Source organism: Thalia democratica, chromosome 1 (assembly GCF_965202585.1).
Source record: "Thalia democratica chromosome 1, ktThaDemo2.hap1.1, whole genome shotgun sequence".
In the NCBI taxonomy this organism is placed as follows: domain Eukaryota; kingdom Metazoa; phylum Chordata; class Thaliacea; order Salpida; family Salpidae; genus Thalia; species Thalia democratica.
The window spans coordinates 70,903,000-70,974,220 of NC_139165.1; the positions used below are offsets into that span (position 1 = coordinate 70,903,000).

Below are 71,221 nucleotides of genomic sequence, written 5' to 3' on the forward strand. Positions count from 1 at the left end.
CTTATTCAAAATAGAATTCTATTTAAACAAGATTTTATTCAACTGATGATCTCGTTTTATTAGGTTCAAGCGAGTGAAACATTGTTTTGGTAATAAAATTTAAAACTTTGAAAAAACTCATAAGTACTAAAAAATTTATAAGAGTTGTTCCAATATCTTTTTTGAAATATTTATTTTGTTTTTAAAGATTTAACTCTACAGTTCTAATAAGCTTATTATAGTAGAGTGTTATCAAAACTTAATTTATTTGTATAGTAAAAAAATGTCTGATGTTTAAAAATATTTGAAGACTTAAATAAGTAAGCTTAAGTAAAAGTAACTAATTAATCCTATTTTTTTGTATTTTAAGGAGAGTATAAAAATTAAACCTACGTAATAGTAGTAATTTTATCAGTATAAATTTTAAATTCATTTTTACGACAAATTAGCCCTATAGCAAGTAATTAGCTGTGGCAATGCGTTTTTATTTAGACACTTGAAAATATTGTTACCTTTTTGGTAACAAAAGTCATGGGAAAAGACAAAGAGAAGGATAAAGACAAGAAAAAAGACAAAGATAAGAAAAAGGACAAAAGCAAGAAGAAAAAAGACAAAGACAAGAAAAAAGACAAAAGTAAGAAAAAAGACAAAGATAAGGACAACGAAAATGAAAATGAGGATAAAAATGAAGACAAGGAAAAAGATAAAGACAAGAAAAAAAAGAAAAAAAGTAAACATAAAGACAAGAAAAAAGATAAAACTAGTAATGGAGATGATAAAACAGAAAATGGGTCAGACAAAGGCAGCACGAAAGAAAAAAAGAAGGACAAAAAAGAAAAAAAAGACAAAAAGAAGAAAAAAGAAAAAAATAGTACTGAAGATGGAGATCAAACCGAAAATGGTTCTGATGTAGCCAGCGCAGTATCAAAAGATAAGAAAAAACATAAAAAAGACAAAAAGAAAAAGAAGAACAAAGATAAAAAGTCTAAAAAAAGTAAAGAGAAAGACAACAGCGTCCCGGATGAAGACCAACCTGGGACTTCGTTCGATCCGCAAGGAAAAGGTGTGTCTTTTGCACCCAACGATCAAACTGGGTACAGTGAACAAAATTACTCAATGATGCCAAACTTTCAAAATCCTTATGGGCAAGGTTTCAACGGAGTGCCTTTTCCAAACAACTTCAACATGCAACCAAATCCTTTTTCTTTCAATGACCAATTTGGAATGCCTCCGTTAGATTATTTAAACTTTATGAACAACCAAAGCAATCTTTTTCAAAACTGTATGCAACAACCTTCCTACAACCCTTGTGGTTGCAACCAAATGTCACCGTTTAGCAGAGAAGCTGAAAACAACAGCCGTGCAATTAACATTGAAAAAGACATAGCTCTAAGCCTTTTGGAAAGTTTGAACCACAACTGTTTGAAAAACAAAACAAGCATTGCAAAACTGGACCGCAGATGCGTACTAGACGGCAAGCCCGCATCGAGACGCACACCCAGCTTTAAGTTTTCTTCGAGCAGCTGCGAATGTGAATGTGATGACGAAGACGATTATTACGAGATCCATGCAATCATCAAGCCGAAAAAGAAGCACTACTTTTGAAATATAATAACGAACAGAAAACAGTTTTATTGTATATATTGTTTTATAAAAAAAATTGTTTATTAAATGAAAAACGCTTTTATCTATTTAGTTTAGCACTAATATAAACATAACTTTCTTAAAACAACAACAAAACGCGAAAACTTTAAAACTCAAACTCATTTGACCTTTAAATAGTGAATGTTATTGATTTTATTTTAATTATTAAATAAAAAGTTTTAAATTACAAAAAACTTAATAAACATTAAAATAAAGAATTTCAATTCTTAAAGACGTCTAGCAATTAAATTCAAACTTTATTACTTGAAACAAATATCTCAATATTTATTAAAGTTTACTAAGTAAAACTATAAAAACAGATCAACTAAATTATCAGTTTTAAAAGCAATAAACAAATAAAATCAGTAAAAGCATCAATATAACAACCAAGTAGTCTTATTTGAGCAGTTATAACATTCAAAAAATATCAACAAAAAACCCACACTTATGCCTTGTGATAGTTGCTACCTTTAAGGCCAATCTTCTTGAACCTCTCCGTGTGCCGGTTGTGGTGGACTATCTGCCACCTTTTCATCCACGGCCCGCAGATCTCGGGCACGAGCTGGTCATCATTTTTATCAACGGCCTCCATCTGCAGCTTGGTCCGGTCCTCGCCCACCATTTTGGTCCAATCAATTTTCAGGTCGGGGTTTTTCTTGCTCCTCATCAGCACGCAGTCCTTGAGCCCGTAGAACCCGTTGTCGTGGTCCGGATGCTGCCAACGGAGGTCAAGGCTCCATCTTAAAATAAAAAATATTTTTTTTAGGTAGGCTCAAGTCGCGATGACGAACTAGTATTTTAAGGCGAGTTAAGTTAATACTTATTACATCAATTTTAAAGCAGTTTGGTAAGGATTTTCAGTAGAATATAAAGCAAAACTTGCAAAACATAAATTTCTTACCAATTTAGTCTGGTATAAGTTTTCATTAGTTGTTATTTGTGTTATTCAGATTTATGCAATTTTTTTTTTCTTACATGAATGGTTTTTAAAGTTACTATGTTCTAATTTAAAACAGTTATTTATTTTAAACAGCGAAAACAGGTAAACAAATAATATATATTTAAAGTATATTTCAATTAGAACTTTTTCTAAAACAAACTTTGTAAAAAAAATTCATCAAATCAAGTTTAAGCATTTTTGTTGATAAATACCTAATAATTTCTGAGAAGTTCTCGAGGCTTCTGTGCGGAATAGCGTTGTTCATGAACAGCACTCCTCCGTACGGCACCTCGCAAACGACCAGATCTTTCTCGAGATCCACTCCCAGCTCATTCCTCATGTCTTCTTCCTCCAGCTCCACGTACCACGTTCCTCCGCTGCAGCACGTGTGCTTCACCGTCTTACCAGCCCGGTGGCCTCCTGACGCCACCTCGATGCATCCGTTCTTCATGTTGGCGTCGATCAGCGGAATCCACGCTGTCACCTTGAACATGTTATTGACTATATAAATCAGTCTATAATTTGTAAATGAAATAGGTATATCTTTCATTATGTAGTTTTAACTTTTAACTTAAGTAGTAGCTCTTTAAAGCTTTTCTTTATGCATTTCAAAAAAAATAAAATTTATATAAAAACTAAATCAATAGAATTGCAAATAAGTTACTTTTCCTTTTGCCAAATACACTACAAAAGCTTCAACTGTCATATCAAAGTAATTCAAAAAGTACCATAGCCTTTAAATATAAATTTCTATTAAAAAAACCTGCAAAGTCTCCAGCGCTTCTTCGGCCAAGTACGCGTTGTCCTGGTGCCACGGCACCGTCGTCTGCTCGTTTTGGGGCGTTTTCGTCCTCAAATTCCACACGGGGTGGCCCGCGATCTCCGGACCGATCATCTGCTCGACCACGTTAAGCAGCTTGTCGTCCGACCATAGCTTCCGCACTTCGGCAGGCAGTTCCCCCCTCTTGTGCAGCAGAACCGCCGCACCCTTGAACTCCTTCTCGATGAAGGTGAGCCGGTTGTAGAAGTCCTTGTCCTCGTGCTTGTTCTTGATCAGGCCCGCGTCGAAGAGCCTTCCGGCGAGGCCGTCGACCAACTTGTCGACTGCTGCCCGCACTTGGTCCAGTTGCTCGGTCCTGAAAAATTTCTCGACCACTACGAAGCCCTTTTCAAAGTACTGCTTCAGCTGTTCGGCGTTGAGCTGGCCGGGATGTTTTTCTTTCGGCTGTTCTGGTGCAGTGAGGTAGACTTCGGGTTTTGCTGGGTTTGGCGGGCATTTTGGTTTTTTGCTTTCAGGCTCTGAGTTTGAACTGAGCGTTGCTCTTGAGGAACTTCCCTTGTCTTTGGTGCGTTTTTGTTTTCTAGTTCGCTTCATAGTTGACTAGATGTACTATTTTCACAATTTTGAGGTTTTTTCTTTGTATTTGAAAACTTTTTTTTTTTTACAAATTTATTGCAATTTCTACAAACGTTTAAAGTTTTTGATTAGCTTTTACTTAAATTGTAAACATTATAAGCAACACAAGTATTTTTGTATTTGTATAAACAAGTTAATGTTTAACCAAGCTTTAGTTATACGTTTCAATCGACTTTATGAAAATTTTCAGTTTGTTCAAATAATAATCTAAAAAATAAAAATGTTCATAAATAGTAATATTATCTTTTTTAACTGATCATATGTTCTAACTATTTTTCCATTTTACACCAAATAACTAAGCTTTGTATTATAAAAACTTAAAGCTTTTTGTAAAGGCTAAAGTAAAAGAAATTTGATTAGTTTGGAACTTAATATCTATAAGTTAAACCATTCTATAAAATCATTAAACATGTTGTAAGTTACTAATTGATGTTCATTAAACTTTCTTTCAAAAGACTACAAATTTTTATATTCTTGTTACTAATTTAAACTGTAATTGATACAAAAAAGTTTTACAAAACAGTTCACTCAAAATCAAACTTATTAAAATATAAACGTACTAAGTTTAATTTCACTAACATACAAAAATATATTGATAAAAATTAAAAATAAACTCATTTTCTAGTATAAAAATTTATTTTTAAGAACTTAAAACAAAACTTTGGCAACTTTTCATTTAACTATTGTGTTCGACTCTGACCGTTGTTTGCTGTTTGAGCTTCGCCTGTGTAAGAAACGAGTAAAAAACAAAATAACCCACGCAGCGCAAGAACACGCGGCGCTCATGTAGAAAGGTGTTCTGTACTTGTTGTAACCAAAACCACCGTAATTTTCAACAAAAACAGCAGCCAAGGGGGGACTCATCAAGCTGAAAATTCCTATAACAAAGAACCTTATTCCTATCGAGCTCCCGAGAAGCTCGCTTCCAAAAAAGTCTGCTAAAACAGTCACAGGCAAGGAACCGCAAAACCCTAACGCCAACGAATAAAAGATCGTGCACAAGCAGAGTGAAGTGAAATCAGTTGATATTGTCGCCATTAAAAATGTTGAAATTGTTTGAATCACGAGAAAGAGAGGAAACAGCAGTGTGCGATCTACTTTCCAACCAAAAATTTCTGTTTTGCTCATGAACCAACCCACAACAGGTCGCAGGCAAATGTCAAGCAGCGATAAAGTCGAGTTTAACGAAGCCGACGCGATAGAGTCAACTCCCAGGGATTGTGAAAATCTCACCAGGTAAATACTGACCAAAATCATGCTGGCCATGTGAAAGCCGCAGCCGGTTACGTACAACAAAAAAGTTTTGTTCTTTAAAAGTTTTACGTCCAGGACCTTTTTTCGCTTGGACGTTTTAAATTTGGTTCGCAGCTTTTCCGGCATTTTATTTATTGTGTGAGTGAGCAAAAGGCTGAAGGGCAGTGCTTGCAAAACCACTCCTCCCATCAACAGCAAGCATCCGTACCACCCGTAGTTGTCGATCCAAAGCTGGACGGCGACGCTTAGCGGAATGGAAATAATTGACCTTCCCATACTCACCACGTTGTTTACGAAAGGTCGGTTTTTGGTGAATATTTGTCCAACCAAAGAGAAAGTGGAAGTTTGCACAAGAGATGATCCTGCACCTGTTAAAAGCATGTTAATTTTGTGTTAAATTTTTTGGTACTTTTTTGTTCTAATGTTTTTAAAATCTAAACAAAAGTCAACAATCCAATCGTATTACCACTTTTCTTGAAATTTACAAGTATTATTGTGAAAATGTTTCTTTAAGCTTCTAAAAAGTAAAAAGTAAAACTTTTGCTTATGTCTCACCTAACATAACAGCAAATGTAAAATACATTATGTACGGATTGGTAACGAATGCTGAAATTATAGTTCCAGTGGAAGCTATGATCCCTCCGGCGATGAAGGTGGATCGAAATCCGAACTTGTTGCAAGATATTGTGGCAATGGGACCTTACAGTTGTTTAAGTTTTTACAAACCTTAAAGTTTACAATTGATTTTTAAAAATTGCATCTGATTTTTTGTATAAAAGAAAATTAAAAGCTTTTATTTTATTTTACAACAGTGCTTTTTCGAGTCGGCAAAAATAATAGAAACAAGTGTTATATGCTGATCTATCTTTTAAATATTTTCCATTAAACTAGTCATTTAAATATAATTTTTTAAACAACGTACCAAGCAAAAAAAATACTCCGTACATAACGGAACCAAGAGTTGAGGCTTGAATCGCGTTCGCGTTGAACTTGCTTTGAAACTCGAAGAAGAGTGGCCCAGTTGAACATATGCTGCCAACTGGAAATGAAAGAGTGAGAAATGCACAGCCGACAATGAAAGCCCTCGTTTTTCGAGTCAAACTATTCTCATTTTCGTCACTCATATTTTCAATTTTGTTGATTTTGAAATAAATTAGTGTTTAGTACTTCTTCTTTTATTGTAAAATTTAAAAGCTAAAAATAAATCGTTTTGCTACTTTATAAAGTTAGAACTTAATTATTTGTTTAAGCCTATTTCAATTTTAGTATTTATTCTTACTGTTTAATATTATATTCTAAAAATTATGATGTCATAACTTTTTTTTAAAGTGTTGGTCAAAAGCAGCAAAAAGCTTGAAGGCATTCAAACTTGATAATTATTTTTGGTTCATTCTTAATTCGTCCAAGTTAATTAAACTAGCCAAGTAAAAATATCTAAATTTTATTGCAAATTATTTATAAAGTTGTAACATGACAGTATACCTATATTTTTAACTATAGGCTTCTGAACAACTAAATTAAAAGTTTAATAACTTTCAATTAAATAAAAAACAAAACTTAGACCCAATAAAAAATAACATTTTAAATAAAAAAACAGTGTTAAAGTATAAAAGCTGTATTTTATAGTATTTTGAACTTTTTACTTCTTTTTCAGTGCGAGGGGAAAAACGTATGATAATATCTTTAAAAACTCAAGTAATAGACTTAGTTAATACAATCATATAAATATGAATTTACTAGCATCTTTTTGTAATCTAAAAATACTTCTTTTATTTAATTTTTTTTATAACAACTTCAACTAAAAACTTTCTAAACGTGATGAAGCTTAAAGTTATCTATATAATAAGTAAAAAAATTAAAACTAAGTACTGTTGACTTCCAGGAAACATAAGCCTTAAAAGAAATGTATATGTATTTAGTTCTTGACTAGGGAGAAAGTTTATAGAATAGGATATTACACTACTAATATCTCTAGACCACAAACTTGTACTTAGTTTTATTTTGAATGTTTAAAAAAAAACCTTTCACAAATAACTGCTTTACTAGATGAACTATATTTCATAACATTTTAATTAAAAAACTAGATCATGTTTAAATAAGCACGAAAATCAATTATTTACTTTAACAGCGCGTTTAAAAACATCTTTAAACAAATAAATACTTTTAAGCGTTTGCATTAAGTGTTAGAAAATAATTTTGGTAAAAGTTTAAATTATTAAACAAAAACTTTATAACAACAAACTTTATAACTTCATCTTAAATCTAAATAATGATGATAAAAAAGTAAAAGTTTTAAACTTTCATCGAAACAATAGAACAGAAAGGTTCAATTACCATAACTAAAAATTTGATTTAGTTGTGTATAATAAAATTGTCCTGGGCAAGACGTTAAAATGTATCCATGATGTACGACTTGATAGCCGAAAGGTTTTTTCGTGCACCAGGTCCTAGGACCAAACACTTCGAGCGAACTTTTTTTCGTTGAGTAAACAATTTAATAATTAACAATAAAAGCATTTAGAGTAATTGATCCTACACTAAAACAAAAAAAAAAAGAACAATGATAAAAACAATAATAGTATCAGTAACATTTTTTGGACATAAACATAAATTTTTTTTTTAGTTATTGAATAATAAAACATTACTACATAATTGCTGTTTAAAATTAGCGCATATATTTTTTTTAAACGTTTTAAATTTACATCTTTTAAACTATTTTATATAAGGTACGGGTTATTTAGTAAAATGTAAAGATTGTTTACTAGTAAGTATTTTGTGCATTTAGCTCTGATTTTATAAACACTACCATTTTATCATCCTAAACATAACCTTTTTTTTTTGATCAGCTATCGTTTAAAAATAATAACTGTTTTCTTTCTATTACACTATAATATTAAATAAAACTTGTATTCAAACTTCAAAAGTTTGTTATATATATTGTTACAAATGAGTGAGTAGAATCAATGAAATGAATCAAAACTAAAACCAAAAAACATTATTTTTTAAGTTGTGAGTATTAGATCTCGTAAAAACTTAATTACATAGTAGTACAACGCTAGTATATAAGCTAAACTGATTTTTTTATTTTAAAACTTTTAACATTTCTAAAAGTTCTAAAGTCAAAAAATTTGTGTTTGTTTTTTTGATGTAAGTGCTTAAAATGAAAAAAACAAATTACTTCACAGAAGAACTGGTCTTTAATTAAAAAATTAAACATAAAAGTATAAAACCAAATAAAACTTCTCACTAGATAGGTGTTTACAAATATATTGATAAAACATAGAATAGGTCAATTTATTATTTTTTTGCTTTTCATGATTTGACTGTAGGTATACCGATTAACTAAATTATTACTAAAGTGGTTTTAATACTTATTTTCCATATTTATACTTATATCAACACGTAATAAAAAAGGTTCTCAACATACTAATTAAATTTTTACTTCTGTTCATACTTTTATGTTTGTATTTACTTTATACAAAACTTGTATGAATTTTATACAATTTTTAATTTTTAATTAACAGGTTTTACAACTAAAGTTATGATAAAGCTTTATAACAAAATTGTTTACTTTAATGCAAGAACTTTGAACCTAATACACATAGATAACTAACATGAAATAGCAATTAAAATTATACAAGTTCGTTTGAAAAAACTAACATGATAATTTTTTATTTTAAGTTACGACTGACTCTATGTTATTTTACATAAGCTTTAAATAAAACGGTTTAAAATAAAACATTGCATTAAAGCTTCTTCTTCAAGGACTTTAAAATTTAACATTTAGTTAACTATTTCGAATTATATTTAACATAAACTTATTCAAAAAACATTTACTCTACAATATTAAAATTTATAATGAAGTATTGAAGTATATTTTTTAGAAATAAAGTCTAAAACATACAAGTGTACATCTCTTATAAGTTAATCTCTTTAATAAAAGGTTGATAATTTATTCTATGTTTAAACAATTTTAAATAAAAATAGATCAAGTGTTTGATACTACAGATAGATTTTACAAATATAAATATCATTGCAAAATATTATCTGCTCTTTTATATGTATAAAATGATTTTTTCATATTTGGTTTAAAAATATTTGCAATAATTTACTTTCGTTCCAATAGAAGTATTTTTAGAATTTTGAAATTTTAAGAGAATTGTGTTTGCTTGATTATTATACTACATTTATCCAAGCAGCTTTTTATTTAGTTTAGTGCTTCAAAAAATACACTCTCCTGGACAAAACCTTAAACTGTATCCAAGTCGTGTACGACTCGATAACCGAAAGGTTTTTTCGTACACTAGGTATTAGGACCTATTCTTTTCAGCGGATTAAATAATCTATGCATGTAACTATGTATGTTCACACGTGCACTCTCAATCTAAACAGGTACATTTTACTATGGCACTGAGGCAAAGCTGTGTACAGGCGCGCACTACTGTGTACAATTGTATACTCTAATAGAACAGGGTTTCCTAAAGCTGGCGAAATGGGTATCAGAAGGTAATAAATAGTAAGACGGCAAAAAAAGTAAATTGGCGATTAACTAGTAAAGGGCAGTATCTAATAAGGGGTTTGAATTTTTTTTAAGTTCCAGTAAGTTGGGCGACTATGATTTTTTTTTTAACTGCTATAGAGTAAATGCTAACATAATTTGCGTTTACATTTTAGCATTTATTGATTCTAGACTTTATTAAAACTGTTTTTCTAAACTTAAACTATTTTGATAGTTTAAATGAAACAAACTATACGTAAAAATATTTAAATCATTCTATTGACTTTTTTTTTAATACAAAAGTTAAACCGTTAATTATCAGATAAATTAAAAATATATGTGCAAAAATATAAGTTTTAAAGTGTTTATACATAATTTTATTTTAAAAAATGTATAAAAGTTAAGTCCTGTAGCTTTACTAAACAATTCATTTAAAAAACTTTTATAAACTTTAGCAAAGGATTTTCGATGTTGTTAACCAATTTAAAGACAAAAACTATTTTTTTAAAGTTAGTAATAGCTAAAACTCACTTTAGTGCTTTAAAGTCTTTTCTACATTGATATGTATATCTTTAATAAAATACACAATAAAAACTTTGAAAACATTTACCTAGTTTTAAAATTTTCAGTTTTTAAGATTTAAAAACAGAGTTTACTAAACATTTGATCTACTTAATAATCTCAACAAATATGATATGATACCTAAATTTTTATGATGTCTATATTTTTTGTTGTCGTTAACTTTTTTACATAAATCACTTCAAACTTTAAAGATATTTTACAGATAAATTTTAACTGTTTATTTAGTAAAGTATCTAGATATTGAATTATGAAATACAGTTTACAAAGTTTGTCCAAAAGAAATGTTCGAGTTTTAAAAGCTAAGTCCTAAACCATATCCTTTATCATAGTCTTTATTTTAAAGCAAAAACAACTACACTTATAAGAATCAGTTTAAAGTTTTCTAGTACATGAAAAAAAAATATTATTAAAAATAAAGTATAATTTATAAAGTTAACATTTAAATTAAGGATTACCTTATACGCACGGACTGCTTAAAAGATTTTATTAAGTTTTAAGTTAAAAAACGCCATGAAAATGTTTCACAATGTAAACTCAATTATCAGAAGTATCATTGAAATTTTTTTTGTTCGATAATATTAAGTTTGATGCATAGTAGTATCGTAGTTTAACATAAAAATATTTTATTCAAAGACATTTGTTGTAATTATTTTTATGTTATATACATTACCCCTATCATAGATTACAAAAAAAAAAAGGATTTTTTCAACATTTTTATAGTATCGTTTATAATATTTTTCAAAGATACTGTTTAAATAGTGACTTTTAATAATTTTAGAAAAAAATTAAAAAAAAAACTAAAGTTTTTTCTAATTTAGTATTATAAAGCATATAATGTTTCACGTTGTTACTCGAGCATTGAATCTTTGAGTATTTAAGTCAGTAAATTTAAAAAAAGTGAAAAACTTTTCTTGAATATATTTGTTTTTACTAATCAATAAATTTCAAAAGCACAGCAAACTCTCGTCAATCTACGCACACTGTGTCCATACCAAAAGTGCGTAAACAAACGAGACAACGTATTTAAACAAGATTTATCAAAGTTGTATTGGCTGTTTTCTGATAATGCATCTGCTTTGATGTCAAATGAGAACTAATGTTTGATAAGAAAAAAAAAAAAGATTTGTGTAATGTGTATGCATGTTATTTTTTTAATATCGTCGCCACATTTTGTTGGAAAATTTCTTTTAAACTGTTTCTGTAATGAAATCAACAATTATTTTTAGAATTTTAAAGTGTGTGAATAAATATGAAACTGTTTGTAACAATAAAAACAATGATAAGCTTTCTAAAAACAATTTTCCCAAAACAACATTGTTTATTCGAAGGAGTTAACTTCTTTCCAATGCATATATATCGGCGCTTGTCTTTCAAATACGCGTTAGTCACATATCGTTTCGCGTTTAAGATCATTATATGAAGTTCAAAAGAAGTAGCTAAGCAAGTTAACAAAAATTGACTCAAGAATATCAAGCATCTAGTTGCGAGCATCAAGAATATAAAATCGCGAGCGTAATTCGTCAAAGCTGTTAGTATAGAACTTTACGATTGCTAATACTTATTATATATTTTGTTTGTGTAGTGATTTAAACAGTTTCTTTCAGGCTTGTTTTTATTGATGTATTAATAATAAAAAAGTTTACATTGATTAAAGTGTGTTTAAATTATAACTTAGAAACATAACTTAGTAGTAAGTTACTTTAGTACTGTAAGCTACTCGTAAGTAAAGCAGTTAGTTTATAAGTACCTGGAGAACACGTATTTAATACCATTGAAATAAACAATATTAAAAACATATCATTGTGGTTATTGTGGCATTTCTTAGATTTTTCAAACATAGTGAAAGAGCACTGTATCATATGTTTTATGTGAACTATCATCATTAATCGCTTATTGTTATGTTTCTTTCAGAACCTTTATTAAAACTGTTGTTAACTATTAAAATTTATGGTACACTGATGTACAAATAAGTGTTTTTCCATCGGTCATCAAGGAACATTATTTTTAAAAGTCTAAAGATGCTGAGAACTGCATTATCATTAAAAGTTTTATATATAAAAATTAAATGTAATGTCAATTTAAAACATACAATAACTTTTATTTGTACCACAATACAGATTACTTTTTTTAAGAATCATAAAATGCGTAACTAAACGAGAGAGCGTAAATTCACGAGAGGTTACTGTAACTCCTCCTTATGAATAATTTCCGCGTTATATAAACAGATTTACTTAAGAGTTTTATATATTTTATTTTGTTTTTTCAGTATATAAAATCGTGTTTACTTTACATCAGGTTGTCTTAAAGTACGCAATGACGCCCGTTTAGGGGTGTTTTTGCGTTTTTGACTATCAAATGATTAGTAAGGCGCCAAAAAGTAAATAAGTAATTAACTAGTAAAAGGGCGATAGCTAACAAATGGAGGCTATAACCTCTTATTTATAACCTATTATTATTTTTTTTACCAAGGGGACGTTTATGAGTTTGGAAAACTCTGCTTTACATTACTAAAGTTATTTGAAGTTATATGATAAACAATTATTAATTACTTTAATTTTAATCATACACAACGTTAACAAATGTTATGTTTTTTTTACACAACTATGTAGAGCATCAACTACATAAATCTTAATAAGAGTTTTTGTAAATTTTTCAAACTTTGTAATAATATGCTTTAAATCATTTGTTATTAACGTTGGTGAAATTTATGTTTAAAAAAAATGTAAAATCACTCATGGCAATATATTGATGAAATAAAAAACATACTTTATGCTGAAAAAAAGTTATAATAATACAAAATTTCTTGATAAATTCAACTATAGAGTAAAAGTGCTCGTGAAAAAAAACCTTTTATCAAAGTCGGAGAATAAAAATAGCCAAGCTGAATACTTTAATAAACTTATATGGATAAAAAAATTGGATGAAAACTATAAGAAAATCAAAATTTCATTGTTTTTTTTATAAAAGATATACTGGTAAGTAATTATAAACAAAAATAAAACTCATATCAAAAACTAACTACTTTAGAAACACTAACATTTAAAATATGATTTTTTGTTGTAAAAAATCAACTAAATACACAATAAAAAGAATTTTTTAAACTGCATAGTTGAAAAAAGTGTTTATATCAGTTAAGTAAAAAAGAAAATTAAACTAAATATTGTTGTTAAACTGCTTAACCGTCGTTTCATCGTGTTTTACTATACTATTCTTTTCACTTGATTTTGAATAATCAAAAAAGCGACTTGCGTACAACAAAACACAAGCAACTGTTGAGCAAATAGAGCTTATGTAAAACGGAGTCCGGTACAAGTTGTAATCTGAGTTGCTTTCGTTGTCATTGTCAACAAACAAAGCTGCAAACGGAGGCGCAACCAAGCTAAAAACTCCGAGAGTGAACGATCGGAATCCTATGGAGGACATAAGGTTTTGGGATCCGAACAAGTCCGCCAACAACGTCACCGGAAGGTTTCCGCAGCACCCAAGAGCAATCGAATAAAGAACAGTGGTGAGTAAAATGGTGTTGAAGTTCACTGAAACTACCGCCATGAGAATCGTCGAAGCAGTCTGAAGCAATAAAACAAAAATCATGAAAATAGTTCGGTCCATCTCCCACCCGCAAACTTTCTCCTTACTAGAAATGAACCCAATGATCGGCCGCAGAATAATGCTTATTATGGCCATCACGGATCTGAGGGAAGCTGCAGCGATCGAATCAATGTCTAGTGACTGAGCAAACCTAATCAAATATATGCTCACGATCACCATACTGGCTATGTGAAAGCCGCAAGAAACAATGTATACAATGAACTTTTTCTCTTTTAGTAGTTTACAGTCTAAGAGCTTAGTTTCTTTCCTTTTCCCTAGTTTATTTCCGATTTTTTCGGGAAACTTTTTTTCCACGTGAGTGAGCAAAAGGCTGAAGGGCAATGCTTGTAAAACCACTCCTCCCATCAAAAGCAAGCATCCGTACCACCCGTAGTTGTCGATCCAAAGCTGAAGGGCGACGCTTAGCGGAATGGACACAACTGATTTTCCGAGACTCACTAAATTGTTTACTAAGGGTCGCTTGTTTGTGAATATTTTTCCGATGAAAGCAAAAGCTAATACTTGTAAAAGCGAGGATCCAAAACCTGTAATTTTATTTTAATGTACATGTATATAAAAGTGTTTATTTTTGTTTTGATTATTAAGTTTTAATAAATTTGATTAAGTTTAAATCACATTTAGTAACGTTCTTAACAACTTTTTCATAGTTTTGCACACTTTTTAATGTTTTAATTAAGCTAAAGCGAACTAGTTTTGATTTAAATGCATAAGCAAAGTTTAAAGAACTTTATTAAAAATTTCAAAAAGTTTATTACTAAGAAAAAGGTTGCAAAATTTTATAAATTTATATAAACATGTAAAAAATAAATTTTTTTTAAGTACAAATTTTGCAAACATTAAGAAACAAAGAATTTATTATTTTTTTAGATTATGCTTTCCGATGAAATTAGGTTTTAAATGGATAAACTACATATCACACATAATAATTCGCTTTTTTATTTCGATGAGCACAGTTAGTACTAGATTGCATATTAGCAAAAAACGTTACATTTTTAGCTAATAACAGTCAAAAATACTCTTGTCAATAAATCAAGTTGCTTAAGCTTACCTAAAAAGGTGGCAAAAGTGAGGTACATGAGGTATGGGTTGGTGACAAAAGCAGATATGATTGGCCCACCCGCTGCCACCATACATCCAAACACAAAAGTTTTCCTGTAACCGAATTTGTTACAGGATACTGTCGCCACTGGACCTATAACAAAGTAAGCTTAATCAAGTTTTAGTTTTTTATATTTGAAAGTTTGTTAAAGTAGAAAAGTTTTTTATTTCTTTTTTATACTTGCAATTAAAAAGCAAATTTTTATGACTCCAATGTTTACTTACTTGAAATTGTAATATATGAGTGTAATAATTTGACTATTCGAGTTTACTTGTTATTATTAATCTAAAAAATTTTTAAAGTTGGTTTATGATAAGTTATAAAATTTTAGTATAGAAACCAAGTTAATAAATAATTTTAGTTAATCTAATTGAAAATATTTACCAAATAAGAACAGAGATCCATACAGAATTGAACCAAGTGTGGAGGCTTGAAGTGCATTCGCATTGAACTTGTGCTGGTATTCGTAGAACAGAACCCCAGAACATTCAACCGATCCGTATGAAAAACCAAAAACTGCAAACCCAAAAGCTACGATTGCAAACTGCCATTTCTTATCAATACTATGCTGTGATTTGTTGGTCATCCAGATATCAGCTTTTTACTTTGTTTTTAATCTGTCATTTACTAAGTGTCATAAATTATTATTTTAGTCGGACTTCACAGTCACCACTGATAAAAAACTGAATAAACTATAGACATAAACAGGACAGGCTTTGCTAAAAAAACTTTATTCTAAATCCAAGTACAAAACCAAAAAACTATGGTTGCCTATCTATTGATCTGTTGATTATCAGGAAGGTAAAATAAACTAATCTTGTAAAACTATACTTACTCAAATTACGATAAACTCGAACTTTTTTAGCGTTTTTTTAGTGTAGTTTTATTAAAAATAATTTGAGCTTTGTATCAACAAAAGTAAAAATAAAATTATTTTTCAGCTATAATTATATTGTAAGTATATTGTTTATATTAACAGAATGTATTATAAGTTTTTGATTAATTGTACTCTACTTATTAGACTTTTGTACTTTTTTTTTAATAAGATCAATGTATCTTATCGATGATAAATACGTTTGACCTATCAATTTTAAATCTAAACATACCTGTACAAAAATAGTGTAAGTTTTTAGTTTAAAATTTATGCACTTAATTTTTATCTTTTAGTGAACTTATCTTGTTGTTACCCTGGCATAACTAAAAAGTAAAAAATAATGTTTAATAACTTAAGCATTCAAAGTCACGTTTGAAAAACTACTTTGTTTGCACTTGAAATGCTTAAATTACGATACACTATTGAAACAAATAACGTTCTTGTGTATTCAAAATACTATCACAGAGTTAAGAATCTAGTTTTTGAACTTTATTACACAAAAAGTACAAGACTTTTAGTACAGTTTATCTTTAAATGCTGCCACTGAATTTTTAAGTTTATTCATAAGCTATCTTCAAAGCACTCAAACGCATTTTCAAACTTTTGTGACTTGTTTTGTAAAAGAAAAACTTGAGTTTCATCACCAATTAAGTGCTTTGTATTGCTGCATGTTTGAATAGTGACTAGTAGGCATTTTGAATACACAATGAAAGAAAACTTTTGCAAAACATTTGATAGTAAAGAAGTCTAACATTTTGTTAACACTTTAATTTAAACAAAAATTCTTTCACTTTTTTTATTAGTAAGCTATAACTTTAAATGTAAAACTTTATATTTTTATTGTACGTGATGCAATGATAGAACAAGCTCAACAAACATAACAACTTCTCTCTTATAAAAGTTAATGATTTGTTATAAAATTTGACTGTTATAACAATCATCAATAATTTACATAAACATGCTTTATATCAATTACTAAATGTTTTTTATATCTATTATTATGCTAACCCTTTTATGTTTTTCGTTTTACAAGATACTACATGTTATGGCGTGCAAAATAACTTATTATAAAACAATATTTATTTGTAAAAAAAAGTCATTTTCTTATAAAGACTGATCTCGTTTAACACTTGTGGTTGCATGGTTGTAGTTAATATTGCAACAAAAGAATGCTCAGTTGTTTTCTAAATTTTAAAAACAACGCAACATGTTTTTAAGCAAGCTCTTTGAGAAGTTTGCTTTTTTGTTGTGGAAAAGTATAAATTTAACACATAAAGATAAATATTGCGTTATGGCAAAAATCGTTACGAGTTAAATAAATAGATACTTTAAACTTAATTTTTTTATTTCTTTTTGTTTACTATGTATATTACTTATTAGAACTTGATCATTCAATATATGTAGTTTTTAAATTGTAAAAACCTGAAGTAGTCAAAGAGTATTATTTAAAGATATTAAAATAGTATTTTAGTTTTGCAAATTAAGTAAGATTTTTTTAAATTTTGTACTCAAACTTTTTGTTATTTTTTTATTATTTTTAACTATCTTCAAAATTATTACACTTGGATTTACTATAAAATCTTTAAAAAATATTGCCTTAATTTTTTTTAACTTCTAGTTGACCATTAAGTAAGCCTTCAATACAAGTATAAGCTTTTAAATTCATAAAACTATTTAATTTATTCAGTTTGTTATATAATTTACAGACTTAGTATGTTAAACAAAAATAAAAAGTTACTTAAAAACTTTATATACCATTAGAAACAACGTTTTTTTTTAGAAATCAGCAATCTGCAGCCCGCGGGTAAATGTGGCCCGCAGAACAAAAACCTTTAGCCCTAAATAAAGTACATCTAATGCAGTAGAATCACTATCAAGCTTTTCAACAAAAAAAAAATTACAAATAAGCTCTTTTTTACTTGTGACTAACTACTGCTTATTTCCTGTTACTCATAAAAGGGTTCCAAATCATTAATTAAATATAACTATCTAGTTTACTAAACGAAAACTATTCTTTTTGTAGTAAAAGTTTATGTCTTTCTTTTATAATTTATTATCAATATTTACCTATATTTCTTTGCATACAGATTAATTTTATGTTTATTTTTTGGTTTTTAGTTTATGATTGACTAAAACACAAAGCAAGACTTTTCAATTGTATTTTTTATACATGAGACTTATCTAAGTAAAATATTAAAAGTAAACTTTTTCTCAACTATGAGTACAGTATAAATAGCATTGAAAATTAAAACATGTCTTTGCCAATGTAATGTTTGGTTATTGCTGAAAATCAAAGTGTACAGTAGATTAACGAAGTAAGAGATAATTTCAACTAAAGCGTTTTATTAAAATTTTCAGTAATAAGCTACAAAGAACAGCTATAATTTACATCTAGCAATATAAAACGAAGCAGTAAAAATTGTTTGCATAAAAAACTCATAGGTTTTGCAAGTACGAATAAAAACCAACAACTAGTTTGTAGCTTATTAGTTTTTGCAAACTTAGTTAGCAGATTGCCTTAAGAACAATTAGCTTAGATTAAAAGTTTTCGTAGAAATGGTTGAACCGGGCCTTGTTGAGCTTGTTCAGGTTTCTACAAGCACCTTCCACTCCTTTCGTCATCCCTAACGGACCACAACTGAATACACCGATGGTTCTCACCTTTGTGGTTTGTTTTATTTTAACATATATTTTTATTTGACATGTAATTGAGCTTTGTGATTAAAACATAGACAATAAAAAATGTTTTAGATGTTTTTAATAATTCTTAAGCTATTTAGGTTTATTCTTGATATCAAAACTTTTCATTATGATGTTTTATGAGTTTTTGCTATTGTATTCTTTTTACCTGTAATAATGTACGTACACAGACTAAAAAATATTGCTTATCTCTTTAAATAGTTAATAGTAAACTAGTAATCTTCAATAAACACAACTAACAGAAAAACGTTGTTTAATTTTACACAAATGTATTTTTTCAAGCAAAAAACCTAACTTGCTTTGAAATTCTTTTGAATCGATAACTAAATTCATATTGAGAACTTGATTTTTTTTTAATTATAACTAACATTACTGTGTAGCTGCTGAATAGAGTTGAAGAAAGGTTCAAACTGCGGTCGACCGAAGTGAGTTGTTGCTTTCAACCCGGTGAACATGCTTTTATTCGAGCATTTTTGAAAATATTGCTCACAAATGTACTAAAAAAAAATCAGAATATTTTATTAGTTTGCTATATTTGTAGATTGTACAAAACAGCCAACTTTTATACTTTTATTAATTATTTCAACACCTTGTTTCAATAAAATGTAGAAAAACTTCAACATTTTAAGACGGAAAATAATTATAACTTAAATTTTTAAGTTTACCATTTTGTTTCACCTATAACTTTAAAGTATAATAAATAAAGTAATACAAAGTTTTCATGTAAACTTACGAGCATACTTGTTCTTAAGTCGAACTTATTGAAGAACTGTGTGATATAAATATGAGTTGTGACTAGATCTCCTCCTTTTGAGTTTTCAACATCTTTGATAATGTTTGTCATCCATTCGAAGTTCTTCTGAGTCCTTGTCATCCAAACAAAGTAGACCTTTTATCATTTTTATAAATTAAGTATGATAAAGAACATTTTTTAATTTACTTTGCAATTATAAAGCAAAACTTTTAAAACATATCGATATGTTTTCTCCCTCATTTTGTTTTTAATCCAGGCAAAAGTGTGTACTTTACAAGTAATTCTTACCTTGAACTTTGAAACAAAATTTTCTTTTTTTGCACTTAATATTAGCCAACTTTTTAAGTTATAACTATTAAAAACAAAAGTATTGTACTTTTTGTTATTTGTAAGGTACATAACTTTTAAAAAATAGTTGTGTTATATTTGCATTAATTTCGTTAAAGTAGTTTTTTCCCATCGTTTAAATATATTTGTTTGAAAAATATCATTAAAAAACTAGTTTCAAACTTTTTTGATCCAAATCATTTTTTAAATTTAGTGCATACCTTACGCAAAAGTGTACCTCTTAAATTGCGTACCTAATCGATGTGCAAACTTCACAATGGTTTTTTCACCTTGTATTAGTTTTTTGTAAAATTGCTACTATTAGAACTAATTGTATATACTTACTTGTTCACATATTATTTGACCTTTTTGTCCGCTATTTTTCTTTTCAACGATATCCTTCAATATAGAAGCGAACGGAGTAACTCCAATACCAGCCCCAACCAGAATTGAAACCTTGTACTTGTACCAATCCTGGTGTCCCTCACCAAATGGTCCGTCCAAGTACAGCTGCGTACAATTAATTTTTAGTAGTTCCAATATTTTTTAATGAATTATAAGGCATTAAGATATAAGTTTATAAAACAAAAGGTCTTAAATGGTTTACACGAAAACTCACGTTGGGAAGAGGCTTGTTTTCTTCTTGCGACTTTTGGTATAATCTTCTCAAGTTGTTAGTCCAAGGTCCTACAGACCTTATATGTAACGATAGAGTTTTCTGATAAATTTTCAACTGTCACTTGAAATACTAGCTAACACTTTAGGGTATCAGAATAACAGTTAATTTAAAGGTAAGTTTATAACATTAAGTTAGTAAAAACTATAAAGATTGTTAAATTTTTATCACCAAACCTCATGAGGAGCTGAAGTTAGAGTAAATGGATGATACTCATTTGTAGCAAGAACTGGCGAGGCTATTCGTACCCATTGACCCGAATGGTAGTTGAAACCATTTGGACGAGTGAATACTAAGTTAGTCACACCTAAATAAAAATTAACTTTTTGATAAATTTGTAATATTTTTATATATTAAAAGTTTGGGTTTGTGCTAAAACTTTGAATGAGTTATGTAAACTTAAATTTAAACTACCTGAAGGTAAAAGGTCGGCTTTTTCAACCTCAATTTCTAGTTTAGATCGCTTGAAGGTAACAAAAGTATCAAGAATAAAAATCAGAACAGGAACTGATAAATACCAATGGAATACAGGTTCTTGAATAAGACCCATGCTTCCATGAAGAATAAGCAAAACAAATAGAACACCTGTTATTTGGTTTCAAAATCCGTCAAACAATTTTGTTTTAATTTGGTTGTTGTGTTTTGACTTATTGTATAACTTTTTTTATTGAAATTTTTTTTACAGCTTTTAATTAGTTTTTTAATAATACATTAAAAAAGTTGCAAAATTCTGCATTCATGTAGTTTTATTCTAATAATGACAGACACCTTCAATTTTGTTTTGTTTATTAAAACAAACTAAGTATATCTTACAAAAACATTAGTTGATGTACTAAAGTTCTTAAGCAAAACGTACTGAACAATCTATGTGTGATCCAAAATACTCTGAAGCAAAATCTTCTTGAGTACTGCATAGCAAAGACGTATATAATTGAAATAGTCAGGAGAAGCAAAATTCCAGTGAAACCGGGAACGGTACCAAACACCCACCAAGCTAGCGACATAGGTAAGTCCGATCTGAAAATAATTTTTACAATGATTAAAAGATCAGGATAGCATCAGAATCAAACTTCGGTAAAACCAAATCAAACCAACAAATATATTTACTACTAACCCATCATCAGATAGTATTTTTGGAAAGAGACACGACAGCACCGGAAGTGGATGAACAGAAAAGTGGTAGAAGTTAGCCAAGTGTCCAAAAGCATGTAAAACTAAAATAAATATTAAAGAATATAAGAAAATGATTGTTTTTAATCGAAAGAAAAAGGAAAAAACCCGCTTTGCTTGCACAATAAGTTTAAATTTAATTTGTAATTTTTTTCTTTAACTTACTATTTTAGGTAATACCAGACAAAACAGCTAATAAATTTATACTAACATAAGCTTCAAATAGTAATATTTCAAATGGATCCTTGTTGAAATTTAACTTGTACTGCACTCAAACTACAGCTTTGATTTTATTAACAACTCGCACTAACCAGCCTGCACACCAGCGACGTACGCGATCTGCTTGTGGAAGGCGATGGCGGAGTCGAACGGGATGATGTTGTTGAGGATCGTCTCCCTGAAGAACGTTATCAGGTTGCGGCTCATCGTGAGCAAGATGAAGGAAAAGTGAAACGATATTCCCGCCGCCGTCGCTCTGCTTATTATAATCCCCCATTCCGAAACTCTTCGAATCCCGCTGTGCTCAGTTCCAAATGCATAAACTGTATTTCAAAGTAAAAGTTAGTCTTTTTTTTTTTGTTATTTTAACAAAAAAAACTGATTTTTTAAATATTAACCTATTTAAAAAAACTAAGTAAAGCATGTGAACTCAAGACTATTCAAGCTTACACTTAAAATAGTATAAGAACATATTTATATTTCAAACACTCACACATAGCGCGTTCTAGCACAACAGCAATCGTGACACCGTAAAACACAACCATGCATATAATGTGACGCCTGTAGTTTTCAACATTCCTTTTAAGTCTTTTCCACTTTCTTTTTATTATGTTTGATTCTTCTTTTTCACGGGTAGCTTCGCTAAATAGTCTAAATTGAGAAGATTTATGTAAGTATCAAATTAAACTTACATTTAGAATTTAGAAGTATATAATCTAAAAATTAAAGTAGTTATACATCTTGTCAGGAAATAAAATGAAATAAAATAAAATAAAATATTTTATCAGCTAAAAATAATTTAATTTAAGTTTTGTTATAGGTCAAAATAGTGCTTATTTTTACAAATGTTTTCAGTTTTAAACAGCTTGCAGCAAAAATAAACTTTAGCTTAGAAGTGTCGACTTTTATGGAGCGTCCAGGAATTATTGACTTTCTTCTGTACTTATTTTCAGATGAGTTTATCCTATTTCGCAACTTGTTAGCAACACCTTAAAAATTATTATACATCAATGAAAATTAATAAAAGAGTTTTTATACTTCTTTTATAGACGCTTTTCTTTACTACACAAAACATTTTTGAAAGTTATCATTTTCCAAAAATTAAAAAGAACTTTTCCATCAATTTTAATTTTAAACAACCTGGCAGGGAGAGCTTAGCGCTTTCAAAAGTGCTCCTGTTGTCCTTCAGCATGGCCCTTGTGAACTGTTCCAGAGAGATCTCGTTGTCGTCACCTGCATCTTCGAAGATCGAGTCCACCGCCATGTCTATCTCCTGTTTCGTCACGCTGGCACCAGCTGTCTCCATGAAAGATCTGAAAAGTTTAAATAGTACTTTTATATAAAAAATAATCCATGTGATTATGTGTATAAGAATCAATGACATTTGTTCGTACCTGTTTTGAATAAAATCAACTATTTTATAGATGTGCATTAGTTAAAAACTTTTGAACTGATACATATTTGTATTTGAACAGAAATCATTTGTTTATCACGTCATGCATACTTGAATTGTATAGATAAACAGTTTGTTTTTACAATTTATTTCTTTTACTCAGTTGAGTGGTTTAAGTATTGATTCAAAACTCAAAACTCAAACAAACTTGATCATGCCAGTTCCTTCCTCCTTGCTAATTTTTCCACTCTTGTCAACATCATACATGCTGAACAAAAGCTTTATTTTATCTTCAGCAGAGCCTGTGTTTCACATAAAATCAGTGTTTTTACCTATTGATTTTTTTCAAAAACTAACAAAATTACTTTAACTGCACAGATACTTATTACAAAAAGGTAGTACAAACATTTTTTACCTTTCATAAGAATTATGACAAGATCAGTAAACTCTTTAAACGACAAGTACCCGCTGTTGTTTTTATCGGCAAATTCAAACATTAATTTAACAAAACTCGAGTTATCTTTCATTCCCAACGACTCAGCAAGTTCAGCCTATAAAATAAGTTTATCAAAAGTAAGTTTTTTTTTTAATATATATCTAAAGCGTACTTGAGTCAGTCTGACAGTGCTAATAATTTCCATTGTTCTCTCAGTATGCTTGCTTTCAAATACAGCCTGTTCTTCACTGTCTAGTTTCAAAACCTATAATAAAATACTAGGTTTGTTTTATCTTTTTTTGTTTATTTTCTTTTTATTAAAAGTTTACCTTTGCAAAAACTTGGAGAAAAAACGTTTCAAGAATCGTTTGTCTCTTTTCTTTAGTAACAACGTTGCTAAGAAGAGCCTTTTCAGGCATTTCGTAAACGTCCAGCTCGACAGAATGCAGCCGTAAAAACTTTAGCAGTGATTTAACAGCTAATTTTCTGCAATAGTATGTTAAATTATACTTTTTTTAATTTGATTAACTTTTTAGAATTTCTTATGAATCAGTAAACTTTAGTAAACTAATCCATATTACCTATGATTAACCGATGGAAACTGGAGAACAATGTCATACTCTTTTGGAACTCTTATCACAAAATAATTTTGTTGTTTACCTTGAGACAAAAACCCTATGACTTTCTAAAAATTTAAAACAGAAGTTATTTTTAAAACAAAACTAATTAAAAGTTAAACATCATTACTACTAGTGTTATACAAATGTTTTATTTGAAGTTTTTACTGTTTTAGTATAGTCATGTTATAAGTCTTTGATGCTTTCATTTTTACCTTAAAGTTAACAACGCTGATTTTTCGAAACTCGAAGAAGTTTTCACTTAGAACTTTGATGAATCCTGATTCAAATTTCAGGTTAACTCGTCTGGTTTTTTGACTTCCCTCTATTTCAACAGCTGAAAAATACATGAGATTGTATTTAAAGTAAGGATTTAAGTTTTGTAGTTAAAATAAACTCAGTGTCTTTTATTTTACTTATCAAAAATTTCAAGCAAGCCATGTATTAGTTAAATTTGTACTAGTTTAGTTTGAAAAAATGTATAAAAAGTTCTATCATTTGGCTGCCTATATCTATGTAACCAAAAAAAGAACATTTTACTTATAACTAAAAGCACATACATTTAATTTCATATCTAAAAATGTAACTTTTTATGTAATCATTACTTAAAAACTTATCTTTAGAACATAGACGTAACATCTTAAGCAGCAGTTCCTAACCGTTATTTTTATGTTTTATCATTTTATGGAAGGTAATTACCAAATTTACCCCCAATATACAAAATAGTGTTTATTTTTGAGAAAATAATATTTTGAACTTTAAGCTTAATAAATATAAAAAGTCGTAAAATTTAAAGAGTTTATTTAATTTTTAAAAAATCACAGTTAAACACTAACTTATAAATTAAAATGACAACAAATAAACATTAATTTATATAATTTATAATAAGTGAAATTTACCCCCTAAAACAAGGGAATTTACCCCTGGTTAAGAATCGCTGATCTAAAGTAGTATCCACGTAAATTTTAACTACTTTTTTTTATTTTTCAATTTAACTAAGATATATCTAGATAAAAAAATTTCACACAGACTATGATAAAGATATAGCATATGTAAGCTGTTTTAGATAAAATAGATATCATTATTCTGTCAAATTAATTGAGCATTTATATGCTACCTTCTACAGAATCTCTTCGTTCTTTCAGATCACCCGAATTCGTCTTCATTAGAATTTTCGAAACTCTTCTAACTATGTTCTTCTTCTTTTTACTATTTTTTTCAATATTGTTTGCTGCTATCTTCCGCATTACCATCATGCAAACTTAAACAAAAAAGTCATGAAATTGTAAAACTTTTTAATAAATAAAAATAATTCAATAATGAATAACTTTACGCTAGTATTATAAATTTTAAACTATTATAAGATAAACTAAAAGTAATTGTAAACTTAACTTTACTTATTGAAAACTTTATACTTTTAGAGATTTATTTTAAAAATTGTGCATATGCTAACTTGGAAAAAACGATAATATTAGAACTATCACTCCTACGTAAGCCGGCCACTGATGACTGAAAAAATCGATTCCTACGTTAGGAGTGCAAGGCTTGGAAAAATTTCCAGAATTTATAATGATAACTCTGCACTGAGTACCTACATTAAATTACATTTTTGTTATGACAGTTTTTCGTCTTACGATAAGTTTGTTATAAGTATTAAAAAACTAACTCCAATCAAATTTTAAATGATTTAAGTCTTTTACGTTTTTTTAATAAATGATTACTTTTGATTAAATATTTTAAAGCTTTAACACAAGCTTATACAAATTAGATTGTACTTAATTGGGATACAAAACTAGAATAATCATTTATTTTTTAATGTATTTTACCTGTTGTACTAAAAACGTTGTCTTGAATAAGATCACTGTTAATTGAAGTTGTTTCTCTTATTATATCAGCCATCGTTGTGTTTCTTATTCTGTCAACGTCTGAATCCTCAAACCATCTAAATATTGTTTCAGAATACATATAAACTTAGAATACTTGGTCGTTCTTTTTATTTATTGAAATTGATTTATAGTTTTACAAATTATTTTCCAAAAAAGGAAAAAAAAAGTTTCTATTGTAACATTATAAACTAAAACAAAAAGTTAGAGGTTTAAATATAAGATTAGAGTTTAAATTTTATAAACCAAACTTACTTTATACTCAACTAATGAAAGGGGGTTTTTATTTTATTTTTTAATATATTTTCTTTCTTTTGTGTAATTTTTACAGTAAACTATTTCAAATTTCACAGCTGTTACAATAAGACAGCACAAAAAATGTATACAACTTCGAGTAAACTAACTCTATTCTTCTGTTTTCGAACCAGAAGCGGTCGCTGTCGCGGGTTCGATGGAACTGCTGCGAGATTATACGTCTGAACAACTCTCCGATGGATCCGCTCTCGGATTCCAAAACCCCGCCAACATACAGATCTAGCTTGCTGATGTCGTTATCGTACATCCGCGACACTTTTGCCAGAAGCTGTTCGCGACAATTTGTGTGAATTACTTTCTTACTATAAAAAACAACTTATAACAATTAGGTTGATGAAACAGTGCTATATTTAATAAAGTTTATTTCAAACCTATAAACTTAAATTTAAAGTGATATCTTATAAGATTATTTTTTAATAGTTGTTTCTTTTTATTCTATGACATAACTAATCACTTTTGAGTCATACAATAAACTACACAGAATATTACTTTAAAGTGACTTGCAGATTGCAAAACTCCAATCTCATTTAATTTTATTATTATTTTTCACAAATGTAAGTATTTTATAAATGATTATCTACCAATAAAGAAAGTTATAATGCTTTCTTATTATTTTTTATGTTTTCTCATTATCAAAGTGGTTTACTTTTTATAAACTTAAGCAAATTAAGCAAACTAAAGTCAATTTTAAAGAATTTTTATTTTTAACAACTATGACTTTTTTTTATTTTTTAATAATTGTAACAGCTTATGAAAAAATTCTTAAAAAGTAAATTTGAAAAAACAGGTTTTTTAGTAAATCAAAAACTTTTGTTTACAGAGTTAAAAATTATTTTTCATACTTTCAGCAAACAAAATTATAAAAGTGAGTATAAAAAGTACCGACAGCTTCAAAAGCAAAAGTACTATTCAAGTTTTTTTAAGTTTTAGACAAACAGTTTAAATTTTGGTTTCGAATTACAGGCATAATTCACTATGCGCCAAACCAAGCGTTAAGTTGTTGTCACAGGGCAAGGAAGCAATGTAAGATATGTTTTTGTAGCCGACCGACATTATTCAAATATAGATCGAATTTTTGCATTTTCAAACCGAAATCTAAATATTATGTCTGTTTAAGGTAAACAATGATTAAGTATAATGTGTTATAGTGATGAAAAACAGCTATTAAAGGAAAAGGCAATTCTTAATTTGGCAAGTTTACTTAAGATAAAACTTGACTAGAGAAAAACTTTTTTAAACAAACATTTTTTTTATAAATAGACACGTACGTAAATTGCTTGTAAGTTTTACGTAAACAAAATTAGGTAAATGGATATACAAGTTGTTATTTCTTTTAGACACTTACATGCGCTTTTTCATTGTCGTAGTTGTATTTAGAAATTTTTGTATAAAAGTTTTACAACACCTATAAAGCATTATAATAAAATACTTTTTTTTAGTTGTAACCATTTTCAATCCTAGAACTTAAAACTTCCCTTTTAACAAATTTTGCTTTGAAAATGAAAGAACGACTTATAAAGTTTTTTTAAATTATCAAGTGTTGAATAAAAGTGTATATTATAACTTAATGAAATAATAATTCAAGTTTAGTTTACTAAACAAAAACTAGCTTGCATCATTAAAGTTTTTCACTGACAAAAAGTCACCAGCGTTAAAACAAAATAAATTAACAAGTTTTAAGACGAGCTACAGACCTGCTCGTCTATTGACGGGTTGATTTGAGAAAAGTTCTGATGAACTGGAAGACCGTAAGCTCTTCTTGCCTCGTTGTAAGTTGCCAGGCCTGCGTCCCGACCCCTCTGTATAGTGATCGCCTCTAAACTGGTTCGTGTCCTTTTCAGCGGCCCATAACTAAAATCTACAGTTAAAAAGACGTAAGTTGCTTATGTACTCTATCTAATGAGGCATAAAATGTTGCTTGGATTACAGGTTTTTTTAAATCATGTCTCACCTAACAAATCTTCTACTACCACATTGTCAATTTCGTCAGCTTTTTGTGAGAGCATGCCTAATGCTATATTGTCAACTCCGTTTTCCACCAGAGCTTCCTGTATATGATAAAAAATAAAAAATAACCTCATTTTAATTCAAAGTTTGATCTTTTGAATTTAAAAGGCATGATTAATGATAAAGTAAAATTTGTGTTTATTGTTTTAAGGTCAAATCTATACAGAAGCTACTGACCATATCCGAAAAGCTTTAGATTTAGTTTAAAATGCTATAAATAGACTTCTAATTCCGTTTAGTTGTGTTGTAACAGTAAAACTTAAAAAAATTAAAATCTGACTTATTTCTTTTTTAACTAAAAGAAAATAATTCGTGTTTTGCTGGCGATTTATATTACACTACAGTGTTACTTTTTTTATCAACTGTTGATTCATAAAAAGTCAAAAAGTTATATTTTACAAAATTTCAGCAATGAAATAAGAAAAATAAAGTTAACATTCTTAAATATTTTTAGAATAGTAAGTTTTTACACGTGAAACCACCTGCATGTTCCAATAAGTTTCGCACAGCCTCAGTGCCGGCTCCCCAGTTGACCTTCCCCATCCTTCCGGGATCGGGTTGATCGGCCTGCAGTCGGATGTCCTCCTCAGCATCACTCCGCTCGGAACCTGCGAGTGACCGATCCTCATTGCCGCAATGGAGAACTCCATCGAAATACTCGGCTCCAAAAATTCATTGTATCCTTAGTAAAGAAAAAAGTAATAACACTTTTAACATTTTTTAGCTGTTTTTTGATTATACTGTTTAAATGAACAATTTATTTGAGGCCTTAATACACTGCTTATATATTAATACTTGTGTTTAAGTTTTTAAAGACTTGTGTTTAAATAAAGGCACACAATAACTGATCAAGTTTTTAAAGTCTTATTAACTTTTTTAATTTCAATAGGTCTTTAAATGAAACAACAATGTTTTTGTTTTTCGTTTTCAAAGTTTTACAGTTTTTGATCTAAACATAACGTGTAATTAATTAACTTCAAACCTTCGTAAGGAAGTGGATTTTCTCCTATTAGTTGTGGTAACCAATCGTAAAAAACTATTTTTTGGTAAGTTGCCATCACATACTGGCGGGTCCTAATGAATATCTGTAAATTTCTAGTATAAAATTATTTAAATATAGATAAAAATAATTTACGGTTAGTGTAAAAAAAAATTCAACTATAGCCTTAGTATTATTACGTTGTTATGATTTGTTTTTCTTACCTTACACAGTACTATAATACTGAATGTGTAGGAGTTATTTTTAAATACATTACAAATTTTATATAAAACTTAATGTTTCTTTTAGAGTTAGTTAAAAGTAATGAAAGACATTTAGGTAAAAAATTAAAAGTTAAAAACATTTAAGTCCAATACTTTTGAAATATATACGTCCAAGTTATTTCTTTCACATTACTTTGACTATTCTTATTATATACTTAAAAATTTGAAAACGGCTAAATCAATCTTAATACGCAGTTTTTGCTACACTTATTTATTACTTTGTAGAGTTTTTTGAAAATTTTTACAAGTATTGAAAACAGTTAGAAAATTGTAACTTTACATTTAGCAAAGTATTATTCTTAGAGTTTAAAGGTAAGTTGACCTGATACAACACTCAGTTCAAAGCATTCAAAACTACTTTTTTTTAACTAGTATAACAAATTTAAAGATATCATCATACCTCCAATGTTTAGAAAACATAAAATATATTTTTAATACGCAGTTAATCTTAATGCGTTTTACTAAATTAATTTTGTTTTAAAAATTAAAGAAATTTTGTAAAATTCTAATGAATAATAAATTTATAAATTTGTTACCAAGCTGCGACTAAGATAGGCTTTTCTAAGGGCATAGTTTTTGACTATAATGTTTAATTCGCTAAGTTTCTGAAATTGTTTCAAATCAAAAACCTGCTACAAAAAGTTTAAGCATCATAGAACGACATATTAGTTCCAAAACTTAAATCCTTAAGGTGTTGTTCAAAATAGCTGTACTGACGAAACACCAGGTATGGTTAAGAAATAGGTTTCAAAATTACACTTTGTGATTTAATTTATTTCAAACAAAATAAAGCAACTATTTTATCGGCTTTTAAATGGTCAATTAAGCCTGCTTTTAAAGTTGTTTGTTCTAAACCATCGTTTTTAGTACAATCGCGTGCACGATTTACTTTTGAACGCGCAGAAATTTGCTTAACAATGAAAAATTCCGTGACACCTACTTTTTTTGTCTTCAATATTTTCAAATCAACGTACTTTGTTTAGAATTAGTTTAAAACGCTCATTTAAATATTTGAAAATATGTATATAAATTCGCTATTAATGTAAGTACACAGATATTTTTTGTACAAAAATAAGTTATTTTGCTGAAGTTTTACAGAACTTTTTTTTTTATAAAAACTGTTTTTTATCTGATACTTACCATTTTGTAAAAAAAAAATTTGTTTAAATTTAAAATTTTTTTATTATACATTTAGCTACCTTTGTAGTCAAAGTAAAAATTTACAAAAAGTATCAATATGAATTTCTAATTGTTTTTGGCAATGTTAACATGGCTATACACTTTATTTAGCATCATAATAAAAACTGTAACTTTAGATATAAAATTGCCATATTATAGACTCAGTAATTTCGTGATACTATTACGCTTGCGATTGAAAAAAGAAATAGCTTAACAACATTACAACACTGTGATACTCAACATTTAAAAACGTTGTAGACAGTAAGCTACCGGACAACAAATTTTGTGCACTAAAAACTATAATAAATAAAAACTATTTCTAATAAACAGAATTATTTTATGTTTTGATTTTTTCAATGTTGAAATAAAATGTTAAGAACTATTATTTTTGTTACGTTTGTCTCTTTGTTAATAGAAGTAGATAAAATAAATTTCATGTACAAAATATTTTTTCACTTTACTAAATTTTCTATGCACAGAAAAAAAATGTCTATGTATACTATGGATGCGCAATGTGAGAACTACAACAAATACACTTTTTAATTTATGCACACGATTTCAAGTTACTTTATATTTACAGAAAAAGTTTGAAAGTTTGAAAATGTTGTCAATAAAAACTGATTTTATAGATTTTTTGCTGTTGGAAATGTATTAACTTTACTGTAACTATAAGTAACTTATTTGAAGATTTACATGCAATATGTAACGAGCAATTATAGTTACCATAAACTCATTTTTACTGATAAGTTTTAAATGATAAAGTTTGTAATGTTTGTTTTATGTGCAATTTTTTGCACCAAACTTTTATACTTTGTGATTTAAATAAAAGCAAACTTTAAAGTTTGTTTGGTTTAATAAAACTTTTGACCTGAAAGTAATGTTATTATAATCAAACCTTTTTATCTCTACTTGGTTGGTTGAATTCCAAACCTTACTTTTAATTGAAGTAAGAACATTTTAATATAACTATTACCTTTTTTAGCTACTATCTATGTCTAAATAGCTACTACTTACTGTTACTATCTTCTATTTTTAACCAAGTATAATTGATTTTTAGTTACTTTGTTAATTTGTTAAATAGCAATCTTTTTTATCAACAAAACTTTAAGCTTAATCATAATTCTTTCGGTAGAGTCTTTTTATTGCAGACATTCGTCTCTAAACTATATAAACGATAAATAAAAGCTGAATCTTAAGTTGTTTAAATTTTACAATAATTTTATTGAGAACCTAATGTACAAAGTCTTGTTTTACATATCATTTAACTACAACAAACCTTTTCATCGGTCCAGTCTGGGTTTTCACTGGCGAACCGGTCAGCCAGGACATTGTGCCACCTGAACCAAATAGTGGACACGGTTATGAGAAAGGGGTTTTCGTTTCCCCTCGCGTTACCGAAACCGAACAGCTCGTTGCTGTTTCTGCGTTTCGGTGGTCGGTTTTCCCCCACTGTGGGATTGTACATGGGCATCTCTCGCTCGTTGAAGGCGGGAAAACTTTCCCGTGAGTTAAGGTTCGACTCCAACATTCCTCTCACATGACTTCGGAGTGCTGATGTCATCGCGTTGCTCACTCCGTATATGGAGGACGCATCCAACCATGACGTGGCTTCGTTCGACTGTTAGAAGTTGTACTCGAATTTGAGTAAAAATTATAGTACTTAGTTAATATGTGTTAAATTAGAAAGTTTAAAAAATACATACACAAATAATTTTAAAAAAAGTTTTAAAAATTCAGTAGTTCTTCAAACTTACGAGAAAGAACAAATTACTTGTATTCTTGTAATTTCAAAAAAAATAATGTAGACTTTGTTCAAGTGTTTTATAGATTTTGAAAGCAAATCGCTCTACTTCAAATACTTAAACAACATTTTTTTTTACAAACTAACTAAAGTTCTCGGAGCTCGTGAGGAGAAGCCACTGTTTTCAGTGGCACGTGATCTATACACAGGTAGAATTCTTTCGTGATCTCTGAGGTTCGAGTAATTGCCTGTTTTAGGAATCTCGATGTTAACATACTCGTTCGGGCATCCGTACCTTCTACTGTCTAACATGTCATCTCCGATGTGCTGACCTTAAAAATTTGTATTGAACAACTATATTTAATTATTTAAGGTAGTAAGTATTTAATTTAAATTATTAAAGTTACTAAGTGATACAAAGATTTATGAGGTTTAAGTTAGACTTTTGTTTTTTAAAACTACTAACTTAAAGTGTTTACATTGGTACTCATATTTTGTATTATATAAAAATGAAAATTTATATGAGAACAGTATTATTTTAAACTGTTAACGGTCAAAAGTCCTTAAAAACATGATGTTAATACTTTTGACCCCCTTTTTTTAACGTACAACTTAAAGTATAGAAATTTTTATTTTTGCTTTGCAGTCTAATTTTGGACATTTCAATAATTTTTAATAATTATAAATTGGAAAAACAGTATAATTTTTAAGCTTTACAAAACTTAAGCTGTTTATAGTCGACGGAATCAACTTAATACAGCTTAACAAACCTAGAAACACGAAAAATACAGAAGTGTTTCGTGAGGAGTCGGTAAATGAACTGCCCCTCATAAGATCGCTCACTGTGAAAGGATCCGGGATTCCCTCGCTCACGGGAATCTTTATGCCGTCCTCAAAACGAGAGTTTGTACTCCGCGTCTGCGGTGATCCTGCAATGTTAGTAAAATTCTACTTATCAGCTTCATATATTTTATGGTACGTTTTACAAAATTGCTTACTAATTTTCTAGAATCGAATTATCTATTTTTTAACATAAACTATGCGTTTGATAGCTGTTATAGTAAATATTTAAAGATGTTTAAAAAAAAAAAGCTGATTGATTTTCAATGTTTAAATTAACCTGGTGAGCCCCACTCAGGATGGTCCAAGTTGTTGTACCAGCCATCAGATCTCGAAGTCTCCGTCAATAAAAATGGGTCACCTATTGTTTATATACATAATATTTTAAAACTAAATTCAACAAATATTTAAACTTTCATTTAAAGATAAAAATTAGCTATAATTAATAAAACAATTTGTATAAAAATAAAAATAGTTTGTTTTAGGTAGTTACGAAATTCTACTTTACAGTTTACTAAATACTTAAAAATAAAAGTTCTTACCTTGTACTTTTACTAAACAGAGACTAAAAATTATGTTAACTAAAACATAAATCATTTTTCATCTAGATTAAGTCCTAGTAGTTCTACATCTGATCAATCGAAATTATATAAAGTGTTTTTACAGAAAATACAATAAAGTTTTTAGCCAGGCTGTACTTTTTTCCGTATTTAGAAAGAAAACTGTTTTTCTCGTTTGCTGTTTTACGCAAATAAGTTGACTATGATAACATTTGTTCAATTAGTGGTTCGATGTACTTTCTTTTTCTAAAAATGTTTTCTACAAAAAAAATACGTTCGTCTCTTAAATTCGTAGCACAAAGTTTGCTATTTAAATTAGTCATAAGGGGCCAACAGTTAAGTGTTTATCCGAAAATTTTAGCAATGAACAAACTTTTTATTGAAGCTTTCAGTGAAATTTTATAAAAGTATTTGTTGTAATTCATTTTAATGCTATTACGTTGTTTCAATACAAAATGATATTTGTAGTATAAGTTGTTTATTTTTTATAAATTTAAAAGTGGTTGTTTTGTTTACTAGCTTTCAAAGTTTTACCTTTTAAAACAATTTATATATTGCGTTATTTAAAATTATTTATATTTATTAACTTATTTTTTTTTGGTGTACTATGTCAACATTATAAAAAACAGAGTATACAAACACTGAGTCTACTTAAAACTTAATAATTATTTAAAACTTAAGCTGTTCAATTTAAATTGTCTAAAGAAATAATATGAGTTAGTATTCAATAGGGTTATAGAAAAACCTTTTTTACAGTATATGTTTGTATAATTTTTACTAAAAATAACTTTTTTTATGTCTAAAAACTGGTTGGAATATTTTTAAATCGTATTTGTTTTTATTGTTAAAGGAGCTTATTTAAACGTTTTCATATTGTTTAAGTGTTTATATTTTTGGAACAGATTAAAACTAAAAACTAAAATTATTGATTAAACACAGTTGAAGTAAGTTACAGATTTTTTAGAAAAAAGTATTACTTTTCATAGTTAGAATATTTAACCAAAATATAGAAAAAATAAAAATAAAAATTGCTTTAAATATTGTCTTTTAAGTTTTTAACTAATTTAAAAGTTAGAACTATATTTTAAGATGTATACAAAGGTTTTTTTTATATTAATGAGTTTAAGAAAACACTGTTTATCTATTTTTATTCCTGTATAGTATCTTTACCTTATTTTTTAGATTGAAATGTATCTGGAACATAATTATTTATTAATTATATTTAGATTATTTTGACTTGTAGTATAATAAAAAAACTACCAAAATTTTTAAATGCTACAATTATTCTTTTAAAAACTTAACAACTATAAATACTGTAATCAACATTTTTAATTGTTTCTTTTTTTTCGACTTAAATCTAAAAGTATACCGAATAAGCTTTTTGTTTTAAACTATTCTACTTAAACAATTACAATAAAATTCCTTAATAGTACGTAACACTTAGTACAAATAACTTAATGCTGAATTTTTTTACTACAAATTTGCTTATTTAGTAAAAGAAACTTACTAGTTCTTAAAATCAAAATCATATATTATCGATGAATGACTTAAGTTATAGATTTTATACCTTTTCTAGAATAGAATAAACGTGTGCTTAAAAAATACTAAACAAATATACAAACTAACATATTATACAAACTTTTGCTTAAATTATTTGCTTTAAACATATTATGTTTTTTTGACTTTGGTGTTTACTGGATTTTACAACATTTTTATTAATTTTTTACGGAACATATTATTGCTAGTAAGAATCTTAAACATCAAACTGTCTTCCTTATCAAGCTTTTTTTCACTTGAAATACTAAGACTATTAATAGTTTGTACATAATTCGAACTAAGTTATACATTTGCTGTTTCAAAATACTGAAAAAAACAATTCTACGAAATTAAATAATAAAAACTTATCTGATTAAACTAATTGTGCTTTTTTAAACTTTGATTAAGCTATTTTCTGCATGTAGTTTTATAAATAATTTAGTTTAAAAAAAGTATAAATATCCAATATCTATATAATAACAGGCTTTACTCAAAATTTAAAACGTATATACTCTAAAGCATAATACGTATTACAGGTATTAGCTTGTTATATAGAAAATATTTTTTATAACACTTAATACAGCTTAGTCAAATATATCATGACACTTCGAGACGGTTTCCCGCCATTTTACGCGGAGAGGAGCTCCGAAGCGTTGATGCCGGATGAAGCTCTCTTCCTCATCTTCTCAATATGTGTCCTCATCTTGGCCATGGTGATCATATTGCCTGGCTTCAGATCGTGGGAGGTGAGCTTTAAAAAGTTTAGTATTTTTAAAAAAGACAGAAAGATAACTTTTTTTTATAATTAGAAACATGAAAACTATTTTACGAAACCTACTTAGAATATTTTTTATTTATGTCAATATTACTAGTAAAAATACTTTATATGACTTTTCGACATTTTCGATAAGTAAATAAATTTTTTATTACAAATTATAAAGATATTTATTAACACATCTTGTGAATTTAACAGTTTAAGTGATGTATTTACTTAAAACAACTTTATACTTTAGTCTTTAATAAAGTTATATACATTGTTTATAAAGTGATAAAAAAAGCGCTCAAAAAGTTTGGTCTAAGGACCTGGTGTAAAAAGGAACCTTTCGGTTATCGAGTCGTACACCACAACGTTATGGTTTTATTTAATCTCTAGTAACTGTATAAAGCCTTTATTCATTAACACATTTTATTTTTAAGCGTATAAAATACAGTTCAATCATCTTTTATAAACTTTTATAGCGTCTACTGTTTTTACTACATTGGAGTTTTACATTACTAGTTGGTGGCAGCATTCTAGGTAGGAATTTGCATTATTTGTATTCTAAAAAAAAAGTTTTATTTAATTAAATTTGATACTAAGTCGTGCTTTTATTTAAACTTAAACTGCTAATAATTATTTACAAACTACATAGATTTAATTTATAATTCTATACTTTTGCTACTACTACAATAATAAATTTTAATATACTTTTGCCATGCACTATACAACGTTTTATGACTTAAAACCTTCAATTTTACACCGTAAAATACTTATACACTTCATTTTTAAACTAAAAACTTAAACCTGTGTTAGTACAAAAGCAAAGACAGTTATTATATTTTTAATTATAACTTACTTTAAAGTAAACTTGGTATATTGAGTAAACATTTAAAGCTTCCGTGTTTGGAGTGCACTGGCATGTAGCCGAAGTTACAACTGAAATTCCGTTTCTCAAAAGACAAAAAGAAGTGATGAATGCAACAGTCGGCTTGAAAGTTGGTCTTCACTCGTTCAACGTCACATTGGAAGGTAAAAGTATTATAAAGTTTATCTTTAGATTTTCTTAACTTAAAAAACGATGCACTCAACTGTAGTTTACATATTTTCTTGCAATAGTAAAAACAAGCTTATTTTTTGTGTTTAATAGATTAAGAGATAAAAAATTCAAAAGCAACACTTCTTAATATGTGCTGATATCATGCTTGTGTTAAAACTTTTTATTTTTTAACACAAAAAATAAAAAGTAATGAATATTTTCACTTTAGGCCAAAATTAGATGATATGATATATAGGTATTTATTCTAGTTTTGATTAATTTCAACTAATATCTATATTTCAAGTACATACTAGTAAAATAATCTAAGCATACCTTTCACATATCTTTGACTTAAAAAAACTTAACTGACTTTAATGTAAATACCTTTTAAGGTATTAACCGAGCGTATAATATTTTCAATCTTGTTAATCAAAAATTTTATCATGTTACTGTGCTATACATTTAATGCAAACAAAGAACAAATAAAGTAGTTTATCAACATTTTACATACAAATATTTTTACATACAAAGCAAAAACCCGATTCACACAGGTATGAAGGACGATGTGAAAGAGATGAGTCTGACGGAGAAGTATTTCTTCCTCACCACCGACGAGCAGATGGAGGAGGCTTTGAGGAGGGGAATGCCCTCCCCCATACTCAACGTGGTGGAGCATTTCAGCGGCAACAGGATCTCCTCCGTGTGGCCTTGGAGCAGGAGGTACTGGATCATCGGACATTTCTCCTCCTACTTGCTGTGGTAATTGTAATTTTTACTTTATTTATAGTTTATTCTTGGTGTTAAAAATAGTATAAAAAGAAATAAATAAAAAGTAACACCTGATATATTATTTTTGCAAAGTATAATTTAACCTTTCAGGGCTGCCTTCGCTTTCTGGTTGCTCTTCAACTTGATAATCCACGCAGTTGTGAAGTACGGGTGTTTGTGTCTTTCCATCGTCGGTGTTCTCATGGAGCTGACCTGCATAACATTTTCATCTATTAACAGATACGGTCAACCGATGGTGACTGTTGGGTATTACTCTGAAACCGCTTTCCTTCAACTCCAATTTGGTTGGAGTTTTTGGCTGTGTTTTGCAGTTGGTAAGTTTAAACTTTGAATTGTTCAGAGCAAATGACATTTATTTTAAAAAAAAAATTTTAAACTTGATTTTTTTAAATTAAGCAACAAAAATAATGTGAGCGAATTTTAGATATCAGTTATTAGAAAAAAAGCCATAATACTTTCTTACAATGACAACATACATTATAATTACATTTTACAGCCGTAAACTAAATAAATTTAACTTACGATTTAGTTTGTTCGTAATAGTTTGAAATAAATGTATTTAGGCTTAATTTGCATTTTTTGGTCGGTGTTTCTGCTTTACCAAGAGAAAACAAACAAAAAAGCTGTTCGCTTATTCTTTAATATCGAAAATGGAGATGAAAATGAGTTTAATGAAGGTTTGTGTTACACTATATCTTCTACAACTTTATCTTTTACCAATTTTTGAATCTAGATTTCTTAACTATTATTAAGTTTTTATTGTATGCATCACGTACATTGTTAATATCTCAGTTTTAAGATTAGAAAATAAATTATAATTGAACAACAACGGCTTAAAACTGTTTAATAGTTAATAAACAGTAAAGAGCAAAATTGTATTCAACTAAAAAGAAATATGATTTTTTAAGTTTTGAATTAAGTTTGAATAATGTATGTATATTACTTTTTGTGAAATCCTTTTTTTAACTAGTAATATAATTTTAGCTGTACAAGTTTACGTTCACTCGCGAAGGAACAGCACCGTAGGTGGGAGTGTCACGTCGGAAATGATCCAGCAAATCAACAGCAAATCACTTCTGCAGAAGCTACAGAACCTGGACAACAACCGTTTGTCGGTAACAAACGACGCTTTTGAGCCGGAAGCGCAGGAGAAAAAGTATAGCCCTGTTTTTGAAAAGAGAAAAATCACGTTCAAAGATGAGCGACCCCTCAGAGTAGAGGAAAGTACACTTTCCGTTCCTACTATTGTTGTTAATGATCTCTCAGAATAAATTTCCAGCTGATTGAGTTTTAATTAATTTTATGCTTCCAAATACTTTTGTTTTTTAACTTTCAGTTTTCAGTTAAGCGATTTTGGGAGCACATGCTATCTAAAACTGCATCAACATTTGTACTATTTTAACTAGTGTGGTAGAGCTTTCATTAACATCTTACAGTTTAAAAGTCCGCGGCATGAATTTATAAAACGTGTTTAAACTGGCAGATTTTTTTTTTCTAAACTTGAAAACAAAAAGTATCAAAAAATTGAATTAAATAAAAAGCTAAGTTTCTTACTAATAACCTTTACAATTCTTTCTTTAAAACTTTTCAAATCTTTTGGTAGTTAAAAATATAAGCTATAGTATAAAAAAAAGTTACTTTACGAAACAACTTTAAGAAAAGTAATCAAACTGTATTCGATTCTTGTCTATAAATCAAAGCAATAAATATTTTGTAAACTAGTGTGTTTATTATAAATATATTGAATTACTTTTAAATGATTAAGAAATTAATTTTCCTTTAAATTTTAATCAGGAAAGTTTGTAACTTAGTACTGGGGACGTCGCTTATGGTGAATCATTTGAGCAGATGATTCATTAAAAAATATAAACAAACTTGTCATAGTTTTATAAACTCTTAAAATTACTATTTTTTTATTAAATTTTTGTTTACAAAAGGTTAGTTGTAATTTTATTTGTTTTATTTTTACAAAATTACTTTTTTTAAATATGGAAAAGTTAAGCATTTTTGTACTACTAGTAAATTTTCCGCACCACTTAACATAAGTACAACGCGTCGCCACTACTCTGTTCCTTTAACTATTAAGAAAAATTAAAGTTTTTTTTTGAAGTAATAAATAAAAACTTTTGTTTTTAAGTTAAGTTTATACTAAGCCTAAAAGTATCTAAAAATTCCTTGAAAAATATTATTTGTTAAATTTGAAGTGAATACTGATTAAATTTGTAATCTTAGCTTTTAAATCAAGTATGTTTAAATTCGGCTGACACTTTTATCTGTATACTAAAATAATTATTTTATGAAATCTTTGAAAAATTTTGTGACAATTAAAGTTACATATTTAAACTTTTTTACATAAAAAAAACAGTAATTTAAGTTGTATTAAAAATATAACTTTAAGTTACAAGTTTAATTTTTAAATAACATTTAGATAAACATAAGAGAACTTTAGTTTTGAGTTTTTATAATTTTTTATTTTAGTTTGCACATTACTCTTAGCTTTTTAAAACATCCAGTATATAAATATGAAATTAGTGAAAGAATTTAGTTTTTTTAGGTATTGCTTATCAATACTTAATTTAAGAAATTTTAGATTTTACTTTTGCGAAAAAAGTTATTGTACGATACTTTAAATACATTTCTACAGTACATAAAAGTTTAGCAAACATATGTTAAGAGCTTTAGCTACAAAACTAAACTAAAAAACCTAAGAATTTTACGAATCAAAGACGAACATATAAACTTTAATGATACATAAATACATAATTTTGATATATAACCAACAGTCGTCATTAAAATTCATGTAAAAGAAACAAAAAGAATTACTTCTAATTGTAGGGAGCCTCAAAATAATCCATATAACTCAAAAACTTTTGTAAAATTATAAGAAGTAATATTCATACATCGCTAATTTTTTTTTATTAGCTTCTGATATAAAGTAGTTTTTTTTCACATTTATTAGTTTATCATAGAATTCAAAACAAAAAAGTTAATAGTTATGTTAAACAAAAGTGTATATACCTATTTCTTGAAAAGATAATCAAAAAAAAGTTTTTATGTTCTAGTTTTAATAAAAATAGTTAAACATACTCTGCATAAACTTTATCGTTAAAAAATGAATATAAATAATTAAACTGTATACTGATGAATGAAGGATATTTTTTTGTTTTTTAATGAAATAAAAGAGTTGTTTCTTGACTTTTTCACAGCTCTTTATGGTTATTTTCTGTTTTTTCTTCGTCCAGCGCATCAATCACAATTTCTGTTTAAAACAAAATTGCTATTAATTTGAAACTAATAACTTTTTTCAACCATTACTTGTATTTGTGGGGAAATTATTATTATTATAAATTGAAAAATGAAAGAATCACTAGTTAATTTAGATGAGATAAATGTTATAATTTTTTTATTTTGTATTACTTTTAATTGAAAATTTTTGAATTTTACTGATATTTATAGAATTTTAATTAAATCTCTCTAGTTTTAAGCGAAAATGTTACATCCTGTGGTGAATTGTTCCATAGTCTTTGCTGTGTGAAAAAAAAAAGAACCTTGCCACTGACTGTTGTTAAAATTATTTATACATTTTATTTCTTTATTTTTCCACTTAATGATATTTATTATGGGAAAAACTGAAAAACTGACTGAAAAAACCTTATACTTGCCATTAATAACTTCATAAAGAGTAAATAAATCAAATTCTCATCTTCGATGTTCTAGAGATTTCAATTCAAGTTTAACCATTCTATCAATATATGATGTATTGGATATGTTACAACGATTACATATAAAACGGGTCAAATTTCTTTGCACAGACTCAATTTTATTAATGTCTTTTTTTAAATAGGGTGACCAAGTTTGGGTACCTAAATTAGTTTTAAAACTTGTTGATATTTGATAAGATGAACGATTTTTTATTTAATTTGATGATTAAACGTGATGTGTTCGTTACCTTTCTTATGGGCTAGAATAACAAAAAACATTTTCCACTATTTTGGTGCTTCAGATAACTTTATAGAGCAATTGAAAATTAATAAAAGTGGAAAAATGTTTGATGTAATTGCACACTTAATAAATTAGGGCGGGATAACTTCTGGGGTTCTAAAGATTTTATCTTTTAGGTGGTAAATTGAATTTTTAATGCCTTCATAAGTTATAAAAAGCTTTGCATTTTACTACAATTTTTTTTAGCTAGTTTAAACTTTGTTGGTTATCATCTTTTATCAATACTTTTTGAAAACTTCTGTTAAAAAGTGAGGCTATTTTAAAATCTGAGGTTACTATTTTATCTTTATCATTGTCTTTTAAAAGGGCTATTGCAGTACTTCATTTAAGTATAGATTTTACGTAACAATAAAACTTTTGCAATGATGGATTATTCTAAATCTGGATATGTCATATTTCCTAGCACAATCTCTATTATTTATTAGATGTTCTGCAACTGAAATTAATACAATAGCAACAAAAAACGTTTAAAAACAAATAATAGAGATTGTGCTAGGAAATATGACATATCCAGATTTAGAACAAAACTTTTTTTAAATTGGGTTTTTGCAGAATTTTTCTTCATATTCAAAATTGTATTTTTTAACGGTTAATTGATGTTCTTTCTCTTATTTTTATAATTTTTAAAAAATGTTTTATTTGTTTTACATTTTTGTTCAGAATTAGTTTTTTTGATAATCTTATGTGAAATGGATATTTCTTACTTTTGTTGTTTTTAGAACAAAGTGGTATAAAACGTTTAATTGAGGTTTAGATTAAGCTAATGAATTGGTCATAAAAATTTAAGAGATTTTTTGACTTGTTAAGTAATTAGGTCCAATTATTTTTTGACAGGTAATTATTGATATTTTTTAAATCTGTTCTTTAAAATCATATGAACGTTTTTTAGCATTAGGTACTTTTTTATTTTCAAATTTTATTTTAAATAAAATCAAGTTATGGTCACATGTATTTGTTAATGGAAGAGTAAATTTATGAGATATGATTCTATCTAGCTAGACCAAATTTATTGAAAATTAAGAGATCAAGTATGTTTCCATTTTTATGAGTTGGACTTTCGATTACCTGAGATAAAAAATTATTTGTGCAAAAATTAAGAAAACACTCATGGGATTTATTGTAGTCTGTGCTAGGAGTTGTTCAGTTTATGTTTGGCAGATTAAAATCCCCAAGAACATAAAAAGAATAGTCATTTTAAAAAAAATATTTCAATTTTTCTAATTACTTTTTATTTTTTCTTTACAAAAACCTTTATTAATATAACTAAATTTAAATATCAAAACAATAGTTATTACAACATGCATTGTATGCTATTGTGAGCTACCTCAAAAAATTACAGACTGATTTTTAAATATCTAACAGGTTTTGAAAAATATTTTTATTTTTGACTTCAAAAACACTTTCTAACCTTCAACTTCTTCTTGGCTATTTTCTTCAACATGTTCGCTTTCAGCTTGTTGAGGTTCACCGATGTCAAACACAACAGTGGCGCTCGCTTTCGGAATCACTGTGACGTCAAACTCGACGACGTTTTCATCGGCGTACACGTCATAGGAGAGGTTGCCCTTGGAAACGAGGGCTTCGTAGGCTTGCTCTGCCTGCAAGGACACTGTGCCGTTGTTGTACGCAATTGTTTCAGCTGCAATTGTTTTTTGTTTTTTCGAGTACATAATAACTATTTTTAACCATTGTAGATGTCTATGTAATAATTTTTGGGAGACTTTGCAGGGGTCGGCAAGCTGAGGTCCTCAAAGCAAAAACCTGAGGTCCGGGAGTTACTTTTCTGCTCAAATCATACATTTTTTTAAACAATAAAAAAAAATGTTTTGTGGTAAAAGCTTACAATTAAGTCCTTAACTTTAAATTTACTTATAACTAAAGCTCACTATTGCTTTTTATATCGCATTGTTAGTCTAAAATAATATTGTTATGTTGATTATTACAAATATTTTTTAATGTGGTCTGCGGATGAAATAATTTAAAGAGTGCGATCCGCGAGCAATTTATTATAGAAAATTTATTTCGTGACTTATAAAAGGCTGCCGCCCCTGCTTTATAGTGTTAGCCGAATTTGAAGCTTTACTAGTGGCAAAACATTTAACTGCTTTGTTACATATCTTTTTTGTTAAAACTCAAAAAGTTAGGGTAAAGGTTAAGATTAGACTATGGTTTATGGTTAGAGTGCACGTAAGGTTTAAGAAATAGGAAATAAAAAAACAAGGCAGATAATAATAATCAAACAAACAGCGTATCGGTAAAAAAACTGCATGTTCACAAAGCAGCTAAAAATTCGGCTCTAACTTAAAAGCCTACCATAGTTTTTTATTAAAAGATTCCGATTATTAAAATCACCTATGACCGTGAAATCTCACGTAGTTAAACTTACAAACTTTTATTTGTTATTTTATTCAATAATATTTAAGTTTTTTAGAGTTTTTTAATTTATAAAGTTAACATTTTTGTAATTAAAGTTTAAATCTTTGACTATAAGCTAAGCACTTACGATCAAAATAATACTTTCAAAGCAGCTACCTGACAGTATTTTGTTATAATCTATACCGCTCAAACTCAAGCTTCTTGTGCAGGGTGCTGAACCAAGATTGGCGATTCCAAACACAACACGCTTGTCTGATTGGACACTTATAAGGACACATTCTTCGGAGTTGACCCACTGCTTTTTTGTAACTTTCATATCTGAAAAAATTAGCACAGTGTTTTGTTATGTTCTTAAGTATATGATTTGTTTTTAAGTACAAAAATTGTTTTAAACTCATTTTTTTCTTTTTTTTTAACCTTTTATTACTATTGATAAGATTACTTTTAAATAATTATCTAACTTCATATTATTAAGATAAAACATTTAAAACTGCGTTCAAGCAGATAAAGCTTGTCGTAGGTAAAAGTTAAATTTGAAAAATCATTTTCTTGCTAATTTTTTTAAATTTATACTTGTTTTTAGCAGTTTCTTAAATCAAACACCACTTTATAAGTAAGTGTCTCAAAAACGCTGTTATACACTTTATATATACACATATCAATCTGTTTAATGTTAAACTTAATTATTTTAATAATAAAACACAAATAGCTCAAAACTTCACCAGCGTCAACGTAAGGTAAAAATGTGGAAAGTGCTGCATAGAGCTGCTTAGCCCTGCTCTCCCGATCGAACAACCCGAAACAAGAAGTTGACCAATTGTGATCGAACAAATGATCGTACACAACTGTGCGTGCACCGTTCGAGTAAAATGTGAAAATATCAGCTAGGATGCGTACTCCTGATTAGTAGTAAAAACATAACTATATAAACGTTATATAATTGTATTCAATACCAGAAACCATGATGCCTGAATTTAATTATTTACCGCTATAACTATATTTAAACATTATTAATTTAAAGTTTCAATACTTTATGTTTCTATTGACAAATGTGAAAAAAAAATTTCGATCTAAATTCAGAGTTTTGCAAGTATTTACAGTTGTTATTTTTAACCTACAGCTGGAGCTTGTGAGAAAGAGTTTTCTAAATAATCTGATTTGTGTATATAAGCTCCATAAAGCTTTTCATAGCAATCTTCTCCATTGTTTGATAGGTCATAATCTCCTACAAATTCAGAGTTTTTCAACCTCAAACCGAAGTAGACTACCAAAGGCTTCTTAGGCCAATCGCTCGGAATCAAATTCTACAGAAAAATAAACTGTTACAAACTATCTATTTTTGTATATAGCGAAGTAGATTTTACTTTTATAAGTTTTCCAAAACGCAAAATTTGCTTTTCAAGAGCAAGTAGCGATCTTCCGTCATCCCAAATTCTGAAGCTCCACTTATTGAGCGCATCGTATGCCTCGCGGTCTTGACCTATAAAAAGTATTAAAGTTCAAGTCTAAACCATTAGTAAAACAATAACACAAAACAACATACATAAATTGAATTGAATTTTAAAAAGTTTTGTTAGATATTAAATGTTATGAACATTACACTTCGTTTTTTTACAACATTAGAGTTGAAAATTAGGATTGAAGTAAATTAGTAGTTTTGTTTTTGTGAAGTACATATAATATTAAGTTTTAAGCCTTATCATATTTAAGATAGCATCCTTTAAGTTTAAGTTAAGTAGTTTAAAACATTTAAATAAATTCATTGTAAGGCAAAGTTTCCGATAAAGTTGTATACTATAATATACAAACAATTTTAGATAACAAACTTATAAGTTTTATATAATCTTCAGTAGCCTCAGGAGTCGATGTGGCTGGCCCTATTATTTTGTTATCTTGACCACTTTCTTTTAATTCCTTGGAAACTTCTTTCAATGCATACAAGTAGTCCTCAGGTTCCATATAGATGCTTCCCTCTTTGTTGTCCGGCTCGTCGGTTAGTTCAAAGTACGGAATAGTAAAACCTTTGACAGTTTTGAAAGTTTGTTTTTATCTTTGTATAACTTCATGTAACCAAACTGTAGCTAAATAATGATCAATTGCTAAAATAAATAAAAAATTGTTTTTGTTAATTTATTTGCATTTATTTAAATATTGCATAAAAAGTACTAATAATGTAAAATGCTTAATTTAAACATATTGAAAAAAGTTTTTGTTAGCGTTTTGAAGTTTAGAGTATTTTTTACTATCTAAATACTTGTGCTTTTAAACCGATAAAAATAAAGTGTATCTAATTAAAACTATGTAATAATTTTTCATATTCATGTACAACAAGTCGGTCATTATAAATTAAAAAAGTAGGCTAAATATGCACCTTTAAAATTTTTAAGTGTTATCAAAAAAATAATATTAATAAAAACGTTTCGAGTTATTTAAATTAAAAACTAACAAATTAAAAAAACAATTAAGTTTTAAAAACTAAGTGTTTGAAATACCATTCACCCAAATCAACATTTTTTTATTAATTAATTTCTACCTTCGTTCTTTACATATTCCAAGGAATATATCCAGAACTTTACATAATCATCAATTCTACTACGCATGAGTAAGTTGTATGAATCTCCTTCTGCTGACTGGTCTAAAACTTCTTTTGCGTCCTCCCAGGTCTAAAAAATACACATAGCTCTTTAATAATATTTTTCATTTATTGAATATTTGTACTAAATATAAATTAATTTTAAAACTACTTTACTGAATGTATTCTTTTTTATGTCTATATTAGCTAACTTTTAGAGAAAAAAGATAAGTACTAAATGTGTTTAACTGTTTAAGCTAAATTCAAAAATCAAACTCACTACGTTCTTATCAATCCTCTCGATTTGATTAGGTGTTGAATAGTATGCATTTGGTGGATTAGTGAAAGAATTGATTAGCGCAATATCGTTAACTCTTAAAACTTCACTAGTGTTCTAAATATAAAAATAAAAGCATGTCTAATTTTGAAGCTATTATAACAAAAAAAAGTTTTTATTTCATAATTACTTATTTTTACACAGCTTTATACCAAAACTGTCATAAAGTATAGCTTGATTTAAAGTTATTATTTATTAAAAGTGTAGAAACAAAGTGTTTGTTTTTTTTTGTTTTTTAAATGCATATGTATGATAAACTTTTAAAAACACATTTAAAACTTGAGCATAGAATGACATTACAAACTTTTTAAAAAAATCCATATATATTTGAAACTTGAATTTACGACAATAACTGATAAGTAATAACTATTTAAGATATATACAGTATTAAAAATACAAATGTCTCACTTGTAATAAAATTTTATAAGTTGTTAGTATGTTGACAATAGTAAATTACAAATTATAACTTTCATAGAGTCCATATAGTAGGCGAGGTTGATGTAAACAGTTTCTATCCAGTCCTTCAACTTTTGGTCTCCTTCATTGACAGGAGCTGGTCCCGCGGCTGAAACTTCCCAAACTGCGCCCCACATTGCTGTATTCAATGATGGACCCAACTTCTTTAAGAACTCTTCGTTTCTAAACAAAGTAGTTTTGTTATTGCTTACATATATGAAGGCTATAAAAGCAAAACCAAGTTGATAAAATTATTAATTTGTTTAATATTTAAATATGAAATCTTTATTTTAAAAGTTTATAATTTACTCAATTTTTTTTTTCAATAATTTTTTTAGTTCTGCTATTTCACTGTGCTAGCAAATAATTTTAATATGATTAATAAACTAAAAATGCAGCTAACCGCTCAAAATCATTAGAAAAAACTCTAGCTCCAAAATTTATTGTCCGTTTTCCTGAAAACTTTGATAGATCTACTTCGAAAAATTCCTGAGGCTCATTAGATATATCTACATTAGATATATCTATTTCTGCTTGAGCTGAAGCAAGTATTGAAGCTAATGCTATCAACATGGTTTCATTGAAAACTTGCATAATTGTCTTCTTTTTTAAGTTGTAGAAATGTTATTATCAATTTTTATACAAAAAACTAAACGTAACTAATAATATTTCAAAAACAAATTTATTAGGAATGATATTGAAGAAATATATGAAAAATGTATATACATATATAATTAGTAAAAAGTTTATCACAAAACTGTATTTAAGTAAAATAAAGTCTTTATGACCAAAGTCATAAGTGAAAACTATATCGAACACTATGAACTAAACTTTCTGACTGATTTATTTCAAAAAAACATATTAGTTTAAGTTATACTACCTATCTTAATCGATGTTCTTTAAAACACACGTATATGTTGATAATGTTAAGAAGCTATTCGTCAACTAGCTCATACGTCATAAACAAACATTGTGAGAACTTTTCCACATGCCAAAGTTTTTTTTATTTTAAATTGGCGCAAACTTAGAAAAAAATCTAAAATTAAGTATTAAAATTTTATGAATATATTTTTTAATAAAATGGTTTGCTTATTTTAAATTCCTTGGCTTGATTTAAGCAAATTTAATGTTAAAGTTTAGGCATGTATTACTATTTAGCACAACGTTAATCTTTAAAAAACATATTAGCGAATAAAACTTTAATAATAAAAAAATAAAACCTTAATAGTTTATAGTTTATTGAACGATAAAAAAAGGCGTTCAAAATGATTGGTCCCAGCACAAAGAACCTTTTGGTTATCGGGTCGCACACCATGAATACCTTTTAATGTCTTGTCCAGGACATTAAATATTACATATTTAATGTTTAAATATGTAATAAAAAAAATTTTAGTTCTTTTTGAACATAGATTTTATTTATACAAACTAGCTTTATTCTACTGTATTCAATTTAAAAGGGTTTAATTTTCATTTAAATCCCCAAAAAAAAAAAAGCTAGCTGTTTATGATTAAATCAACAATTTAAGTTTTAAAATCATTTTATAAAGTCTATGGTTACTAAAAAACTTTTTTTAAGTATTTAATTTGTTTAAAATAAAACTCTTTCTTAACTACGGTAAAAAAATAACGGTTTTTAATTATTACAAGTTTATTGAATTTTCACTTGTTGTTCATGTTTTATTTCAACCTAACTTTAATAATTACTATTTAGCTACCATTATGAACATAAATATGTACAAAAAACTAAATACTCATCCCTTATAAGTTGTATTTTGAATTATTTATCTTAATTTAAATAGTTCCGTTTTCTCGGTTTAGTAAAAAAATGAGTTTTTTCAAGTATTTTTCTAAACTTAGAAAGTTTACAGATTTTTAAAACAATTGTTGTAAACTTAAATACTATATTCACTACAAACCAAACCATCGACTACTAAAAAAAGTTAACAAAATCAATATATTACCGTGTTTTTTTTTTTTTTGAATAACTTTCAAAAACTTCATTAGTAAAGCTTTAATCAGTATTTTAAGAACTTAAACTTTGGATGATACGGAAGAAGATGTTCAGTAAAAACATTATTTTTTTTTTTTTTTTTGAAAATAAAGACAAAGCAAACTTTTTTTAGTGTATTTAGTATTTTTTAAATCAAAAGTAAAGCTTAATGTTGAAACTTAATACATTGAAGAAAAATTTAACTGATGTTTAGAACTTAAGTTATTCCAAAAAACATAAATTTCAGACTTCACATAATCTAATTATAAAAATGGAATTAAAAAAGGTATAACAAATAACATATTAATAAAAGTTTTTTTTTTGCTTTACATGACAATAATGAGATAAAAGGACTCTGACTGAAAAATGCTTCAGCTTAAATGATTGTCTTTCAATTTAAATTTAAACAATACATACTGTCTTTTTTCATAAGTAAAGAAAAAAGTTTTGTTGAACAGTATTTTCCTGCAAAAATTATATCAATAACTAAAAGGCCCATATTGCTTTAAGTAATTTAACAAACAACAAAAGTCTTTATAAGTTGTTTTATGGTCAAGCTTAAGAGTTTATTTTATAGCAAAACAAAAGGGATGAAGTATTAAAACTAAAAATAAATGTAATATTTGTGTCCCTATTAACACTAAAATTTAGACTACACTGCAAGTATATCAACAGTAAAAAAAACACCTCATCTTTGCTGAGTAAAGCCAAAACAACAACGAAATCCTAACAACAAAACAATTATTACTTTTGATATGAGCTATAGTTTTCATACAGCTTGTTGTTTCTATAACTAAAACTATGCTTAAGTGTTAAAAATTGTATTATTATGCTCTCTATATATGTTCTATCTTAAAAATTTGATCACTTTTTACTAGAGCCAGTTCGCTAAAAAAAATTAGACTATGTTTAAGATTTTGTTTTTAAGTTATCACACTAAACTTGATTGAAGGCGGAGAATTATTTTATGATTTCTGAAATTTTTTATTGGCTAGTTAATTTATATGATGCTTTCATTTTGCTACAGTTTTGAAATTGTGTATCTCTTTTGATTTTAACAGGGTTTTTATAAAGAAAAGTCTTCTTAAAACATCTAATTAAGTAAAACTTATATTTATTGAGCTATCTTTTTTGGCTTGTTTTGACTGCAATTAAGTATTTTAAACTTCAGAGCCAAAGATCAGTTTGAATTTTTATATTTGCTAGTAGACAGTTTAGTTTTAAATTCTTAACTTCGACTTAGAGTAGATGATTTTTAAATTGTTACTTTTACTTATATACTCAAAATTTAATGTAAAAGCCAGTCTTAATATGTTATTAGTTTACTCTCTAAAAACATATCTTCTACAACGAAAATAACTTTTTTAAACTGTCAAATTTTTTATTTTTCTTTTCCAAAAAAAAAAAAAATACTTTTCTAGCTACCCTCCTAATGGACAATTATTATTTTAAAAATATTGAAAAATAAATTAGTTTCCATTATTCAAGGAGTTTTTATTTGAAATTTTTAAATAAAATTTGAAAATTTGTTTAAAATTGATATTGAGCTGATATATATGTTAAGCTAAGTAAAATAGGAATTAAAATATTAGTTTACGCTGAATATTTGTACAAATACATTTGAAAAATCCATTACTTATAAGATTTTTTTATAATGAAAAAGAAATGCTTAAAAATTGACTTTGAGGACCTAGTGTATATAAAGACCTTACGACCATCAAACCATACTCACAAGTTGTAATAGTCAATAATAACTTGCTTAACGATTTATAAATGTTTCATATTAGAAAAATATATTTAGTTATTTTAATTAAACTATCGATGGCTACCATTTTAGATTTTTAAATAAGTATAAAATGTTGTTTTTAAGCCGTATAATTGTTTCTGGTGAAAGTAAAGCTTTTTTTAAACATATGTCAATTTGAACAAATTATCTCCATAAAAACGTAAAAATTTTAACACTTATCGTTTTTCAGTTAAATTTTGTTACTTCAAAAGATCTTAAACCACTATTTTGATCTTAAACCAAACTTATTAAACATTAAAGTTTTCAATTTATTATCAGTATTTAATTGTAATGCATTCTGATAATACTATTAAAACTTTGACTATCTAACAAGTATCAACAAAAAAATTTCAAAAAAGCCAATGAAAAAGTAATTATCTTTAAAATGTTTTTTTTGTTTAAAATAGTTTTATTTATAAAAAACTACCACTCAGAAAAAACGTTATCAATTAACCATAACATGAAATTTTAAACAGCAATTTAACCTGATAACGAGCAAAATAAACTGTTTTAGTTTGTTAAGACATAGTTTTTTATATCAGATATAAAATGTTGAAGTTTTAAATTTGAAAACAATATAAAACCTGTTTAGTTTATAGACTTTATAAAAAACTTGTTTGCTTTTTTGCTATTTTACATGTTTTTAATATTTTTGACTCGTTAATTTATGCTCTACAAACTTTTATAGGCGTAATAAAATACTGTTATTTTCCCATATAAGTTGTAAAATGTTAAGCGATTAGAAACAGATAACTGAAAACAAAAATTTCGGTTCTTTACTTTGAATACACAACATTTAAAGAGTAGTATAAATATATATATATATAGATTTATAACAGCTTTCATCAAATAATACACAGAAAATTTGTGTTGTAAGTTGAGCAAAATTAATCATCTGAATTAAATTTATTTTTGAAAAAAAATTGGGTTATTTTTTATAAACTTACTAAAAATTTTTCATACAATTTCAATTGACATTAATAAATACAGCTATGATAAACATATATAAATTACATACAAACATTTGAAAATTTCTTTTATATATTGTTTACGTTACGATTATTATAAATAACTTTTTTCAAGTCTTGGTGAGGAATTGTTTTTACAATTCATTAAATTGACTAAAATTTATAAGATATTATTGAAAATAATATAATTACTTATGTACTTTTCTTTAAATTGTGTTGAATGTATTTATAAAATTTGTTACATAATATGTAAATGAAGTTGCCACAATTGTATTAGCTCTTATATAACCTCAAGACTAGTTGTTAATCAGAAATTAGATATTTAAAAAAGCGATTTACACAACTTAATTGATAGTCTTTATATTGTAAAAACATGTTACGATCAAGTACAATAATCTGTATGCGGTTTACCAATAAACATATAAGGGATAAAACTTTATACTTAAGCGTTTAAAACATAATTGATAATCGGTTTATTTGTACTAAAAAAAAAAAATTTTGTATTTAATCAACTCAATACATTAACAAAAGTTTGTTTAATAAATTTTAAGCAATTTAAAATCCTCAATATTCAAACTTTAATTTTATATAAAAGAAAATAAATTAAACTAAACGCAATAAATGAAATTTACTTAAGTGTGCTAGTTTTTATCTGTAAAAGATTAAGTTTTTATTCAACTAGTAATAGCTTTAATTTTTTAAGAAGCAGTTATTTTTTCTAAGAAACATATAAGTACTTTCATACTAAAATTACTAAAAAAGCTTTTAAGTATCAGTAAAAATAGTATTCTTGAGAAACATTTTTAATTTAAGTTCAGACGATATTAAAATTTATTAAAAAATCAGTTTAATTGGATCTAGACAAATAAAATAATGACATTTGACTTTGTTTTTATACTTCGAAAGCATATTTCAAAAAATCAGGTTATATTTAGATTTCAATTCAAGTGATGTAAATATTAGTTGTTGACTATAAAAACCAGAAGATTTATTTAAAGCTAAAAATTAGTTTACTTAATTCACCAAAAGTGCACTTTGTTTTTTGTTTTTTTAATTTGTAAACCCTTCAAAAAAAATTTCGTTACAGTTTTAACAAAATAAGTGTAATATCTCAAAGTATTTAAACTTATTTTCAGGGTGATATCGTTAAGATTTTTAATTAAAACAAAATAGGTTAATTGTTTTCAAACACGTTCTAATTTAATACTGAATTTAACTAAGTAACTTTTTCTATTCTATGGTACGTTGACATATTCATAAAGAGAAAAATTTAACTGCCAGCATTTCAATCAAAAGTTTTAGTTTGTTAATTTCCAAGGCCTTTAGAACTTATAAACCAAATTTAGATTTACTACTTAGATTAAAACATGTAGAAACGTAAAATGAACACTTTATTTACGAATAAAAACTATTTTAACTTAAAAAAGACTAAGCTCTACTGGTTCAAACCAAATTTATGTACATGATAAAAACTTGAACCCTTTTATTTAGCTACCATTTTTACTTACTATTAAAATTTAAACCAAAATCAATCGAAATTTTACTCGACGAGAGACGTTATTTTTAATGACAAAACGTGAAAAAAATCAACATCATCGAAAAACTTTCTATTTAAAAATTCTAACAACACAGTCTCCGCGCGGGAAACCCTCCAACTTGAGCGAATCTACTTTTTGAGCTGCGAGTAGGCGGCTGCCTGCTGATACGAGGCGTAATACTGGGAGTACTGAGCGTTCAACGCCGCCGCGGCCTGCTGCTGCTGGGCTACTTGCTGCTGCTGCACCACGGCCACCTGCTGCTGGGCCGCCGCTGCTTGCTGGACCGCCTGCGCGTTCGCCTGCTGAGAGTAGTACTGCGCCCACTGCTGGGAGTAATCTGCGGCCTGTTGGAAAAAAATTGTTTTAAAATTGTTTTGAGTATCAAAAATGGAGTTGGACTGTTTGAAAACATTGATTTTACTTTTCAATATGAAGCAATCATCACAAAATAAATGATTTCGTATTATATTAATTATCAAACTATTGGCTTATCTTTCTATACTGTTTACTTCATTTAAAAATTAAAACATGTTGCTTGGTTTATAAATTTTTACAATAAGTTCAACAGAAATCACAAAACTACGAATGAAAACGTACCGGTGCCGGTTGAGCTTGTTGTTGAGCGACCTGCTGAGCTGCGTACGCGTAAGCCTGCTGCTGGCTCGCCGCCACCTGCGCCACTTGAGGGTGAGCTGCTGCTGCTGCCACCTGACCGCTTACCTGCTTCATCAATTGCTTAAGTACAAAAGTATACGAGTTAAATGATATTTGTTGGTAAAATCTCAACTTGTTGGTAAAATTTAATATTTACATATCCAAAATGCGTTGAAATAATTTTAATTCGTGCAATAAAAAAAGGTAATTATTTTTAAAACCATTTAAATAAAAACTCCAATTACATCAACAAACCTGATAAGCAGTTTGAGCGTTTTGCACGACGGCGGTGGTATGAGTGACCTGCTGCCTCTGCTGCTGAGCCGCCGCCGCGGCCGCCGCTGCTGCTGCTTGCTGCTGGGCATACTGCTGCGCCAACTGCTGGGCCTGCTGCTGCTGCGCTGATTGCGCCGCCGTCAACTGCTGCTGCGCTGATTGCTGCTGAGGCGCGCGAGTCTGCTGCGCCTTAACAAGCTTTTGTGTAAACGATAATAAGTTAAACATTAACTGTTAGAATGTCTAAAAATGTTGCTTTAAAACAATAGCGTTCAAACACAAACAAAACCTGAACAAAAAAGATTAAGAGCTATTACATTAAGTAAGTCTATTGTACTTAAAATTTTTATGAACTCACAGAAGCTTGGATCTGAGCAGTTTGGGCCTGGTAAGCGCGATCGAAGTCGCTCATCTGTGAAAATAATAATATTTATATTTTCAAATATATATACATGTATAAGATATAAGGTTAAAAGGCGTTAAATCCTAGAGATCCTGATAAGCTAAGCTTATCGGAATATATACCTATTCTTAGAGCTTTTTTGATACTCCGTATATCTGTTCTTAAATTTATTTGAGAGCAGTGAAACGCCGTTAGTCGGAATAAAGTTTTGAAACAAAAACATCTGTGGTATATACATGTATATAAATTTACAAGTGAGTGACTTACAGGCTTGGCAGATGGTTGAAACGTGTTTTTTGCAGTCGAACGATTTTGCTGGTTGCTTTGGTTTTGCTGGCGTCTAATTATAACAATAACAATATTATTCTTAAGTTCAATAGAAAAACAATTTTCCATTACAATTAGAAAACTATGTTGTATGTGAAATTAAACCAATGATATAACGGAATTTTAATCAGCTCTTATCTTAGTTATAATGAAAGTGTAAACAACAAAAAACTTCGCTTCAACTAGAATTAGTCTTTAACACTTTTATGTTTAAACAAATTAAAATCATAAAACTAACTGATGATGATTTTGTCCACTTTTGTTGTTTGTTTGGTTATGACTAGATCCGCGGTTGTTATTATTCTGCTGGGAGTTGTCTGTTAGGTTCAAATAAAATGTTATATTTTATAATGAATAGCTTACAACTTTAACAAATCAACGATGTTTTTTAAATTTAATTAAAAATAGAAGAAAATTATTATTTTTTATTGCTAATGAATCAGTTGTAACACAACGTTCATTGTGATACAACTTATTCATTAATCTATTAGAACAATTTTAATTTTAAAATAAAACTTGAATTAAAAAAAGTATATATATAAAACTTTAACTTTTAAATAAAAAATAGATAATACATAAGAAGTAATACAAAATAGAAGTTTTTTTTTAAATATACCAACAAACAGCAGTTAACTTTAAATTTTTTGAGCGTTACTTAAACTAGAAGGTTAACTTGTCAAGCAAGTAATTTTAATTAAAGCTAATTAGATTTTAGGTGCAACACTTACACAAGCATAAAAAAAAGCTTTAGTTAAAATATTAAAACTTACTCTTGCTGGAATTCCAATTATCTCTTTGACTATTTTGATTGTTCTGACGATTTCCAAAACCACCACCTGTATTCGATTATATTTTTACAACATGATACTTTTAACCCTAAATTCACTTATACTGTTGCAAAATAATAACTAGTTTTCAACTGTATGATACAAACAAATATGCTCAATAAACTAATATAATATAATGAACTTAATTTTAAAACTAATAATTTTGTTGTATTTTCAAAATGCAGCAGTAAGTTTTATTCACAAGTACAAAACACACCCATATTGTTGTTTCCTTGGAAACCGGGTCTGTGCCCGCCGAAGCGCATTGGACCGCCAAATCTCATGGGGCCGCCGCGACCCATCATCGGTGGACCCCAAGGCCTCATTCCAGGTCGCATTCCTGGCCTCATGCCGGGGCCGCCGAACCTTAAAGTAGAATTAATTTTAGTTTAATGTAGGTTTATGTAAAAAAGTTTATTAATAACAACTACCTTAAACTAAAATATACCTTTTTAATCGTAAACTTCAAACGTATTGAACAATAAAAATAAAATAAAAGCAATCAAATGACTACAAAGAAAAAAAAGTTTATATTCACCAACTGATTTAAAATTAACTTTATTCTTCAAGCGTATCTTTTTACATTCTTTAAACTTATGTAACTATAAATTAACTGACGACTTTAATATTAAATACGTAAGTATACCAAAAGTAAAGATGAACTCACCTCATCATGGGGCCTGGACCTTGAGGCCTGAACTTCTTCATACCGGGTCCGGCAAACTCGGCCATTCTCTTTCTCGCTTCGATCTTGTAATTGGTTATCTGCTTGTCGGCTTCCTCGCCTGACAGCTCCAAAAACTCAACTTCCTCGAACAAGCTGCCCTGCTCCGGGAACGTGTAGCTGGCTGAAAGAAAATTTTGATTTATATGTTATAAGAACTTTGATTTTTATTTACTTTTTAACCTTTTTTTAAGTTCTGTAACTTTTGTTTGCAGAAAAATATTTTTAAAACAAAACTTTTAACTAAAAATTTGTAGAAATTGTGGACTATAACTGTGCGAGCTTAACTTCTATTTTAACATTTTCAATAAATGCAATATGTAAGCTACTACTCGCTTGACAATTACTTTTAGCATGTACAAATGTTAGATAACTACTTATCTATAAAACTATAAAAACATCAAAATGCAGTGTTTAAATACGTTGTATAGACTTTACAACAAAAATTAAAACAAACCTTTCATTTTGAAGAGTACGGGATCTGGGATGTCCCTGCCTTCCTCGCTGTACCTCTTGTAGCACCGCTGCTTGTAATTGTCGTGAGTTGGAACGATCACCACCGCCTTCCTGTGGAACCCTTCGAACTGACGCATCTTCATACGCGATGACTCGCTCACGTTCGCCTTAGAATTTTTATTTGCTTTACTTGGTTGACAACTTTGTGTTGATTAACTATTTTAAGTAGTTTAAATATAAAGAAAGACTATTTTATTCAAGTTGTAAATAGAGTAAAACTATTTAATTTCAAACTTTTTTTTTTTTATCTGTAAATATTTCTAGGAAAAAATCATCAATAAACACAAAATAAACCTAATCAGTAAAATAAACATTCCTTTCTTACCTGATCGAGGATGTAGTTACGCTTGGTCCTGCAGGCACGATCAATGAACTGCGGCATTATGTCGAATGCAATTTGCACTTTCTCCTCACGTCTCATATCGGCCAGTCCCGTTACCTGCAATCATGTGAGAAATCTTTCTTATTTGGGTAAGAATAAATTTATAAAGTCTTATATAGTTTTATTCTTTTATAGGAGATACTTAATAGAAACTATTCTACTTTAACTAAGAAATGACAATAAAATTTCATACTTAAGCCTAATTTGTATAAAATAATAAGTTTTAACCATACTATTGAACATTAAACAATAAACTAATAACAAACTCACAGTCATTTTGGAAACCAAGGCTTTGGTTCCAATCACATTATAATTCATATCTGGATTTTCAGTACACAGCTTGCTGCAATAATGTGATTTTCCACAACCTGGAAGACCGCACATCATGATGACCTGTTTTTAAATAAATGTTTTTAATAAATGTTTTGTTTACGAATATTTGAATTTAGCGTTATACATTGTTCAAATATCCAGTACAACAATGACGGCTTGTAGTTTATACAAGTCCTTTATGGGCCTATTCGTACCTAAAACTAACAAGTTTTTAACTTGAGTAAGGGCGATACAAGTAAACTTTTATTTAATATCAAGTGTTGTAATCTAAATGAACTCACTTGGCAATCTTTCTTATCAGTTTTTGCAACAACTTCGCGCTTTCTGTCTTCCAAATCGACTTGTCCGATAAATTTGTAATCTGAAAACTCTTCAGGTACTTCAGAGAATGCTTTTTCCTGTTAAGAAAATAAACTTGATTACTAAATAAATTAAACGTATTTGGCTGTAGTTTCTATTTGATACTTCGAAACATTATTGGTTAAGTAAATTTTATCTCTAAAGTACGTAAAACCTGTTTAGCTTGAACTAGCAAAAGTTATCATTCTTATAAACTGCTAACTGATTATATTAAGCTAATGAGTTGAAAATAATAAATATATGTATTGCGATTACTATTGGTATAACTCATTTATCTTAAACACAGTAAAAATCAATTTTTTATTATTTTTAATATTTATTTACCTAAAATACTTTGTACATAGACATTTTTTAACGTTTTTGGAAATTTATTAATTGCCACATTGTCAGCAGCAAGAAATAAAAATTAAAATTTTATATTAAAACTGGAAACAAACTTTTAGTCCAAAGTTGACCTCAACAACAGTGTTCAAGCAAGAAACGTGAGGAAACAAATATTTTCCGTTCAAGTTCTTCTTGTCAAAAGTAAAAGCTTCGCCTAGACTTTCGCCGTTCTTAGTGAACACAAACACGACATTTCCGTCACCTGACATATCCTGTTAGTTTTATGCTTTAGTTTAACATATAGACACATTTTTTATTATGCTAAAATATGCTTTAATTAGTTTGCTGTAAGTAAGATACAGAAATCTATATACGATATCTTACAGAAAACGTAAAAATAAAAATAAACATTAAAGACCTGTTATAACAGTTTTTAATTAAATCTAACTAAGTTAAAAACAAAAACACGTATCACTGAATACTTACCATGAAGCAACCGATGGTATTGCCCGTATCATAAGGAGTAATTAATATTAAAATAAATATATACATAGTTATTTTTAAACAGTTGTTATCTAATTCGAATAGTTTTAAAATTCCAAAGCACAAAACTCATCTCAAAACTGACCATGAAACAACCGATGACGTCGCCGGTCTTGAACGTCTTTCCGTACGACTTGCTCTTGGCGTTGCTCACCGCCTTGCTCGTGCTGCAGTACGCGAACGACGTCTCGCCCTCGCCCGCACACATGTCCACCCTCGAGCTTTGCGACCATCCCACCCTCACGGCGTGCTTCTGGTGCGCGGGGGGCAGGTGACGCGCGTTGTTGCGCTCGCCGACCTGCACGTTGTACTCGGTTTAAGTGTTGGAGAGGTTTCAAGTTGCGAGTTCGAGGCGGTAAAAATACAGCAACTGAAGCGGGAGAATCAAAAACCAACTTGGGTCGGAACGTATTGAGGCCGTTTCCCAACTAGTGGTTAGGGAATGCTGATAGCAGTTGTGCTTTTTATTGGGTTATTTGTAAATTTTAACATTTCAGGCTTACCACTCATTGAAATTACTACCCATTGAAGCTTTATACAGCAAAAGTGACAATAAAATCAAACTGCATGGATTGGTAAAAATTTATACCAATAAAAAATTTAATTAGTACTAGTAACAAAAGTGGTTTTTTATCAAGTATTAATAATATAATTTAAGTTAAAAACCATAGTTTGTTTAATCAAAACTTATTATCTTAGGACAATTATTTTAATTTCTTCACAAGAAACTAGCCTGAGATATATAAAAAAAACCTCTAGCCTGAGACATACAAAAAAATTTAACCGTCCTGAGAGGGGGTTACTGGATTAGGTAAATGGAGAGGCTGGGTTTCGAAAAACGATTATTTTACAAAACATTTTCTAAATTAAACTAGGTTTTTTTTTTTGAGTCTGCACTTTAGTCACTGTATAAAAACAAAAAATAAAAGGCGCAAAAACAAGAATAAATGCTGCATATAAAGAAAATAAAATGCATACCACGAATTTTAATAAAACAAAAAGTACACAATAAACAAAATAAAATCACAGTATAGTTCTAGTGAACAATTTTATTTAGAATAAAAAGAGTAGTTGTTCTTCTTTGAATTTTGTGGTTATGCACTGAAGATTTAGTAATCCGGATTTTCAAAACAGCATAGTGAAAAAACGATTCGTTTCAATAAAAAATAAGGTGAATTCATTTCTACTATTTATAATACAACAATCAACATGCAATATTGCTGGATATTTAACAATACTTGTAAAATAAGAGTTTCTATTTTGTTCAAAGTAACATTTATAATAACCTGCTATAGGTAAACAAAATATTTTGGATGTAAATTAAAATGTAATGCCTACGAGTTGTAAATATTCATATCACACTTATTTTTATTATAAAAAAGCCCAGTTGAACATTTTACTTATGTTCATGTTACCTCTTTTACTGTTAGGATTTCGTTGAAACGACTTGATAAGTCTTCCTTTCATAGCACACAGCAGGCTTTCTTCTAAAAAATCATCTGAGAAAAGTTTACTCACACCATTTATGATGTTGCTTAATAGATAGTCTGTTATAAATGGATGTTATACCTATATGTTATTGCTTATATTATTTGATAAATTATTTAGCAATGGTCTTGCAAATAATTTTACTTTTAAACATCGCGTTGAAATATTTAGAATATTTTCGATTATTTTTTTGTTATCAGATTTTGACAAAATAAATGAATTAACTTTGTGAATTGAGGTTGTTTAATTTAACGTACAATTTAGTCAATGTTGATCTTTTTAACTAAATTATTTGTTTTAAATTATAAACAAGTTCAAGTTGTCTTAGTTAATTTATTACACTTTTTTAGATTAAACTAAAATTAAAGTAGGTATAAAAACTTTAGGAAAAAAATAGGTCAACTGATACTAAAAAAAAACTCTCAATCATTTTTTAATTAACAACTTGACTTAAAGTGATGTTTAATTTACACATAAGTTTAAATATATTTTACACAACTTTTTAATTCTCAACTATATTTACTCCACAGTCTTTAATTTAACCAATATAATAAAAAATAATGTTGATTAAGTTTTGTTAGCATATCAAAGCAATCTTCTGAATTTAAGTTTTAATAAACTCATTTTCAATAAAATATTTTCATCAACTTTTGTAAAATCTTATTAAAAAGTTAAGTAGAAATAAATGTTTTTATTTTGAAGACAATCAATTAAGAAACTATTTAAAATTAAAAAAACATTTAATTATATTAATTTGAAAAAATTGTTTTACTGGAGTATTTAATTCTAAAAATTGTCTTTAAAAAGCATACGTTGAAGGAAATCTATCAGGATTAAAGAAAATAATTCAGACACCAGTTACGCAATTTATCACTTGAAGTTTTTTTAATTATAAAAAAATGTAAAAATATTTTTGATAAGTTAACTAAGAATGGTATTTGTTTTATAGTAGCAATTGAAAACTTCACTGTAATGTTTATAATTGGTTTTTGTTAAACCATGTTTTTACTCTAATAAAAAAAACAGAAATTCAAACTAAAAGCGGGTATTTTTTTATTTTAATCAGCTCCTAAAATACCTTTTGAAATAAAACAAATGGACTTAAAATTAAACGTGTATAGTTAATAAGTATATTGTGCAAATATTTTTGTAATCAAAAATAATTTTTAACTTATGTAAAAACTTCATACTCTTTTAGTAAAAAATGTTTAAAATTCATATTATAAAATTAAACATTATCATTGCAACTTATTTTTTTTAATTTAAACTTGTGTTAATGTCTATATTGTACTTGGAAAATTAAAATTATAGGTAAACAATTCAAGTTTGAAATACAGTTTTATAATTTAAGACATTTTGTCCTAGTAGCTTTGGATCATACAATGTTAATCGTGATATATAAAGTCTTCTACAGTTAGAAAAATAAATTATAAATGAATAAAAAATAATTATTAGATAAGTAATAACTTTCTATTCAAACTGGGAGTAGTTAATTACTGATAATGGTAAAAACAGTTATAAGTATATGTATAGTTATAAAAGTGTGATTGATATTTACAGACAACTCAATTTATAACATATATTTTGATTTAAATGAATTAAATTTACTTCCCAACACCTTTGTAACGCATAGCAAAAAACTTTTAATTAAGTTCAAAAAACATTGTTATTTTCAAGTTGCAGTGGATTAAAAAGCTTCAAACCATTTTTTATTCTTCATCTGGAACATCTGGATCTTCAACTTCTTTCATTTTAACAACAAAAACAATACTAACAAAATAAACCATAACCCAAAACGATTATTATATATTTTTAAATAAAAAAGTATTTTGATTACTATAAGTGCTGCGTTTTGGGTTATGGGTTTCATAGCAGAAAAAAAAACAATATACCACAGATAGGAAAGAAAAAAATTAACAATTACGGCAAAAAATTAGAAGCTTATTTACAAAAACTTTACCTTTGTAGATCTGAAAACATAGAAATAAAATACAAAATACTTTTACTATTCAACTATAAACTTTTTAAAACTTAAAATAATTTTTGAAATAGTATTTTACTTCGTTTAATTTAAGTGTTTAGGTTAAAATACAGAATAAGATAACAAACCTTGCACTCATAGTAAACTTTTCCCTTGTTAACTCCGTGCGTTGCCCTGCTGCTACCCCACAAAAACGCAAACCCGTCCATTGACAAAGGAGACATTGTTGTTCGACCGTCATACAACTGGATGAGTTTTTTTTTTTTTTTTGAAAAACATTTAGTATTACACCATAACAATAACAATTTTATATTAGTCACAGGACGTCAACTTTGTTTTTAACTTTTTAATATATAGTTTCAAATGCTCAAAATAATATATAGTAAACTATTGTATTTAACTCGTAATTACTTCATTTCAAATGAGTAACCTTGATGTTTAGAGAGCTGTTAGACTTGTCTAAAACGACTATATTTTCATCAAAATCTTCTTCCGGTTCTTCTGGTGGAGGAACGAACCTTTAAACATTAACTTAAATTATATCTTGTCACACAATGAGATAGACAGGGTGGCCATTAGTTTTTTGAAATTACTTCCAGGTTTTATGAATTTTTTCCAGGTTTTTGAATGTATACGTTTTAGGGTCTATTTTCAGTTTAAATTTAAGTTTATAGTAAAAACTGTGTTAAATAATATAATAACATTAAAAAGATATTGTAGAGCTACTTTAAATGAGCTTTTGAATAAAAAAAATGTAGATGATGACAAATTTTTTTAATCTGTTTGTAATGCTATATTTTTTGTTTCAAATCAATATTCTACTACTTAACATGTAAAAATTGTTTAAAATTCCAGGTTTTTCAGTGATTTTATTCAAAAATCCTAAATAATATATAAATACGCCTTGAGAATAATAATAATAATTTTTCAAACATTAGTTTTTAAAACTAAAATAGTTAGTTATTAGGATCCCATAAAAATAATAAAGAAGTTGGATTTTTTTTATCTAAAATATAACTTACATTTTATTGTTTTCATCAGGCTTGTTTGTTTGCTTTGTTTCAGAATGCGAACGTTTTCTATCGTTTGTATCACCTATTTTTTACAGAAAAGCATATTTAATTATTAAAAAAACTTGTTGCAAAAAAATAGTTGACTAGTTAGCTAAGTAACTACTTACTTGTCTCAGTGGGTTCAAGCTGTGCACTAACAGATGTAGTAACTGAAAAGTAAGGTATAGTTACTATATATATATATATACATGATACTGTTGAAATCGTTTTAATAAATTATAAAATCAAGTTTACATTTTAAACTTACCCTCCACATCTGCGTCTGTCCATTCAGTTTCCTGAAATAAAGAAATATTTAACTTCTTATTTTGAATATTTAGCAATTTATTGCCAGCTTAAATTCATTTTAACATATAATGGGAATTTGATTTAGTATATTTAAATTAAAAAACACTTTGAGAAAAATAAAAAGTTGAGCTTTACTAGTTCTAGAAACTTTTAAGAAAAAGTCTATAAAATATACTTTTGATTGCTCAAGCTTTTCAGTTTAATCTTAACTGTACTAAAATTTTTACAAGCTTAAAGAATAAAGATTTTATAATAGTTTTGTTTAATTTAATATTCTGCTTACCTTAAGCTCATCATCATTGGCTTCCAGGTCGACCTGGATCTCATCTTGGCTTTCCTCGTTCTGTTCTTCAACTTGGACTTCTTCATCCTGGGCGACTTCTTCAGGTTGCTCTTCCATCACTTCTTCTGCTGCTTCTTCCTGGGCAACTTCTTCCTGGGCAACTTCTTCCTGGGCAACTTCTTCCTGAGCAGCTTCCTCCTGAGCAGCTTCTTCTTGTACTGCCTCTTCGCTCTGCTCCACCTCTGCCTCTTCAGCGACTTCATCTTCCATCTGCTCTTCCGGGCTCACCTCGCTCTGGAACTCTTCCGAGTCCATCATTGCCTCCTGTTCTGCAGCTTCAGCAGCTTCCTCTTCGGCTTCGAGGTCGACCGGTGGCGGGCTGTCTTCCCTGACTGGGCTGACCTCGTCTGAAGTTCCATCCTTTATGAAAATTATCTGTAACTGACAAAAAAAATAAAAAGAAACACTATAATCTTAATAGTAACCAAATTTCTTTTGAATTTACTAAAGTTGTTTTGATGTGTGCTGACAGCCTGTCAGGTACTTAAGCATACCAAACATACGCTATTAGTTGTACCTGATAACCTTTGTAAATAGTAATAGTTAATTATTTTAGTTCATTAAATAAAAATTAGTTAACTAACATTATTATCATTGTAAAATCACTATAAATATGATACATAAAAAAAACAACCATTGTTTTGTTGGACAATAGAAGAATTAACATCAAAAATCAATCTAATATTTTTTACTTGGTAATAATCAATACTTATCTTAAATAATTTATTCATATGTTTAAGACTAAATAAATAACAAACAAAATAATATTTCTTTAACAATGTACAGGTTTTTACAAAAATTTTTAGAAAATAAAGTCAAATTGCAATTTTAAATAACTTACTTTTTATTTTCATAATGTTTAATAAACATTATTTTCTAACTTTACTTTAATTAACTATTTACTGATGATTATAAATACCTAACAAAATTAAAAAGATCAATTAAGAATATTAGTTTGCTGGAAAAAAATACGAAACTTTAAATTTAAATACTTTAAAACAAATATCTTTTTATGACAGTTTAAACTGTAATTATAAAAGCTGCTACAGAGTTAAAATCATTTTCATATGTCATAAATACTAAGACTTTTCAAAGTTTAAATTTTAAAACTAGAGGGCTGCTTAGTAAAACAGAAAAGTTATAATAAAAATAAATGATAGTCATGAAAAACATAAAAAGACATTTATCATCAGTAAAAACTAACATTGGATATTTCATCTTGCTGAATATCTTCAGGCTCTACATCCTCTTCTGGCACGGCGTTTCCAGCCGCTGCTGTTGAGAAAAACAAACTAAAATAAATGTTAATTGTAGATTGTATTTTTTAATTGAGAATAAATAGGAAAATAAAACAATTGTTATTCCAATTTAATTTAAGTATTTCAACTAGTTTATCTATATATTATAAATAAAAAATAGCTTCAATTATACAACTACCTTGATTACTATCAATAACTGAAAGAAGAAGTGCTTTTAGTTCTGCTTTTTTTGCAGTTCTACCAAAAGGAACTTTCATTGTATTGAGTGTTTCCTTCAATTCAGTAACTTTCATTTTTTCAATTTTGTCCATTTTAGATGTTTGTTATTGTTAATTTTTGTTAAATAAGTAGAAATGCTGAATTTTTACTCAAATTAATTTTAATAATATTAATTAGTAATTTGTAACCAGACTAAACATTGCGATTATTTAAATTAATAACATGATAACTTACAATAAAAATACTTAAAAACAATTTTTTTTAACAGTTTAAGCTAGAACAAATAAAACTTTTATACATACTTTTATAACTTTAATTAAATTTATTTTATCAACTAAGCATTCTAGCTTATTTTCAATTTAACTATCGGTATGAATATTTTTGATTTTAGTTGAATTGATTAAAAGCAACGTACATCTTAAAAAGTACATACCAACAGGGTTACCACTCAATTTTCAAAAATTTTTCCAGGTTTTTAAAGTACACATTATTGGGTCTATTTTTAGTTTAAATTTAAGTTTAAGTGAGAAACTGTGTCAAATAGTATAAAAATATTGAAAAGATACTGTAAAGCTACTTTAAATATGTTTTTTAATAAAAAAAATTTTGATGATGACAAAAACTTTTGATTTATATGATAGATTTTATGAGTCAAATCGAAATTTTACTACTGAACATGTGGTAATTGTTAAAATTCCAGGTTTTTTCAGGATGTGTCAGGTATCAAGGAGTGGCAACCCTGATACTAATGATTTTTAAATTGAGTATATGTGCTTAACATAGTGTGCATAGAAATGAGTTCACTGTAAATATCAAGTTTGATTTGTACAAACAATATTTCAAAGCTGTCAATTTACTTAGCTTTTTTTTATTTCAAATACAGGGGTTTTAAAATAAATAGCATACTATAAATTACAAATATATCTAAGATGTAGGTTAAGGGCATAGGGGGGGGGGGGGGGTAAACACCCTTTTTTGGTTTTTGATCTTATTTTATTTAGTTTTTACTAAGCTACAACATGCTTTTTACAGATTTAAAAAATTCAAAATGATTTTTGAGATATAGCAGGTCAAAGTCGGAGGCAACAATAGGATCCTTATGGGAGGCGCAAATTAAAACGGCAAATAACTAGAAATCACTAAAAATCTATCTCCTCCTACGTTTTTTGAGATATCTACCTCAAATTTTCAGGAAATGTTCCTTGCAGTATTTAGAAAATTCTGTTGGAAGGAATTTAAAAAAAATTATTTAAAAAAAATTTTATAATAAAAAAACAAAAAAAAAACTGTTTTTTTTTGTTTATTTTTTATATATTTTTTTTAATTTTTATTTTTTTTTAAATTCCTTCCGACAGAATTTTCTAAATATATTAAGGAACACTTCCTGAAGTTTTGAGGTAGTTTTCTCAAAAAACGTAGGAGAAGATAGATTTTTAGTGAAATAGTCTATTTTTGCCGTTTTAGTTTGCGCCTCCCATAAGAAACCTATTGTGGGCTCCGACTTTGACCGGCTATATCTCAAAAGTTATTTTGAATTTTTTAAATCTGTAAAAAGCATCTTGTAGCTTAGTAAAAATTATATAAAATAAGATCAAAAACCAAAAAAGGGTGTTTACCCCCCCCCCCCCCTATGCCCTTAATTTACTTAAAAATTTTCTTTTAATACTCTAAAACAGATATTTACTTTCTTTAGTTCTTTATCATTCATACATTGCTATATAGCTTAGAAATCATTGTTCTATGCTTCTCAAAGTTTAGAACTTATTACAATTTTTAGTAACCTTATTTCATGCAAATTTTTTTATGTTCGAATTTAAAATCACTGAAAATTTATATTAAAATGTTTTAAGTTAGGAGCTAACTTTTAAAATATATTGGTTTGTAGTTTTTAAGATTAGTGGGTACACAACAACTCAATTCTGACAACTTACATTCCTATATAAAGTTATTGTTGCAATTTTTGATAATGGATGCATATGCAATATATGCATCCATGAATATATGCAATATTATCAAAAATTCTTTTTTAACAAAATTAAAACCAACTAAATATTAAAACAAAATTAAAACCAACTAAATATTAAAACAAAATAAAATCAAAGCGGCAAACACGAGTACTTTATAACATTTTCCAAACAGTCTAAAAAAAAATTTCTAATACATTTTTCCAAAATAACCTTTCTAAACTTTCCTAAAAAGCATAAATTAACATTCACAGAGTATTATTTCAAATTCAGCTAATTGTACAATAAACTGTACCATTACTACGTCACAATTATTATAAAAATTTTGAAATCGAAATTTCTGTTCACTATTATAATAAACTGTAACTTACTGACAATCACATGAAATTTTACATTTCATGTGTGAAACAGCTGTATAAATTATAGTTTTTATATAATTAGATAAACATTTAGCTCCAATTGAATTTGATGAGCACTATTGACCAGAACTTTTATATAAAACCTTTAATATGTTTAGTATATATATATATATAAAATAAGGTTATTTCTACAGAGTCCACTTGAAAGGTTTTTTAATAGTTTATTGGAAAAGTATGATTTTTAAAATACTGGTAGATATGTTTCATAAAGCAAAACGTTTTAATCATATATATTTATATATAGCAGGGTTGCCACTCTTTTGAGCAAAATAACTAGCCTGAATTTTATCAAAAAATGTTTGTGACTAAAGGTCTAACTTACATTTCCCTAAACTTTCAAAGTGATTAGATTTCTTTTAAAAATATTTTTATATAAGCTTGCACTTTCTATGCTTACAAAATACTAAAAAGTATTAATCATGCTTTTGTAAATTACCAAAAATCATTAACACCTAAAAACATTTAAGATTTAGTAAGAAGTAATTGCTTAGAATTTTTTGGTAAAGAGTGTTTGAAGTAAGCTTGTTTTTTTTTTGTATACAACAACAGTACTCAGTTTCTAATAATTTGTTAAAATGTATTTTTATTTTGCATCTTATCTAAATAATTTAAAATTATATTCATATGTAACAACCTATAGTAAATTTGTATCACTTAAGGGCATAGGGGGGGGGGGGGGTAAACACCCTTTTTTGGTTTGATCTTATTCTATATAATTTTTACTAAGCTACAAGTTGCTTTTTACATATTTAAAAAAATCAAAATAATTTTTGAGATACAGCCGGTCAAAGTCGGAGCCAACAATAGGATCCTTATGGGAGGCGCAAACTAAAATGGCAAAAATAAACTATTTCACTAAAAATCTATCTTCTCCTACGTTTTTTTAGATAACTACCTCAAATTTTCTGGAAATGTTCCTTGATATATTTAGAAAATTCTTTCGGAAGGAATTTTAAAAAAGATTAAAAACAAAAATTTTATATAAAAAATAAAATAAAAACAGTGTTTTTTATTTTTTTGAAATAAAATTTTTATTAATCAACTCTATATAACTTTATCAATCTTTCTGACTTTAAAGGATTTTTAATTAACTTTTACCATTTGAAGGCTTTGGAAAACAAGGAATTTTGTAAATTTAAACTGACAAAATCTGATTTTATTTTATTTATCAAATTTCCTGACTTTTCCTGACTTTTTTTCAAAACCCCCCATTTTTTCCTGACTTTTCCTGACTTTTGTAATTTTATTAAATTTTTCCTGACTTTTCCTGACTGAGTGGCAACCCTGTATATTGTGGTTTGTGACTAGCTATTGTTGATTAATATTTTTATAACACAATTTGATTTGATTTTTTTAATTTAATTAGCACAATGTAACGGTACTTGTATAATTTGTTTTATAACTTAATTTAAATGAAAAAATATCTACTTTTAAAATATATAAACAAAATATGAACTAGAAAAAGTTTTTTAATTTAATTTATAAATATAAACAAGCTGATAAAACTGAAAAAAAATTAACAGAAACTTTTTTCAACTTTAAATAAAAAATATAAGTTTTATTTTACTATTAATTTTCAATTTCATCAAGATTGAAAAAACCACAATAAAAAATTTAAATTTAAATCAAAAAACTTAAGACACTTAATTACTTTCCCTTTTAATTACTTATTGTTCAAGGCACCAATAGAGTAAAATATATAAAACACAAATTTAAAATTTAGAAACTAGGATCAAAAATTTAATTAAGTTTTGAAATGTGGGATATTTTAAACAAAACATAAATTAGTTTTCATTTATATTTTGATTAAGCAAAAAAATCTAAATCACATAAATTCAGAATTAAACTTATTATTAAATAAAGGTTAGGAAATTTCAGGGTGTAAGCTTTAAAATATATAAAATAAAAATTTTATGTAATTAATTTTGTTAAACTATTTGGTGTAATTTATACTGTATCAGATAACTTGTAATTTTTATTCTTTTTTTAGTTGTACCTAAAATATATGCTATAAAAAAAAAATTGATCATTACTGTACATGATATTAATCAAAAAACATATAAAAATTAAAAATGGTTTTTAAACTCATTAACAAAAAACAATTTAATTGAAATGAGTTTAAATAGTATGGGTTTCAGTGAATATAAAAACTTAAATTTAAACTATAAACTTCAAAATCTGTATCATTTGTTTCTGAAATGATTGATAAAAACTGCAAGCTTGAAAATAGTTTGTATATATAAAAAAAAAATTAATTATTTTTTAATAAAATTTAATATCTAAATAAAAGATTCAAGAAAATTTAAATTTAGATAATACTGTTTAAAACCATCAAAACTATAGTATTATTTAAAACTTGAGTTGAATTTCAAAAATTAATTTGTGTTTCACCTGAA

General features: G+C 27.7%; 6 protein-coding genes across 9 annotated transcripts; 1 reads left to right on the forward strand and 5 right to left on the reverse strand.

The window, feature by feature from the left end:
* Nucleotides 1–2,032: 2,032 nt before the first annotated feature.
* LOC145846020 (uncharacterized) lies at nt 2,033–3,989 on the reverse strand. The gene is made up of 3 exons (XM_082952983.1): nt 3,327–3,989; nt 2,776–3,047; nt 2,033–2,363 (listed from the first exon to the last, which is right to left on the reverse strand). The coding sequence occupies exons 1-3, from the start codon at nt 3,936–3,938 to the stop codon at nt 2,069–2,071; spliced, it is 1,179 nt and encodes a 392-aa protein (XP_082809109.1). The 5' UTR covers nt 3,939–3,989; the 3' UTR covers nt 2,033–2,068.
* Nucleotides 3,990–4,652: 663 nt separating this feature from the next.
* On the reverse strand, nt 4,653–6,358 carry LOC145838640 (monocarboxylate transporter 2-like). Its single transcript, XM_082946266.1, has 3 exons — nt 6,157–6,358; nt 5,790–5,933; nt 4,653–5,602 (listed from the first exon to the last, which is right to left on the reverse strand). The coding sequence occupies exons 1-3, from the start codon at nt 6,356–6,358 to the stop codon at nt 4,653–4,655; spliced, it is 1,296 nt and encodes a 431-aa protein (XP_082802392.1).
* Nucleotides 6,359–13,397: 7,039 nt separating this feature from the next.
* LOC145845986 (monocarboxylate transporter 4-like) lies at nt 13,398–15,635 on the reverse strand. Its single transcript, XM_082952954.1, has 3 exons — nt 15,407–15,635; nt 14,972–15,115; nt 13,398–14,447 (listed from the first exon to the last, which is right to left on the reverse strand). Exons 1-3 carry the CDS (start codon nt 15,606–15,608, stop codon nt 13,468–13,470), a joined length of 1,326 nt encoding a protein of 441 aa, XP_082809080.1. The 5' UTR covers nt 15,609–15,635; the 3' UTR covers nt 13,398–13,467.
* A 2,402-nt stretch (nt 15,636–18,037) lies between these two features.
* On the reverse strand, nt 18,038–34,155 carry LOC145845876 (dual oxidase 1-like). The gene is made up of 32 exons (XM_082952893.1): nt 33,959–34,155; nt 33,697–33,777; nt 33,347–33,505; nt 32,724–32,908; nt 32,112–32,453; nt 29,376–29,478; nt 28,876–29,075; nt 28,338–28,434; nt 28,081–28,244; nt 26,476–26,654; nt 26,015–26,130; nt 25,642–25,779; nt 25,306–25,449; nt 24,404–24,525; nt 24,153–24,256; nt 23,901–24,057; nt 23,744–23,836; nt 23,551–23,686; nt 23,344–23,437; nt 22,883–23,055; nt 22,626–22,731; nt 22,236–22,393; nt 21,835–22,065; nt 21,468–21,567; nt 21,210–21,370; nt 20,768–20,938; nt 20,530–20,660; nt 20,297–20,395; nt 20,023–20,187; nt 19,330–19,485; nt 18,965–19,093; nt 18,038–18,557 (listed from the first exon to the last, which is right to left on the reverse strand). The coding sequence occupies exons 1-32, from the start codon at nt 34,011–34,013 to the stop codon at nt 18,435–18,437; spliced, it is 4,572 nt and encodes a 1,523-aa protein (XP_082809019.1). The 5' UTR covers nt 34,014–34,155; the 3' UTR covers nt 18,038–18,434.
* A 733-nt stretch (nt 34,156–34,888) lies between these two features.
* Nucleotides 34,889–39,815, forward strand: LOC145846008 (dual oxidase maturation factor 1-like). The gene is made up of 8 exons (XM_082952976.1): nt 34,889–34,920; nt 36,096–36,258; nt 36,752–36,809; nt 37,167–37,301; nt 37,860–38,067; nt 38,188–38,411; nt 38,661–38,774; nt 39,082–39,815. Exons 2-8 carry the CDS (start codon nt 36,112–36,114, stop codon nt 39,366–39,368), a joined length of 1,173 nt encoding a protein of 390 aa, XP_082809102.1. The 5' UTR covers nt 34,889–34,920; nt 36,096–36,111; the 3' UTR covers nt 39,369–39,815.
* A 13,727-nt stretch (nt 39,816–53,542) lies between these two features.
* Nucleotides 53,543–66,575, reverse strand: LOC145845899 (uncharacterized). 4 transcript variants are annotated; one of them, XM_082952909.1, is made up of 23 exons: nt 66,402–66,575; nt 66,169–66,239; nt 64,905–65,324; nt 64,581–64,611; nt 64,441–64,482; nt 64,283–64,355; nt 63,691–63,778; nt 63,389–63,505; nt 59,877–60,089; nt 59,362–59,520; nt 58,846–58,962; nt 58,502–58,624; nt 58,175–58,288; nt 57,791–57,956; nt 57,277–57,457; nt 56,827–56,975; nt 56,553–56,618; nt 56,021–56,099; nt 55,723–55,795; nt 55,411–55,464; nt 55,032–55,241; nt 54,720–54,845; nt 53,543–54,466 (listed from the first exon to the last, which is right to left on the reverse strand). In XM_082952909.1, exons 1-23 carry the CDS (start codon nt 66,532–66,534, stop codon nt 54,251–54,253), a joined length of 3,021 nt encoding a protein of 1,006 aa, XP_082809035.1. In that variant the 5' UTR covers nt 66,535–66,575; the 3' UTR covers nt 53,543–54,250. The 4 variants fall into 4 exon arrangements, with proteins under 4 accessions (XP_082809035.1, XP_082809034.1, XP_082809031.1 ...); XM_082952908.1 differs by having other exon boundaries at nt 54,720–54,842; nt 55,032–55,250; XM_082952905.1 differs by having other exon boundaries at nt 55,032–55,250.
* Between the last annotated feature and the right edge of the window lie 4,646 nt (nt 66,576–71,221).

Excerpts from the sequence above, each read along its gene's own strand:
- LOC145846020 (XM_082952983.1), bottom strand. The coding sequence starts at position 3,938 with ATGAAGCGAACTAGAAAACAAAAACGCACCAAAGACAAGGGAAGTTCC. Across the intron at positions 3,048-3,326 it reads AAGCGCTGGAGACTTTGCAG|GTGACAGCGTGGATTCCGCT; the intron begins GTTTTTTTAATA and ends AACATGTTCAAG. Across the intron at positions 2,364-2,775 it reads AACTTCTCAGAAATTATTAG|ATGGAGCCTTGACCTCCGTT; the intron begins GTATTTATCAAC and ends TTTTATTTTAAG.
- LOC145838640 (XM_082946266.1), bottom strand. The coding sequence starts at position 6,358 with ATGAGTGACGAAAATGAGAATAGTTTGACTCGAAAAACGAGGGCTTTC. Across the intron at positions 5,934-6,156 it reads CGGAGTATTTTTTTTGCTTG|GTCCCATTGCCACAATATCT; the intron begins GTACGTTGTTTA and ends AACAACTGTAAG. Across the intron at positions 5,603-5,789 it reads TACATTTGCTGTTATGTTAG|GTGCAGGATCATCTCTTGTG; the intron begins GTGAGACATAAG and ends TGCTTTTAACAG.
- LOC145845986 (XM_082952954.1), bottom strand. The coding sequence starts at position 15,608 with ATGACCAACAAATCACAGCATAGTATTGATAAGAAATGGCAGTTTGCA. Across the intron at positions 15,116-15,406 it reads TGGATCTCTGTTCTTATTTG|GTCCAGTGGCGACAGTATCC; the intron begins GTAAATATTTTC and ends ACTTTGTTATAG. Across the intron at positions 14,448-14,971 it reads CACTTTTGCCACCTTTTTAG|GTTTTGGATCCTCGCTTTTA; the intron begins GTAAGCTTAAGC and ends ATAAAATTACAG.
- LOC145845876 (XM_082952893.1), bottom strand. The coding sequence starts at position 34,013 with ATGATTTATGTTTTAGTTAACATAATTTTTAGTCTCTGTTTAGTAAAA. Across the intron at positions 21,568-21,834 it reads CGTCGCTGGTGTGCAGGCTG|TTTTACATGCTTTTGGACAC; the intron begins GTTAGTGCGAGT and ends TATTTATTTTAG. Across the intron at positions 19,094-19,329 it reads ACTTAAGAACAAGTATGCTC|TACATTTGTGAGCAATATTT; the intron begins GTAAGTTTACAT and ends ATTTTTTTTTAG.
- LOC145846008 (XM_082952976.1), top strand. The coding sequence starts at position 36,112 with ATGACACTTCGAGACGGTTTCCCGCCATTTTACGCGGAGAGGAGCTCC. Across the intron at positions 37,302-37,859 it reads GTTCAACGTCACATTGGAAG|GTATGAAGGACGATGTGAAA; the intron begins GTAAAAGTATTA and ends CGATTCACACAG. Across the intron at positions 38,412-38,660 it reads TTGGCTGTGTTTTGCAGTTG|GCTTAATTTGCATTTTTTGG; the intron begins GTAAGTTTAAAC and ends AAATGTATTTAG.
- LOC145845899 (XM_082952905.1), bottom strand. The coding sequence starts at position 66,534 with ATGGACAAAATTGAAAAAATGAAAGTTACTGAATTGAAGGAAACACTC. Across the intron at positions 64,356-64,440 it reads GCTTGAACCCACTGAGACAA|GTGATACAAACGATAGAAAA; the intron begins GTAAGTAGTTAC and ends TGTAAAAAATAG. Across the intron at positions 57,458-57,790 it reads CGTACTCTTCAAAATGAAAG|CCAGCTACACGTTCCCGGAG; the intron begins GTTTGTTTTAAT and ends ATTTTCTTTCAG.